The sequence below is a fragment of the Sycon ciliatum genome, chromosome 8, assembly GCF_964019385.1.
Source record: "Sycon ciliatum chromosome 8, ocSycCili1.1, whole genome shotgun sequence".
Classification (NCBI taxonomy): domain Eukaryota; kingdom Metazoa; phylum Porifera; class Calcarea; order Leucosolenida; family Sycettidae; genus Sycon; species Sycon ciliatum.
The window spans coordinates 32,566,567-32,628,838 of record NC_088650.1 but is presented as its reverse complement, the minus strand read 5'-3'; the positions used below and the strand labels follow the sequence as shown (position 1 = coordinate 32,628,838).

Here is a 62,272-nt window from a genome sequence, read left to right as displayed (position 1 = left end):
CTAGCATTCGTGACGTCTCCTCCCGACCTGCTTTCAAACAAGAAATCTGCTCACTGCTGATCAACTCAATCTGCTCCTGCAGCGCTCACCCTCTCCCATACTTGTAAAGTTCAAAGTGATGTAAATCACTTTCCAACTGTTTAACCCACAATCTCACCTTCTCATAAATCTATCTCTTATTGGCGATGGTGCCATCGTGAGAATAAAGAATTCAAACAACGATCTTATTGGCGATGGTGCCATCGTGAGAATAATTCAACAACTGGCCGTAGTATCGTGAGAATAAAGATTTGAAACAAGAATAACAACAGCAGCAGCAACGGCACTCCAAAACACCATTTCACTCCTACACGATCGTCCTAGTCTATTAGACCTGTTTATCTACGACCACGTTTGGCAACAACCAGTTATAAAAATTGATCTAATTTTACGACAATCAGATTGACAACACCGACACCACCCTGGTCTGTATGGGACTGTACCCTAAGACATGATGTCATCAGCTCTTTGTCCATATTTGATGAGAAGAGCGTAGCATTGAATGGTGATTGGTTGCATGTAGTGTTGTTATGAGGTAATGGGGTAGTGGGGTAGGTCCCTCATTATGTGTGTAGTCTACATGTGTGAATGTGATTCTTGTCACCAATGTCAACAACACCTTTTATGGTCTCGGTCTGTGCAGAGCGGGACGACATCGTGCAGACGTGTAGCATATCACGTGACAGCACACTGACATACGCACTCTGGTAGTGCTGCAAACACGAGATGTCGGAGGTCTCGCTAAGGCACACAGTAGGGTGTTCGGTGCCTCGAACCCAGGCGCATTTTGAGTGGAAACAGTTTTGTACGGGGTCCGTGGCACAATCGTACATCACTGTGCTTCTTGCCTTGGCAAGGTAAAATTTTAGCAGCTCAGGACGAGTTTGTTTCTTTGTTGGAAAGAGGAGATGTCTCTGCTGTTGAGACCGTAAGTCCCGTTTCCACACGACGAATTTTAGCAATGTTACGCCCTGCGCAACTTCAGGGTATCGATTTCGACCTGTTCTGGGCCGGTCGCAACGCCGGCGACTATTCCATCGTCTTCAGCGTCGAAAAACTACGCAGTGTGTGAAATTTGGAGGCTGTACGATGCTGTCTTCTTGTTCTATGAGCGATCGATTTGCGCCAGGATACCAAATGTATGGAGTACATGTACATGTACATGGAGTTGATGGACTTGGCTGTAGTGCTGTTTATTTGTAGTTTCGCTGAGCTACCACATCAGATAAATCTCTGGTCGCTGTATCTGGAGAGTGGAGAAAGCCATTGTGCAGACAAATAATCAAGAGCAGATTTCCTGCCAATACTGCGTTCAATATGCAGCTGAAAATCTGCACAGAATTGACACTCAGAGTCAGAGGATTTGCAAAATTGCAGCGTGCTAACGCAGTGCAGCTACGCAATGCCGTATGCACCGTGTCTGGAGTACATTGTCATCCACATAGCATGGGCAATGTAGGACCAGTGTATTTGTCGACTTTATAATTTACATCCAAATTACGCTTGCACAATCATCCGATAAATGAACTGTCTGTTGGTTGTGCGAATCGTATGAATGAATTACATGTGACGTGCGACACCAATTGCCCCGAAGTGCTGCACGCGCCGTATATGACTGGGAGCAAGTTGTCCTTCTAAAGCTGATGATTAGCAGGACTGCTGCTGCCTTGGCCTGGCTGAAGCTTACATCGTGTTGAAATGGTGCAGCATACCTGTTAATTGGCTGCATGCATCCGGTCCCGCGGCGCAACATGCCCGGGTGCGGGTGCCGTCTCGGCTGAGTGAGTATGTTATTTTCTTGGATGCTTCATCTACATGGGGTAGATACCTGTAATCTCCTCCTGGTGATGTGTCTTTGAAGTACCCGTATTCCAATTAGCTTCAGCCTGTGAAGGGTTACATCTTTCGCATCTATTTCGACTAATTTGTACGCGTTGCTATGGTGGTTGCTATGGGCGTAATTTGAATTTGGCTAATTGGAATACCAAAAAAATTGGTCAAGTGATGGAAGCTCTCTATTGGCTATCATCTGTGGAAATTTGAAAGACCCTGAACGAAATTGATTTTCACCTTGTTCTAGTTGGTTTTGAATTTCCCGGTTTTGTGCCACTGGCCTGCATCAAAACTGTTCCAGAAAAAGTGCCAACAAGCGCACTTCAAAAGATCATAACTCTTGAACGTCTGGTCGGATTTAGACAAACCTCATATATTTCCCGGCTAGTTTATCCTACTCTTTCCAATGAGACTAAAATCGAGGAGATTGGAGCAACTTTCAAAATCGTCCGAACACCCTACACACAGGCACAAAGCTAAGGCAGAATTAGTATGTGTAAGTAGACTGCCGTCCGGACCGTGGTCTGCCAGACAGTGAGCTGCATCTCTTGCCATTTACCACATGCATGTAAAGCACGATTCGTTCAAACATTAGATTACATCGTTATTTTATCTGCACCGCTCAGTCGTCCATTTCGCACGGCACAGTCAATTGTTAGTTGTTCGTTTTCGTCTCCGTCCCTTTCTCATATCTTGTAAACGTCCTCTAGTGTTGTTGAATAGTTCATACCTACCTTTGTTAGTCGTGCATTATCCTTTCCAGTCATTGTTACTCATTCTCTCAACTACTAATCCAGTCTGTAGTGGCCACAACGCTCTCCCAGTGAATAACAAGTTTAGCATAACGCTCTCTCAGTGAGTAAAAGGTCCAGCATAACGCTTTCCCAGTGAATACCAAGTTCAGCATATCGCTCTCCTTCTCTCAGCGACCTACGTATTCCAGTCAGTCCACTCAGCCAACGTTTGAAAAAGATTTCACGGAACAGACAATTCACTCAGTAAGTAAAATACATCATGTGCTGTAGGTCTATTTAAAATCCCCTACAATGTTGCATTAGTATCACTGATATAGCACACTGTGACTAAGTTACTGGCCCACTGACTATGCCTACTCCAGAGCTAGGTCATCAGGCTGAGTGACACGGTTGAGAACTAGCGTGTGTGCACATGCCTGGTACAAATCCGCTAGGTACTGCACGGATCTGGTTGTCATAATGGGTTCATTTATATTTGCTCCCGTTAGCGACTGGATCATTCCATTCACTCCCCTGTTCTGTTACAAGTACCGGTACTCAGAAGTAGTTATCGTTCTGGCTATCCAGCTGTGGCCATGTGTGGATCGTTCGGTAGCGGTTCAGGTCAAAGTCCAAAGTTCAAACAGTGAGTTACTTCTTTGCTGCACCATCCGGTCAAAGCCCTCCGCACTTCCACGCCACGGTTCTTCTTTACTCTTCACTGCTACTTGAAGACAACGTTCAAGGATGACTTTCTTGATCTCTTCTCTTTAGACTCGCCACTTGTAGTCGTGTTCGTCTATGAGTAGTTCAACGGTGACTTTATCCATATAGCAAGTTAGATTAGACCATGTTCAGAACTCTCAATAGACAAGAGAAGTTCATCATGTTTCCTACATATGGTGAGAAAGTAGAGAAAGGCAGATCGTTTTCAATGTCATCAACGTTACTCGAACAAGGAATGTAAGTTACAAATGGTGGCACTCCATCTCTTTCTTTTCGTTTACTTCCCATATTTTCGTTAGTAGTGTCGTCTCGTTGGTCGTTGGTCGTTGGTCTCCATCTTTGTCTTTGTCCCGTGTCACAACGCGACGGTCATTCAGGGACCTACTGATTGACCCGAGTCTTGTAGACGAAGTACTTTTCAGTTCTTTGTAACGAAGGTAGACCTGACGAGCAGGAGGATGGATACTGAGTATTTCCGGTTGCGATCGACGATGGAGATTGTTCGAATATCAAGTGTTTGCTGTTGTTACTGTTCGTGCTTGTAAAGTTGAAGTTGAAATTGTTCCATTCATTTTGGGTAGAGACGTACCTTTCCTCGAACTGTCGTTTTCTTCTTGCATGGTTGTCAACTGTACAGAGTTGGTGTTGTTTGAAGTGGAGAGCAGTATTCTTTCGTCGATAGTTGTCGTAGGCAGTTGTAGTAATGAGGTGTAACATTTGTCGGTGATTTCTGTGGTTTTGCTGAGACACGTAAATTGCATTGTGTTGCAGTGTGTTGTGAAGATGTCCCCGTGATGTCGTTCATTGATCGTCTTCACCTTTTTCAGCTACTGACACAGTCACTGACTGACGTAGCTGCATGTCCGTAGACGTGGGGTCAAAGGTTGTTTCACTCTAAATATGGCATTGGGTATGACGTCATGACGAGTGTGTACGTGTGTGCGTACGCATCAGCGTAGATACAAGTATTGACACGTGAGATCAATCTTGTTTGGATCATTGTGTATGTCATAGTATGTGAGTACTTGTTGTCTGTCTGTGTGTCTGTGTATCTGTCCATCTGTCTGTCTGTGTCTCTCTATCGGTCTGTGTGTCAGTCCATCCATGTGTCCGTCTGTCTGTGTGTCTGTGTGTGCATCCATGTGTGACGGTCTGTTTGTCCATTGCTCCGTGTACATGACTTATATTATAATGTGTGTCTGTCTGTGGGTCTGTCTGTGTGTGTGTGTGTGTGTGTGTGTGTGTGTGTGTATGTGTGTCTGTGTATGTGTGTCTGTCTGTGTTACGTACACATTGTCCCTGTACAGACATGTCCAGTCAAGTTGTGTTCGACACGTTTGCTCAGGAGGTGCAGCGAAGAGATGCCACACTGGAAAGTCTTCAGGCTGCTGTGCCTCCTGAGCAGTCGCAATTGTCCTCCACATCACGTAAAGTGACATGGAATCCACCATCATCATCATGCTGCTACTCAATGGGAGTAAGTAGAGTGTTGCTGTACAGTGTGTGTGTGTGGGGGGGGGGGGGGGAGTTTTCTGTGACACCCTGTCTTCTCGTCTGTACCATTGTCAAGTGATTGTTGACGAGTGGGAATCGTTGATGTGACATAACTTTACAAGATGTGCAATTGCTGCAAGCTTCTCTCAAGCTGGAATCAAGTTATGCCAATTTGTCTGGTTTGGATCACTGACCCCTGAGGTCAATCAATAGGTTTCCTAACTCCTGATGGCATTGCACTGAGAGTATTGTTGCTGTCGTTTTTGTAAATCAAATCGTTTTTTCTGTTTTGTATATCACACAGACAATGCTCCTTTTTGTGATCTGCTTGGAGGGTTATCATCTTCGTGATGACATCCTGTCCACTATTGTACACTACATATTTAGTGTACATAGTGTAGAGGTGGATGAGCAAGACGAAACTTACGTAAGTTGTTGTGTTCTTGATTGTTACAAGACTCAGCACTGTTCAGTGTAATGGTTGTTCTTTTTGTCTGTGTGTGTGTGTGTATGTGTGTCTGTCTGTCTATCTATCTGTCTGTCTGTCTGTCTGTCTGTCTGTCTGTCTGTCTGTCTGTCTGATGCTTTACTCCTGTGTTTCTGTATCCCTGCACTGTACCACGTATCCGTCTGTCCACATGCCCCAAGACTTCGCGTCATTGGGATGTACAACTGACTGTGTATCTGTCACGTGTGTGTGTGTCTGTCATGTGTGTGTGGTTGTGTGCGTGCGCATGTGTGCGTGTGCGTGCATGTGTGTGCGTGTGTATGTGTGTGTATTTGTATGTGTGTGTGTGTGTGTGTGTGTGTGTGTGTGTGTGCGTTCGCGCATGTGCCTGTGTGTGTGTGTGTGCGTGCACGCTTGTGCCAGTGTGTGTGTGTGTGTGTGTGTGTGAGCGTGCGTGCGTGCGCGCGAATGTGCCTGTGTGTGTGTGTGAGTGTACGTGTACGTGTGTGTGTGTGTGTGTGTGTGTGTGCGTGTGCGTGCGCGCATGTGCCTGTGTGTGTGTGCATATGTGTGTGTGTGTGTGTGTGTGTGTGTGTGTGTGTGTGTGTGTGTGTGTGCGTGTGTGTGTGTGTGTACAGAAAAACTGGACACTACTGCACTACTGTGCAATCCTTGGAAGAGATCGACTAGCAAATATACTCATCGCACGAGGAGCTGATGTCAATGTGCAGGACAGCTTGGTAAGAACTAGTGATAGTTTAGAGTCTGGTTGTCTCAACTGAATTCTCACTTTGTATGTTCCTACATGTCTGTCTGTATGTCTGTGAGACAATCATCCTGTACATTGGTTAACCATGTGTGTCTTTGTACATATCTGTCCACGTGTGTCTGTACAGCTGTACGTATGTGTGCATGTGTGTGTGTGTGCGTGCGTGTGTGTCACTGTGTGTGTGTGTGTTTGTGTGTGTGTGTGTGTGTTTGTGTGTGTGTGTGTGTTTGTGTGCGTGTGTGTGTGTGTGTGCGCGCGAGTGTGTGTGAGCGTGTGTGCGTGTGTTGATGTGTTTGTTCTAGTTGTCCAGGTCTGTGTCGGTGTGTGGTTGTAGTAGTTAGTGTAATGGTTGTATAGCAATACTCATCACATTCTCTCTTTCTCTACACTACAGCGACGGACTCCACTACACTGGGCAGTCATCAATGACAGGATCAACGTTGTCAAGGTGATGCTGTCACATGACAGTGACGGTGTCACGTTGGATACCACACTGCGTGACAGGGTAAGTATTTGATTGTGTGTTGTTGTGAAGTGAACAGTTTCTACTCGTCCTTCTCACCTGTCCTGCCTCTCCCTCTCTCTCTCTGCCCCTCGCTCTCTCTCTCTCTCATATATATCACGACTACCACAATTGTACAACTGTCCTCTCCTCTCCTCTTGTCAGAAATGTGTACCAGTTGTACGATACCGTACTCGATGACATCATGCGTACACTATAGCCACGTGGTCATATTCACTCTGTTGTTCGATTTTTGAAGAATTTCGAAATCAGTGTGTGAAGGAGTAGACTGTTTGATGGTGTTTGTTGGAACGAGTGAGGAGTGAAGGGTTCTTGTTAATGTAACGAGCACACAGACGACATGGAGTTGTTCCTGACGTGGAGCAGACGTTGTGGACGCCTTCCTTTCGTCGTGGATATTTTCGTTCCAGTAGAAATCTGTAAAATATATTCAAATTTGTCGAGGCATGAACTGGAGTTTTTCCTGTGAATGCATGGAGTAGCAATGTTGCTGAGGAAGGAGAGACTTGTTCTGTACATGTAAGTCGTCTTGTGGAGAGACTGATTTCGTTTTGTTGTAGATTATGTCCTTGCCCTTCGTCAGCGTGTTTTCGTTTTTGTAAAATTCGAATTTTCACGAATATTTTTTTCTGTTGTCCCTGTGATGTGTTGTTGATTTACTCAGGAAGGGAAAACAGCGTTGGACGTAGCCAGGGAAAGGAAGCATGAGGGATGTGTGCAGTTGCTGCTGGAGCACGAGAGTGTGAAGGTATGTTGAATAGACTTGACTGTGAGTGACTGAATTTAGATGTACTGTGTGTATACAGTATTCATTACAGCGTGTCGTTCATTTGATTGGTTGAACTATGCAGTGATTAGGTGTCACGTGAGTCACGTGAGGTGCACCTACCACCACCATGTCCTACATTTGTATAGCTATCCATGAGATCAAGAGAACATAACCCTCCAGGGTGCGCAAGTTCACTTATCAGATTTGGGACGGCGAAATCTGTGTTGCACGTCATAATAATGACATCATAAGTAGAGGAAGTGTGGACGTGGTGCACCGCCACGATGGAATGAGGCAAGTCCGACGCAAAAATGACGTACATCACGGATTACGCCGTCCCACAACCCTATCCCAGTTGCACACTCTGGGGGTATGTACTCTTGATGAGATGTGTGGCACCATCACACCCCTCATGTTGCCGTTCACATTGTGAATATTTACACATGTTGATCGTGAACATGTGTTCCACCTGATTCTGCACTGCACATGCTGTACTGTTTAGTACAGGCAGACCTTGCTTATCCGGTCCTCTTTTATCTGGATCCCTCGCCATCCGGAAGAAAATCGTTGGTTACCGATTTACAGCATATGTCATGCATACATACAGTGTGCGTGTTTGATTATCCGGTTTCCTCGCCTATCCGGATATTTTTGTGGAAAACGGATGTGTGCGGTTATGCGAGGTCTGACTGTAGTACTGTGCAAGGCAGAAACTTTGAGTCTGTGGGCACGTGAGTGGCTTGGATGGGTTTCATTGAAATGCGCTATGGGTTTGATAACAAGCTATTAATTAACCATTTCAGTGCCAAGGGGGTCAGAAAAATACAAATTTTTCTGAGTTGAGCTGGACTCAAATTTTTCATAGCTCAGCTGTATATCCACAGATCTTTACAAACGATGGCTCTCTGGAAAGATATCAAGGTCAGGCAGACCATTGTGAAGAGAAAATGCAGCGAAAATAGTCTTCCTCGAGAGGGCGCCTGAGCGATGTCCATTTCCTGCATTCTGGCGACGTTTATCCTCACGGACACAAACCGATGTGATAAGTAGGTCTTCCTGGAGACGTTGAGTGCTCGTTTGTTACTCTCCTGTGTGTAGAAGTGGAGATACGAAAATATTTGTACACACATACTCATTCTGGGCGACTAAAGTCGCTCATGGCACTGAGAGGGTTAACAGGGAGAGAAATTTGAAGAGAGTAGTTGGGTGGACACACCCATTCCCACAGCACTGCAAACCGAACCGATTCCTTTTATGTACAACGTTTCGTCACAATTGCCATCGTCTGGTACGAAAAATTGTTGGTTTCAAGACGGCGAAACAGAGACTCGCAATGAAGGTCCAGTGCCCATCGCATGTTTTGCGCATGCATTGTATGGACGAATAACTCCCCCATGGAACAGAGCAGATGTGAGAGTTGCGCACTCTTGTTTATGTACACTTGATGAGATGTCTATCACTATTACACTCTCGTGTAGGTGTTTTTGGTGTCACTAGTGACACATGTTGACCGTGAATATGTTTTTCACCAGATACTGCACTACACACACTGGTGTTTATAGGCCATTCACACGACGTCCAAACTCACTTTTATCGTACCGTTTCCAAGGATATTTACTCGGATACAATAAACTTGCATTGCTTGAACAACGGAAAATTTTAAATTTAACATTTCCCGGTATTTTCAAGAGGTCACTAGGGATACATTGACGGTTGTAAAGTTTGCCCAGCACCGTGTGAACTGGATCACGGTTTGCCAGTGTTATCTTGGTCACACACGTGCAAGTGTTTACACGTCGTGTGAATGGCCTATTAATACCCCTGGTTGTGTTTTCTCATGTACAATGCTTGCACTTGTGGTTATCACTAGTATTCCTTAAGTTCACCTTATAGGGGATTCACACACACACACGGGTAAAACCACGGTTATGGGAAAGTTGTTATGGAAACTATGGTACTGGGGGAAAGGAAGAACCTTTCGGGAAAAAATTGGCAAAGCCGTGGCCGTGGGCCTCAGGCCATTTGTTAAGGGAAAAATCCCGTCGCCATACGATGCGCGTGTGTAGATCTTGTCTTTGGCGAGAACTCTGAACCCGTAGTTGTACGGGTGCATCGCAACCTGCATTTTCAGACAGTGCCCTCGGAAAATCGTGCACAGAACGTACTACAAAAATGCAGTTACAGATCATTTTTTAATTTCCCCACCACAAATCCATTGCCAAACACACGGCCAAGGGAAAACTGACCACGGGTGTGAACGGCCCCACTCCGTTGACCGAAGGTCTAAACTTTTACCTTGTCCCGTGACCTCAGGTTTCCCCGTGAGTGTGAATCCCCTATTATAGGATCAAACGGACCCATTGTCATTTGTGACTTCACTCCCTCGAACCCAGACCCTGATTCTGTGGAAAAACAAGTTTCAATACTTCAGATGGGAGAATCCGACTTGGCATTGTTTTTCGGCGTGGTTACGTCAAATTCTAGAATATTTCAGCAAGTGTATTGCTTTGTCGGAGAGAAGAGAATGATGTTCATCCGTTTGAAACCCAAAGTCCCGTTTCCATACGACAAGCGTTTTTTTTAGGTGATGAGTTTTGGCTTGTTCTGGTCGGGTCGCAGTGCCGCAGACTATGCCATCATCATCAGCGTCGAACAACTTCTGGCCATTTGACATTTCCAGGCGTTGAGACCCTTTCGTCTTCCTCCATGAGCAATTGTTTTGCGCCAGCATACCAAGTTATAAGCAATACCATATGCGCACGGTCCGCTCAGTTCGAGTGATGAGGCTTTGTACTTGTGCACTGTACACCATACTGTACTGTGCAGTCGTCTTGAAATTTTCTCGCTTCTCCCATTTCACCCATTCATTTGTGTTTCTAGCGATAGTCCGAAATTGTTGCACTTCAAATCACTATCCCTAGGTAATGGTTTGGCGAAATTGAATACTACTTGCAGATTTCTTATATTCTGTACTCTAGAGAATTGATTAACCCTTTCACTGCCAGCTGAACCCTCAAGGTGACAAGGCGCTCCCTGCCAGGCTGTCAGCTGAGCAGTACACCCCTCCATGCCAGGCACTTTTTACCTCCAGCTCAAAAAATCGAAAGGCCAACTTTTCCTGGAGTTTATGGTACTTTCTGTACCGACTACCGCTTTCCAAAGTATACATCGTAGGTAGACAACTCCTAAAGGAAGCCATTGCCGTCGAAAAATTGCCAAATCCGAAGTACAAACGTGCTGCACATAAATGCGTGTCATGTCATGCGAAAGTGCGCCGCATGCGCTGCATACACTATGTACACGATCGGCCCGGACACTGGCGAAGTAAAGTTAGGGACCATCGCAAAAGTTCGCAGAAGCCCCTGAAACGAAGAGCATACGTTTGGGGGGGGGGGGGGCAGGGGGAGGGAGTCGTGTCGAAAATCGCAAATCGGGCTTCAATTCAAAAAAGTATTGACGACATGTAGGAGCTGATATAGATTAGCATGCCATCACAGCCGGCGTAGATCGCTTGTCAGGACGCGTAGTCCATTCATGCAACTGCGCGTGTCGCGTAGCTGGCTGCCTGTACACTGTGTGTAGTCTAGTACCAAGAGTCCATAAAACGCGTGGTTTATGGACTAGCAGGGGTTCATAGGGTTTATGAACCCCTGCTGTGTAGTATATTATAATAATTATTATGTGTGCAGCATCCAAGTGAAATAATGAAGCCCATATTGTGACTGTCGTTTCGTTTGAGGGGGGAGGGAGGGGGGTCAGGCCCGAAACTCACGGTCTTCGTTTCGGGGGCTTCTGCGAACTTTTGCGATGGTCCCTTAGTTAGTTGTTCGTTGTTTTGGAGAGAGAAGCAGATCCTTTTTTCGTTCGCTGGGATTGAAAGATATGCCAGTGGACAGGAGAGCTACAATACTGGAAGCAGAAGAGATAACTTGCGGAATCTTCTCTGTCTTCGTGGCAACAGGACTTCAGTTGCTAGAGACTTTCGTCCTGTCGTTGCGGACGGAATTCTTGTTGCGGCCACCAGAAAACTCGGAGAACGAAACGTTCGTAAGTCGTTTGGTGAAGCGGATCGTGTCGGTGAACAGCTGCGGAATGTTCTGCCGCCGTGGCGGTCGTTTGTTCTCCCGATTAGCAGCAGTCCAAATACAAATACTTTTCAACTTTGGAGAGTGAAGCACTTCCCTGTTCCGTTGACAAGCGCGGCGTTCGCGGGTGTAATGCACTTTCGCATCAGCTTGCAGTAGATCGTCAGGTATTGAGCCAGAGGTAGGTGTCGTTGTAGAAAGAATATAATTAGGTTGTAGCTGACATACCTGTAGTGTCTCTTGACCGTGCTGATCACCATGGTAACGTGGTAGTTCTTAGAAATTTTTAATTCTGGACCCAGTGAACGCCGCCAGCGCTGTTTCCATCAAGTTTACAGTGAATGCATCCCCGAGGAATCCAGCGTCTGGTTGTCTCTACCCGTGACTCCAACCGCCTATCGCAACGGATAGCCGCCTGGAGTCTTGGATACTGTAAAACGACAAACTTTCGCGGCGGCCAAATTTAGCGTTTTAGCAAACTGGACCAGTTAGCGGCGATTTATTTTAGCGATTTTTACCTTCCACCGAAAATCTTCAAGAATTTTATTTTACAAAGACTCGGAGTGCTGGGGTGCAGAGTGCATGAAGAATGCCAGAAAAGAAGAAATCAAAGAAGGAATCAAAGATAATCATAAGGTGAGCACTAGTACCGTAAAGTCCGCAGCAAACGCCCACTTCGCAGCAACCGCCCACTTCGCAGCAAACGCCCACTTCGCAGCAAACGCCCACTTCGCAGCAAACGCCCACTTCGCAGCAAACTCCCACTTCGCAGCAAACGCCCACTTCGCAGCAAACGCCCACTTCGCAGCAACCGCCCACTTCGCAGCAAACTCCCACTTCGCAGCAAACGCCCACTTCGCAGCAAACTTCCACTTCGCAGCAAACTCCCACTTCGCAGCAAACGCCCACTTCGCAGCAAACGCCCACTTCGCAGCAACCGCCCACTTCGCAGCAAACGCCCACTTCGCAGCAAACGCCCACTTCGCAGCAACCGCCCACTTCGCAGCAACCGCCCACTTCGCAGCAAACGCCCACTTCGCAGCAAACGCCCACTTCGCAGCAAACGCCCACTTCGCAGCAAACTCCCACCTCGCAGCAAACGCCCACTTCGCAGCAAACGCCCACTTCGCAGCAAACGCCCACTTCGCAGCAAACGCCCACTTCGCAGCAAACGCCCACTTCGCAGCAAACGCCCACTTCGCAGCAACCGCCCACTTCGCTGCAAACGCCCACTTCGCAGCAAACGCCCACTTCGCTGCAAACGCCCACTTCGCTGCAAACGCCCACTTCGCTGCAAACGCCCACTTCGCAGCAAACGCCCACTTCGCAGCAACCGCCCACTTCGCTGCAAACGCCCACTTCGCTGCAAACGCCCACTTCGCTGCAAACGCCCACTTCGCAGCAAACGCCCACTTCGCTGCAAACACCCACTTCGCAGCAAACGCCCACCCCAGCGTGTCCATACTATTTTCGTAACTTTCAGGTCAATATAGTTGTAGAAAACTGACACGAAGGTCGAATGCGTACGAAAGCGGCTGTAATGCCTACAAACTGCCCATGTCTTTCCAGGAGGCTCTGCAAAGTGATTGTCATTATCTTGCTGCAAAGAAAAACTTCTGTCGAGAATTCCTTTCATTCAATAAATGAGTCGTCTTTGTGGTAGTTCGCTCTCCATGTGGTAATGCTGTAGAATCCATCTAGTTTTCATGACATTTCTGCAGTGCACCATGTCGCGCTTTCAGAACGGAACAGTGATTGTTCTGACGAAGCGTCATTCAACCACTTGATTACTCGCAGTATTGCAGTTGCAATTCGAACAGGGTATGTCACCGAAGCTACCCTACAAAGTCGTTGCTAACTTGTTGAAAACTCTGAAGTGCTCGAGAAAAACACTTGCTCTGAGCGTTGTGTGATTTGGAAATGATGGCTTGAAACACCGTCAGAAGTGTATTTGTTTCCTGCAATACTCTGTTCTTCGCTACCTTATTAATCGGAAGAAACTCCTGTTTGGATTTGCGAATTAAAACAGCCATCATCATAAAATCACTACGAGCTAGCTCGTGGCTAGTGCCCAGAGCGATTTCGAAACCAGGAAAGTGGACATAGTTTACCGTAGCAAAGCGCTCTTCGCGCTACGGTGTGAGATGCACTTTCGTACAGTAGGGGTGACAGTGCATGGGGTCGGTGTGTACAGGCCAGCAGATCTTGCAAAAATGGGGTTAATGTTTGCAGCGGACTTTACGGTACTGGGAGAAAGGATGGCGTTTTCGAAGAGGGATCTTCGGAAGACTTTCTCTTCGAACGGCTGAGCCACTGCGACACTAATGGCGATAAAATTCAGAAGACTTCTTCGAGCAGTACAACACTAACTAAAATCTACGCAACAGCAAGCTGGCCAATCTCTCCAACAAGTTCAACAACCCTCTCCACAACACTGAGACATTCTCCAGTCGATCGTTTTATTCTCTTCTGCAATTCTGGTTCAAGTCGCCGTACTCCAACGACAACAAGCAAAACTAGTGTTGGTACGTTAGGGGCCATCTGTAAATATAGAATTTTTTGGATTCTCCACAGGCCATAGCCTAAATCGAGGGAGTCTCGAGATATTTATTTAGAAACGAAAACTAGTCGTTTAGGGGGGAGGGGGTTGAGCGCCTGTTCGTTCCTCGAGAAATATCGATGCACAGTTTGTATATGTGATCACGTCCAGAAAAAACGAAAAAAAAATCGATACTATGTACCGTTTGTATGTGTTCGTTTCTGAGGGGTGGGGGAGGGAGGATGAAGAGAAATGATAGCTCTCGTTTCTAAATAAATATTGGTATTTACGGAAGGTCGCTTACTTTCCGCAGCTGCACGCTTTGGACTGTAGCCGTGCAAGCAATGATCAGCGCTAGTCCAGAGTCTGTGCAGTGTATGTACAGACAGTGCACAATCGATCATCGACGCATCGCGTAGTAGATGATTGTACAAATTTCATATTCGCGTGTCAAACTTCCGCGATTCGGCCCTGCTCACGAAAGTCGCGAAAGTTTGTCGTTTTACAGTAATAGTTAGGCATCAAGTCTGAACCAAATTCCTTGCTCCGTGCAATGAAAGTTGACGGGAAAGGGGAAAATACTCGCACCGACTCTGGGAGGTGGAAGTGCGTGAGAACCGATTTCTTCCTCGCCGCTCGGCAAAAATCGAATGCGCATTTTCAACGACGCTGGTTCGATTTTGTTCAAATGGCAACCCATACTACTGGCAGCGTATTTCGATGGGTATGGACATCTTCCAGGGCCCAGTGGCCGTCTACCACGGCTAAACATCTCCAATATTCGAAAATAGAGGGCCAAACTGGGTGAGGTCTACCTGTCGACTTGCGTCGACAACAGCACTGGGGACTGCTGGCACTCGGAGTGCATGAATGCGCTGTCGACTGCAGTCGACAGGAGCAGTGAAAGGGTTAAGACTAAAATCCGAGCATTTGGAGCGAGTTTGAAAATTGAGTGAAGTCACTATTGCCTAGGGGTGAAACAATTATACCGAATACTCGAGTACTCGCTCGGTTTTTTCAAAAATAATCGTACTCGGAATAGATCAGAGTACTCGTTCATACATGGTACATGCATTAACCACAGAAATCTGCAGTTTCAGAGCAGCAGTCGCCAGATATTGATGTGCAGACTGTGTGGTGAACATTTGTTCACGACTAGAGAGAGAGCCCACATGACCCACCAAACAATATACCCGAGAAAAATGACTGGCACTCGCTTCAATCAGGGTTGTATCATGTGATGTTAAGGCGTTAAGGCGGTGTGCAATTTTTAGGAGATGAATAATAGTTGAATACTCGAATATTCGATCGGAAAAAATCAGAGTACTCGAACTCGGGATATCAGTGCCAACTTTCACCCCTACTATTGCCATAAGCAAATTTACACATACGCTCAACTTCACGCACACTGGTTCAGTACCCCCGAGTGCTGAAACGATTATATCGATTACTCGTTACTTACTTGATAAGAAATAGATCGAGCGGTTATTTCGATTTTATCGGCTTAACGAGTAGAATGGTACTTACGCTCGGTTCGGGATTTCCCCCCTTTGGGGGGGGGGGGGGGGGGCGGGGGGTTGCACAAAGCGTGCATGCACCGAAAGTGTTGCGAGTACGAGACGAATATGTACATGACTGTACATGTAGGTACAGTAATAGTCGTTTAGCCGATAAGCCGATCGTTATGGTATCAGCTAAGGCACTAAGGAAACGTAATCGTTTCAGCACTAGAACTTGTCAATGGTCGCTGCCTTTGCATCATATCTCTTTCATGGCATGGCAGGGAAGGCCGAGAAAGTAATCGTGACTAATTTCACGGCAGTTTGTGCGCAAACCAGTCCCTCAAAATCAAAAATCCATCACGATGTTTTTATTTACGGAGTAAGTAGATGGAAAACCACTCATTTGAAGGGCTACCTCCCGCCTGGCTATCCCCCTTTGAGGGAGATCTCCCGACCAAAGAGAAAATGAACTTGGGAGCTCTGAAATGGATGAACTGCAACCACTGCAACTGCTTGTGGCTTAGCACCACAGCACACACCGTGTTTTCCGGTGTGTTGGCTGCACCTTGAATTGCATCCAAAAATCGTCCTGCGGCTTATAATCCGAATGCTGGAAGTGAATCAGCCAGCTCTACAGCGCTCCATGCATATAATGAGTGTATGATGTCATTAGACTGTTTTCATGTACTGAAATCCATCATTCCACTTGCACAAAGCTTCTACATGTCAGTTCAGAGTGAAGGACAAACTAGGCCCCTTTTCACCATAACCTCAGTTGTTCTTCATAAGTTTTTAAGCATTTATAACGTCTTGTATGTATGTATGTATGTATGTATGTATGCATGCATGCATGCATGCATGCATGCATGTATGTATGTATGTATGTATGTACCAGTACCCATTAAGTTAGATTGTCAAAAAGGTAAAAGTCTGACGTATGGCTTATACTTAAGAACAAAAATACGAATTTTGGGACTGAAAAGCGGCACGTAGCTTAGACCCTGGGGGCTGGGGAAAACGAATGTCGCAATCGACCCGTGTCCTATCCTGTGCATCAAGCACTAAATGTTGTACCGTCCGACTTTGTAGGATATCACCGGACATTAACCCATTTCATACTTGGCCCCTTTTCTCCTGTGGAGAAAAGGGGCCAAGTATCTCCTGTGGAGAAAAGGGGCCACACACGTTTGACGTTTTGACGCCCATCGCTGGAGGCAATGATAGCGATGCTACAGCCGAAGCCATAGTAAGTTGTGCTGGGATGGCACCATTCAAGAGCTTGCATGGCTGAAGAATTGACCGCCACTATTCAGCCTGGTCTACACCACACAGCTATGAAGTGGTTTTTCTGGCCAGTGAATCCCTGCTTTTGGTCTTTTTCATTTTTTCCATACACACATCCACATACGCTGGCATATACTGGCTGTTGGTACCCACCCACGAGAATGAAAGAAAAGTCAAGATTTGAGAAAAAGAAGAAAGACGTGTGTGACCATAATCGTCTGGAATCGAACCCGCAACCTCTCGATTGGAAATCGCTGCACATACCACTGCACAGCCACCCTCCCTCCCTCCCCCCCCCCCCCCACACACACCTTTGGACGTTTGGATGCCCATTGCTCGTGCAATGATAGCAACAGGAGTTGCAGTAATTCCTCTGGCGAGTTAGATCGTTGGGCAAACGGGAGTTCCTGCTACAGCCGCAAATGAACACTCTAGGCTTTGGCACAGCCGGCCGGGGTTGGTTGCACATGAGGCGCCAGTTTCGTCTGTCCTGCGCCAAGTCGCACCAGTCACCTGTCACGCACCGAGCACTCAGATCAGCAGCGGCGATGTGAGTCCAACGTTTCTTGGGACCGTATCTGGGCCTTGTGTTGAGTCCCTCAGCAAACAGGACACGCTTGGGGAGACGGGAATCCTCCATTCGCCCAAGGTGGCCAAGCCACACACACACGCACACACACACACACACGCACACACACACACACACACACACACACACACACACACACACACACACACACACACACACATACACAAGCACACACACACAAAACACTACTACTACTACTATTGACAGCTGCCAGAAATGGCCACGCCGCTCCCCAAAGGGAGGTACTGTCAGAGAGGTTAGGGGGGAGGAAGGCAATGCTCCAAGTGGCGTTCCAGATCTTGACGCCTCCGGAACCGTCGGTTGTGGCAAACTTGGCAGTGAAACTTGAATTGTTGGCGTTCAGCCACAGTAGGGCGCTTTGGACAGGTTCCACAACGGTGACGCTTGAGACCCGCAGCCGATTTAAATGAACGCTGACAGTTGGTGCAAGTTACACCAGGAACAAGAGGAGCAGGGGCAGGGGCCGGCGGCTGGTCGACATCGCCTAGCCGACACTTATGCACCGCAAAGCCTCCTCTGCTACGTAGCCATCGGTTGCATGTTGGACACTGTACTGATCCAGGCTGCTCCGATACCGGGAGCTGACGGATTGCTGAACACTTGTGACGGACCATGTCGGAACTACGGCGGAACAGACGGTTGCAGGTTGGGCACTCGATGCTCTTCGGGGCGGGTTCCTTGTCCTCACCTGCTGCTGTCACCACTCCACGCCACTCTCCACGATCGCTTGCCAACTCAAACCAGTTACGCACTCCAGCCACGGATAGGTCCGTGTGAATGGTGTCCTTCCAGCGACGACGAGGTCCACAGAATGGCCGAGACTGAGGGAGACAGGCAAACAGCAACTGCTTCGGTACTCACGTACTCACAAAAAACACAAAACACACACACACACACACACACACATTGACCTTGTGTACAGCTGCCAGTAACTGATAAACTGATAAAAGTAAATTGATCAACTCATTTCTGGTGTTGTGTGTGTGTTGTGTTTCTGCTTGGAAACAAAGAACGAAATGAAGAAAGAGGAACTTCGAACTGGTGGGTGCCAATCCGTCTGCTAGATTTTAGGAACTTCTTCGTAGTAATGATTTTTGGTTATCAAAGTCTTCACGTACGAGATTTTGGAGAAAACAAGACAGAGACTGTGACAGAGAGAGCGAGATAGATAGATAGCTCATGTGGGGTAGTGCCTTTGCTGTTTGCATTATGCACAGGTCACTGACTTGTCAGTTTGGGCACTCTGGCAAGGTACATTTGGGCCTGGTTTAAATCTGGCTTTGGAAATTATATTTTCCATTGCTACCAGGTTCGGGCTCGTTTTCTCTGTGCTGCGCTGATGAGTCCACAAAGGACGAAACAGTTCTGTCCGCAGATTGATAAGATAGATAGATAGATAGATAAGTTTCCAATCTCTCTCTCTCTCTCTCTCTCTCTCTCTCTCTCTCTCTCTCTCTCTTGTGTAGATAGATAGATACAAAGGAGTAATTTTGGCAATTGCCGGCAACCATAATTATAGCGTCTGTGTGATGCTGGCGTTATTCGTGAATCGTGTAGAGTAATACCAATTTAAGCACCAAGTATCACACATGATCATATTCATAGTGATTAGTCTCAGGTTTTAGTATCAGTCATCTGATTGCAATAGCATGAAACTTTGAGTTATGAAAAATCCAAACTGGACCACTTTCTGTCTTTTTAGTGAGATAGATAGATAGAGATATACCCAATGCTGTATGCTGTATAGATAGAGAGAAACGTAGAGACAAACAGACAGAGAAAAGGGGTGCGGGGGGGGGGGGGGCAAACAGGAAGAGAATAGAAGTTGGAGCGCTTGGGTTGCAATGAAGCCGAGACCCTATGGTCGGTCAAGCTGCCCCTGCCTCTCCCTCACCCCTGCCATTCCATATGTCTCATCGCTGTCTTGCTGCTTTGTGCCGTCAAATGGCGTGTGTTTTTTTGTAAAAAAAAAAGAAAGAAAAAAGAAGGAAGAGCAAACGGGGTGGGGTGGGGGGGGGGGGGGGTGGTGTGGGCTCTCAATTGCTTTTGTGACTGGTAAACTCTGTTGTACTCAAGACATTCTACCATTTCCCATGATAACATGTACTAATGATTGTTGCTGCTACTGCTGTTGCTGCTGTTCTTGCTGCTACTGCTGCTGCTGCATTATTATTGTTTATTGCAATGCAGCTGCTGTGGCTGAGGACATCATTGGTGGCAAGGACGAGGCCATGGTGGTACGCGTGCGTATGTATCTTGTCGGCAAGTACGCCACAGGAAAGTCCAGCTTTGTCCGTGCACTGCTCGGTGAAGAGTTCATTGAAAACGCGGACAGCACCGACTCCATTTCCATCCATCGATCCAGACTCAGAATGCATCTCTCCTCTCAACTCGCCACAGGCACACAAGAAGCCGCACAAGTTCTTGTGGACAACAGTCAACATAGTTTCTTTGTCAATCTACTCACAGCTCGTATCCGATCATCTCTAGATCTGGTCAAGAAAATCAAGGAGGCTCCAGAGCTACCCATCGCTGCACAACCATCAGCATGGTCCAAGCTCAAGAAATTCACCAGGTCACTACTTCCACCAACAAAGAGTATTCCTTTGGCTACTTTTCCGCCTACTGGTGGAGCAGCAGCTACATCCGCTGTCCACAATGAGTTTGCCAATGTTCCTCATGCTAATGACCTGACCAAAGTGGCACCAGATGTTATCTCTCAAGTTCGCTCGTCTGTCAGCAATGTCGATAACAGTTCAAATGAAGCGGAAGCAGCATATGCGTTTGTTGAGCTGTGGGACATGGGTGGACAGATGCCGATGTTGGTACAACAAAGCATCTCGTTTTCCGTTTGTGACAGCGTGTACATTGTGACTCTTGACATGAGGTGTGACCTGGATGAGGAGGTAACGGAAGACGTCTACCGCTTCGATGGTCAGGAGATTGTAACTTCCACACCGTTGCCAGGAATGACGCAGGCTGACTACCTTGACATGTGTCTGTCACTGATTGCTTTGCAGCATAGAGCAGACACACACCCTGACCAGCATCACCACCGGCAGCAGCAGCAACAGCAGCAACAGCAGCAGCAGCAGCCGCAACAGCCGCAGCACCAACAGCAGCAGCACCAACATCAGCAGCATCAGCATCAGTCAGACACAGAGACGGGTAAGACCAGTAGCAGCAATAGCAGCCACCATCATGATGAGAGTAGCACAGCCATCATGGTTGTTGTTACACATGTGGATCTTGTCGATGACGACCAAATAGAGAAGAAGAAGGACATGTTCTTCAATGCCGTGACCAAGCTGGCTGAAAAGGCCGGACCCAATGTCAAGGTCTGTGGACCCTTCTTTGTTGACAATCACCGTCTTCAAGATCGCGTATCTCGCCACAGCCAGCTTGCTGAAGCACAGCAAGAGCTCTCTAAAATTGTGTCTGCCTTTCCTGTCCAAGGAATTCCCTTGATGCAGGTGAAGATAGAAGAAGCTATTTCTCTTCACCAAAAGGAAATGCTGCGCTATGCAGAGGCTGGGTGCAGTGATGATGCAATGCAAGCTACCAGTAGTGATCAGCAGCAGCAGCGGCAGCAGCAGAGTTTTGTTAGTATGGACTACCCACAGTTTGTAGACTTTTGTCGGCATGTTAGCGGCAAAGATCTCACCACTGCACAAGTGTCTGATCTACTGCACCACCTTCAGCAACACGGCACAGTGTTTTGCTGTGACTGCCCGCATCCACTCACTTCAAGTGTCATTTTCCTGGAACCCCAGCAGCTATTACTCAACTTTGTACGCTTGATGACCTTCCCTCTTAAGGAGACAGCTTTTCCAAGCACATCAGCAACATTAGTCAGAGAAGTGCAACACTTTCGACGTACGGGAATTGCCAGCGCGAGGTTGATAGAGAAAGTTTGGTATCCTCTCAGCCGTGTTGTCCAGCTAGCTCTCTGTAAATCAATGTGTTACTTCAACTTGGCAGCAGAACTTAAGCCCGCCAGCAGTGCAGCCACCAGCAGTACAGCCACCAGCAGTACAGCCACCAGCAGTACAGCCACCAGCAGAACAGCCACCAGCAGTACAGCCACCAGCAGTACAGCCACTAGCAGTACAGCCACCAGCAGTACAGCCACCAGCAGTACAGCCACCAGCACCGGAGGGTGTGGCAGTAGAGACGGCGGCAGCAGCAACAGCAGCAGCATCAGCAGACAAGACAGATGTCCGGTTGTCACGTCAGGCCTACCCGACCTCTTCATCCCGTTCTGTTGCAACCAGGAAGCATTACGGTTGGTTTTGGAGGATGATGTTCCCTTTAAGCTACCGTTTAACCACCTCAGTTTCCCTGGGATGCTGTTTCCTCCACCACTGTTCGGTCGCTTAGTCACCTACATAATTCATCGTATGAAGAAAGAGTCAGCCAGTCTTCAGTTCACATCCAGTGCGGCATCACTGAATTTGGAGCTTGGTTGTAGTCAAGTATGCCTCTGCTGGACACCGACAGGTGTTCGCTTAGAATGCGCTGCTGATACACCATCCATACTTGCTGATGTGGCTTGGGATATGAAGAGTGCAATTGTTGACTTCACACAAGTTCTCAGCACCCAAGGATACCAGCAGTTCACAGTTGTTGGTGAGTCATTCGCCTGCACTTCCAACTCATGCCAGGATCGCCTGAAGGAATGCAGCAGTCCTGCAGAGGTGCTGGTACACTCGTCGTGGGTGTTGCTGACCAGCTTGCACAAGAAGCATTTCTTGACGGCATATGAGTCGGATATGAACACCGCTCTGACCTTCAAGGCAATGTGTGCTACCTGCAAGGAGAGGGTCATTGTCCCGAGGTCCTTCTGGCCCTGGCTGTGTAAGGATGTGCCATTTGTCCAAGCTGAGGTGAGTTGTGAAGATTTTCTTCCACTGTCTTGTATGGTTTCAGCATACACTTGAAATGTCAAGCTGGTAGAATAGATACTTTGCTTCAGTATCTACACCATCATGTGACTGTGATCATGTGACAGTGATTATGTGACTGTGATCATGTGACCGTGACCATTTGACAGTGATCATGACCGTGATCATGTGACAGTGATCGTGTGACTGGGATCATGTGACCGTGGTCATGTTCATGTGACTGTGATCATGTGACTGTGATCATATGACAGTGATTGTGTGACTGTGATCATGTGACAGTGATCATGTGACTGTGATCTTTTGATTGGGATCATGTGACTGTGATCATGTGACCGTGATCATGTTCATGTGACTGTGATCTTGTGACTTTAATCGTGTGACGGTGAGGATTTGACTGATCAAGTGACCGTGTGTCGTTTATTAGTTTTCATTATTTCTTCAAGGAGAAGTAGTTTCTTTTCAGCAATACTCAATAGAATTCTACTTGATCAAAAGCTAGCATAGAATTGCAATGCACTACGAATGGAGGATTATAATTATTATTTTATGGTATACGTCTGTGGAATGGGCCTGACTGAACTTTTCTCTTGTTTGTGTTTCTTGCCTGAATATCTTCGGATTTCTAAAACGGTTTCAGCAGCCACTAGCAGCAGCAGCAGCAGCAGTGCGACCAGCAGCAGTGCCACTAGCAGCAGCAGTGCCACCACCAGCACCAATGCCACCACCAGCACCAATGCCACCACCAGCAGCAGTGCCACTAGCAGCAGCAGTGCCACTAGCAGCAGCAGTGCCACCAGCATCAGTGCCACCAACAGCAGCAGCAGTGCCATCAGCAGCAGCAGCAGTGCCACCAGCAGCAGCAGTTCCACCACCAGGAGCAGTGTCCCCAGCACCAGTGTCACCAGCAGCAGCAGTGGCACCAGCAGCAGCAGTGGCACCAGCAGCAGCAGTTCCACCAGCAGCAGCAGTGCCACTAGCACCAGTGCCACCAGCAGCAGCAGCAGCAGCAGTGCCACCAGCAGCAGCAGTTCCACCAGCAGCAGCAGCAGCAGCAGTGCCACCAGCAGCAGCACCACTAGCAGCAGCAGTGCTACCAGCAGCATTGCCACTAGCAGCAGTGCCACTAGCAGCAGCAGTGCCACCACCAGCAGCAGCATTGCCACCACCAGCAGCAGTGCCACCAACAGCAGCAGTGCCACCACCAGCAGCAGCAGCAGTGGCACCAGCAGCAGCAGTTCCACCACCAGCAGCAGTGCCACTAGCACCAGTGCCACCAGCAGCAGCAGCAGCAGCAGCAGTGCCACCAGCAGCAGCAGTTCCACCACCAGCAGCAGCAGTTCCACCACCAGCAGCAGCAGCAGCAGTGCCACCAGCAGCAGCACCACTAGCAGCAGCAGTGCTACCAGCAGCATTGCCACTAGCAGCAGTGCCACTAGCAGCAGCAGTGCCACCACCAGCAGCAGCAGTGCCACCACCAGCAGCAGCAGTGCCACCAACAGCAGCAGTGCCACCAACAGCAGCAGTGCCACCACCAGCAGCAGCAGCAGTTCCACCACCACCAGCAGTTCCACCACCAGCAGCAGTGCAACCAGCAGCAGCTGTGCCCCCAGCAGCAGCAGTGCCACCACCAGCAGCACTGCCACCAGCAGCAGCAGCAGTGCCACCAGCAGCAGCAGCAGTGCCACCAGCAGCAGCAGTGCCACCAGCAACAGTCCCACCAGCAGCAGCAGTGCCACCAGCCGGACAATCAGCAGCAGCAGCTGCATTACCTCTGCCAGCACCATCATCATCATCACCAGCAACAGCGGCAGCAGCGGCAGCAGCAGCGGCAGCAGCAGCATTAGTACCCGCAGAGGCAGTTGCATCACAACCTTCAACATCACCGTAAGCACATAGACTTGCTGTAATTCAAATCATGTGTACATGGTACAGGTATTGCTTCACACCTGATCTCAATTCTACCTTTTATATGCTAATAGCAATGTTACTCAAAGTCCATACCACTATTTTCTTCTCTCTCTCTATGTCTCTCTCTTTCTGTCTCTCTCTGTCTCTCTCTCTCCCTCCCTCCCTCTCTCTCTCTCTCTCTCTCTCTCTCTCTCTCTCTCTCTCTCTCTCTCTCTCTCTCTCTCTCTCTCTCTCTCTCTCTCTCTCTCTCTCTCTCTCTCTCCTCTCTCCTCTCTCTCTCTCTCTCTCTCTCTCTACCTCTCTCTCTCTACCTCTCTCTCTCTCTACCTCTCTCTCTACCTCTCTCTCTCTCTCTCTCTCTGTCTCTCTATTTCTCTTTCTCTCTCGCTCACACTATCTCTATCTCTCTCCCCTCTCTCTCTCTCTCTCTCTCTCTCTCTCTCTCTCTCTCTCTCTCTCTCTCTCTCTCTCTCTCTCTCTCTCTCTCTCTCTCTCTCTCTCTCTCTCTCTCTCTCTCTCTCTCTCTCGCTCTCTCTCTGTATCTCTATTTCTCTCTCATAAAGGAATAAAGCAGTATAGAGGACTGACTCTGCCGTCATCACCATGCATCAACGAAATGATGCATGATGATGACGGCGGATTTAGTTCTATTTATTCCTTTATTAAAATCCCCTCTTCGCGTTGTCTTCTGACCCTCCGTGATTAACATGAAAATACATGTCGTTTTCATATGTTCTGTCCCTCTTTCAGACTGAAAGTTTTGTCAGAAATTTCTGACTTTCGAAACTTCAGCCGAAGCATTGAAGGTTGCGTCAGCCGCCTTAAGCGTGGTAAGTATGTTGCTGCCTATCTGTGTAGAATGGAAGACAAAATACGTAGCATATATTCCGGAGTATAATCCGCACCCAGATGTTTGTGTCACTAAATACATTACATTGTTTGTTGTTATTTTAGCTGTTCCTACTTGCTATGTTTCTATCACCTCTTTACTGTACCAAATAAAGACTTGGAATAGGACTATATACATTATAGCGTAACTTGTAGTCCCTGTGCTTAGACTTGCTGTGGTGTGGGGCAGTGTATTGGGAACGTGAATAGGCTACCGACATGTCTCTGAGAAATGCTGTATTTCTTTATGTTCCCTCCTTGTTCTCCTGTGTGTCCAGAGGACTTTGCCCAAGCCGTTGCAATACTGATTGACCCAGAATACAGCAACGATTTCAAAGACGACATGCAAGACTTTATCGTGAGAAACGACCATGGCACCACTAACATACCGGATAATATGCATGGTGTTATCAGGTGGGCCGTGGACAAAGCTGGAACGCGTGAAGTCACCCTGGCCGAGTTAAAGAAGATAGCGCTAGACCTGAATCCCGACAAGAAGAAAAAGATTGAGAAAACATTCCAGTGAGTTAAACAAGAATAACTGATCTCCTTGTCATCCAGTATTTCGGTGGGATGGTCCGGGTCGGGGCCAGGGAGAAGGGATGGTGTGGTGGTCAAGTTTGTTTGAGAAAGTGATGGACGGTCTGTGCTGGGATTCTGCCTGCACCTTGGCTTGTCGTCTGAGAATTGCTTCCCAGTAGCAAAGTCCCTGGTTTGAAAAATTTAAACTCGGATACTGATCCAGTAATAGAATGTAAAATGTAAGAAAACACATTGGAACGATGCCCTGTGATTGCCCTTTCTGACTGATTATTATCTTGTTACAGTCGTGGATAGTTGCTTCAAAACTTACAGTCGTGGATAGTTGCTTCAAAACTCGTTCCAATGTGTTTTCCCTAGTTTGGGTTAGCAGTTTTCTAAGAATACCAAGGATCTGATAGACTGACAAGATCATGCAAGAAAACACCAATCGCACTCACCTGAGCTGAAGAGCTTCAGCTTTTCAAGTCGTGTCGGTTGTGCTAACATCCGGCCAAACGTTTTTTCTCAGTAAAATGGTGTATATTCTTTGAGCGTGCAACCATCGCCAAAATCTGGTCAGCCTCGTAGACGAAAAAAATCACGACTTCACCTCTCTCATTTCTATAAATTTTTACAAGATACACATCTCACTGGCAGGCCAATGGAGCTAGCATGGTGTGAGATGGTGCTGGTTCGGCCTGCCATGTTCAACCGACTAGAGGTCTCGGCATCTTCAAATGGCAGGCACACCGAATTGAGGGCAAAGTATCGAAAATGATTTCGAATAGAGGGCGGGGACCTAATTTGAAGCACAGCAGAGAATAACAAACAATAAAACAGAAAATGGGAGTGAAGAAGAGTGTCAAATGAAACACTCTTTCCTTCTAAAATATTCTCAACCCCCCCCCCCCCCCGCCCCTCTGTCTCTGCCTGTCTTTTTATTGCAGAATACCATATCTGTCGGCTTGCTTGTCTGTCTGCATATCATTCATTCTCTTACCCTCCCTGCTCTCTTTCCCTCTCTCTCTCTCTCTCTCTCTCTCTCTCTCTCTCTCTCTCTCTCTCTCTCTCTCTCTCTCTCTCTCTCTCTCCCTCTCTCTCCCTCTCTCTCTCTCCCTTTCTCTCTCTTGTTGTTTGTCCTTGGTACAGTGTTGAAACATGGTGAGGCGTCATCTTGAAGCTGGCCTGCTCTTCTGCCCAGTGGTGGCCTCTATTCGTTCCTGGCTTAGCTGTCAACTGTCTACATTATACTGGTAGTGAGTCGCTCGACAGCAGAACACCTCAAGCATCTGAAGACCATCTTCCAGCACTTGGCATAGTATGGTCTGGTGGTCATTGTCAGCAAGTGTGTCTTCATGCAGCCCTCCGTGACATTCCTGGGTCACAATGTCAAAGCCACTGCTGGCGGCGGCATTGAGACACTGGCAGAGGAAGTCAAGGCTTTGGTGGACTACCCTGCTCCAGACACTCACTCTGCTCTCTACCTCGCTTTCTGGGCTTGGTAAATATCTACCGACACTTCATCACGGATTTGTTAAGCAAGCCCTCAATCTCCCACGAACCTCTCTGTCGCGAACGTCGCAATGAAAAACATGAAAATAAATTCTGAATAATTAATTTGTATTTTGCATTACATGACGATGATTAACATTAGTGTTTTCGTATATACCATGACAATGATTGTACTCTCTTACTCTCTTACATTGTGGCTGATTCCACGCTTGGGTTAGCAGAATTCTGGCTCCCTATCTTCATTTCTAAGGATTGACTCCATTCCACTTCAAAGTAGCTTCGAAGGTAGTCTTCGTTTCTCTAGTCTTTGCATTTCGTTCTGAAACAAATTTTTCGTTATGTTTTCATATCGTGAGTAGTCTCGCGCTCTTGATTTGTTTTGCTCACACATGACTTTCCTTTCTGTTCTTTTTGTTATGCCCATGATGACGTATTGGTATGACGTGTATATGTGTATGTAACCACTTGACTACATGACTATGAGGTCAAAACTACAGAGTCTGCAGACTGTAGCCTAGTGCAGGCTAGTGCACTTTAGCAATTCGCTCTCCTTGCTGTTACTTCTTCTCCGTTTCAATTTTGTCGTTGCACTAGTTCCTTTTCCACCATTCCACTTAAATGAAAGTCGTGGTCGCCATTTCAATGCATGATCTTTGTGCGCAGCTGCCTGTGGACGCAGCTGTCCTTTTTCCGTTAAATTTGAATCTTGAGTGAGAAAGTAACTTTCCTAATGATGAAACGTTGTTTGTGAATTAATGTCTTTCATGTCCGTTGGTTCGGGATGCAATGATGCCGTGAGGGCACGACACGCTCGGTCGTACTGACTTCCGACGCTCAGACAGTCTTGAGCCACATCAAGGACTCTCTCGCTACCACGACAGCCCCCACACCCAGTTCCTGATACGCCACTTGCACGCATGGTTAGGCTTTCCCCAAATCGGCCGGCAGAAAACGCAAAAAAACTGGTCACAAATGTACCTTGTAGTTGTGGTGTAAGAAAACTATGGAAGCAGAAAGGCGGTTCTTGAACCTAGCTGTACGCAAACCAATGCTACTTTTTTACATCGAAAATCGCTAAGATCGGCAGCCAATTTCACAGCAAAAGGCTCTCGACGACTACAGGAGATTTGTAGAGGAAAGAACGAGGCGTGAACAGCGACAACAATCCTTTGAAGAAAAAGCAAAGAAAAACTGCTGTCTCTCCAGTCATTTAGATGCTGTTGCCCTTGACAACTGGTGCCATCCAGAAGACGCGACTTTTTGTTTGTCCCCAGTGCTCTCCGGCTCCGTTGGTGTATGCGTATTGAAGGATCATTGACGTCATAGTGGGCCGACTTTTCTGTGGGCCATGGGGTGCGTTCCATGCAAAAGTTCTGCTCGCGTTATTTGGCTGGCGCGTTTGGAAAACAACCCGAGTGGTCGACCTGCAGAGCTCACGTCGAAGTTTGTAGTTTTATGTTTGTATAACTACGATCATACCGGCACCTCATTCCGTCGGTTCGGACACCTGGGGGAATCACGCCAGAGTCTTGCATGCGATGGAGGACGTCAGAAGCACTCGCCGAGCAGTGGATAACGAGTAGGGCTCTGCTATGGATGAGTAGAAGTTACGTTACTTCTACTCATCCATAGCAGAGCCCTACTCGTTATCCACTGCTCGGCGAGTGCTTCTGACGTCCTCCATCGCATGCAAGACTCTGGCGTGATTCCCCCAGGTGTCCGAACCGACGGAATGGTGTGCCGGTATGATCGTTGTGCTGAAGCCAAACTAGCCCTTGGCGGATTATGCTGGGTAAATTGCTGAATTATGCGTTCCATTATGCCCAAATGATGCCAGTGCCTATGCTACATTGCGGTATGCTGAAATTATGCCAATGATGGTGTTATGCTGTACCCTTGTACTCTTGTTGCACTTTGCAACGTTACAACAACTCTGACACCATGACAGCATGGCTTATAAGGGGTAACATTCACCAGGTTATTTCCAGTAGCATGCCTAAATAATATGCCTGGAGCATTAATCTTCAGCCAGTATTAGGCACCGGTGGATTATGCCGGCATAATTATTGGCATAATTCGGTGGTTGAAAATTTGGAGCATAATTTGGCATCCTTTCGAAGGTAAAAGCATAACTAACTGTTACTTCGAAGTACATTATTGTACTTCGAATTACCAGAGTTCTAGTATGTAGGCTGCACAATGTTGTACAATGAACCTGATCAGTACTGTTGTGTTGGGCTCCATGATAAAGGGTTCGGAGGTCATGCAGATAGTGTTTTCAATGAAAAGCAGGGTAGAAATCACGGCACTACATTATTGTATGCTCGGACTCGTCTTCTTCAAAGTTCATTCTCACATTGATACAGTACAATGTAGGAGAAGATGCAAGTGAACCAGCCTTTATCAGGTAGCACGGAGCGGACGAGATAGTCAGGACCCTGGATTTTAGCAGCTATGAGTGTGCAGGCTATGGATATTGAAATTTTTTGAAGTATAGTTGATGTTCGGTCATGATGGAAGGAGAGGTGGAGCTACGGGAGAGATGAGCTGATTACTCACAGGTTGAGAGTGACATCGGTTGGACGAGTATGACAATTACGAAGACAGATGAACATGATAATTTTCAAAGGTAACTCCAACTAATTTGGCAACGAAATATTTTTACAAAAGAAGTCAACTAATGAATAGAAGAAGTAATGTTTTCTCTTTTCCATGTTGATCTCTAGCATGCATGGACACCTTGGTAAGGGGATACTCATGTATTTTGTTGTACTTATGGCTACTTGCAAGTACGAAAAGGCACAATTTTCCGAACTGTGAGGCTCCATAAGTACAACAAAGTGAATATGTATCCCCGCGTGCCAAAGCATAATAATTATGAGGATTTTGCGGGCATACTGCGAGAATCCATGAAAGCATAATTCCATGATTTCACGAGCATAATCCGCCGGAGCCTATTATGGAGCCCCAAAGTTCGGAAAATTGTGCCTTTTTCGTACTTGCAAGTGGCCATAAGTACAACAAAATGTTACACGAGTATCCCCATACCAAGGTGTCCATGTATGCTAGAGATCAAAATGGAAAAGGGAAAACATAACTTCTATAAATTCATTAGTTGACTTCTTTTGTACTTCATTAAAATGATTTTTTCATTGCCGAATTAGTTTGATTTACCTTTGAAAATTCAGTTCTCATGTTCAACTGCCTTCATAATCGTCATACTCGTCCAACTGATGTCACCCTCACCCTGCGAATAAGCTCATCTCTCCCGTAGCTCCACCTCTCCTTCCAGCATGACCGAACATCAACTATACCTCTTTTTGAAACTCGGATGTTGAGCCATAAATAAATGTAGAAAGGAAAAGGACATATGCCGCGATACGAGCATATGGATACAATTATTAGAGAAATATCCATAGCCTTCACAGTCATGGCTGCTAAAATCCAGAGCCAGGTCATGACTTCGTAACATGCATTATTACATGTACGCGGACTGCCCCTCACTATCTCGTCCTCCCCAGGATACATTATAGCAATAAAAACTGCTTTATGGCAGTTTTCTAAAAAAAGTTATTGTGTTCTAGTCCATGGACCTCGTCTAAAAAGTAAGAAATTAACGAAATGTGATAGCCGAAAATTAAAATTTCACACAAAACCTCACAATAATCACGACACTTGAAGATCTAATAGTACGGCTTTCAACACTTGTTTATTCCGACACTTGTACTTGTACAAGTACATGTACTGCGCCAACATGCTTGCATATGAAAGAGGACCACGAGGGGAAAAGGTCGTCTCGCATCCTGTGTGTGATTATTGTGAGGTTTTGTGTGAAATTTTAATTTTCGGCTGTCACATTTCGTTAATTTCTTACTTTTTAGACGAGGTCCATGGACTAGAACACAATAACTTTTTTTTGAGAAAACTGCCATAAAGCAGTTTTTATTGCTATAATTTCTTGTTTTTTTTTTGGCTAAAGGATATAATTGTGTAACCAATGGAATGCCCTAATGATGGCCTACATGTAGCGCCTCTGCATGTTATTATTATTATTTTATTTATTTTACTAGGATGTTTCCCCACAGACCTATGTTCTTCTTACGGGAGCCCCTATGTGTATCATATCAAATTCAATACCGTATTATACGCATTGATGTGCAAGCCTTTTCTTGCAGAAAATGGAACTAGTCTTGCATACATGTATTCATGTTCTTCTGCAGGGGAATCATATGGGTCGTGGCGGTGATCCTTTTTTTATACGCAAGTCATTCTGTGGATGTTGCAGAATTTCATGACTGTCATAAAATTGTCTTGTCTTTCAGAAAATTCAGATGTCCACACCCTAAATCACATTGTAACCAGGTGTGTGCCGCAGATGTTTTGTTGATTCTGTGTTTATAATTGCAGTCATGGGTTGTCGTGATAAGGTCATCCGGCATCATATTGTAGTGAAATCGTAATCCTGTTGATGTCAATAAAACTTTTGGAAGCAGTTCAATGACTTCAAAGTGTTACAAGTCAACGATTGTCTAAAACAAAACAGCAAAGTAGGAACAAGAAACATGCATTAAAATGTAAACAAATACATCGCTGAGTCCGACACCTCGTTCCAACAACTACACTGATCCTGAGGATATAAGCGGCAAGGATATATGGTTTTAGGTACTGAGATATAAACAAGGCACTCCATAATAGTAAAATGTTACACGACTTCGGGGGAGTATGAATGATATCCAGTCAAACCTCTTTAGGACGAACATCAAGGGACCGATGGCATTTGCTCTGTGAGTTTGTGTTAACCCTATTTTATAACGAGTGAATACAATTATTTCTACAATAGAGACACGAATAGATTTCTTCTACAGCGAAAGATTCTAAGCCAGACCAAACCATTGACTCGTCTTTTATGAAACAAATGAGTCACTGAACCTTTCTTTAGCAACATGACGGCAACTGAAACAACAACAGAGAAAATACGATACATGTATAGCACATTCTTGCAGGTACTACAAACAGACTGCAGATCGTAATTCTTGCTCTACCGGCACGCAACTTTATTTGGGGCAGTGCAATCTCGGCGCTACTCACAAATCAAACAGCCCAGACTCGAGTAAACAAATCCAATCGTACGAGATTTTCACGAGACGAGACTGCACCCATTGGCTTGTTTCGTATGAAGCAAACAAGTAATTAGTTACTGAATGCATGAACCTCTCCATAATGGAGATTTTTTCTGATATGCGAATTTATTTTGCATACTAGTACTCGGCCAATGCGTCTTTGAACCTTTCCCTCCAGATTGGGAACTGCCAACGATGCTATGCCGCTGCAAAATTCAGATTCTACCCTATGATCGGAGCACGGAATGCCGGAAGCAATCATGACCAGTGCCTTACTTGTAACGTACCAATGTACAATGAACATGAGTATTTCGACAACACATCTATTTAAAGCCTCAGCAGCAACATAAGCCTTACCGTCAAGAAGGTGAACTCGCGTTCTTCGCACACTGTTGGCAAGGGCAAAGAGAAACGAATGGATCTAAATCCGAATAAAATCAGCACACGTTTCCGTAAATGAAAGGGTGAGCATAAGCAAATGAATCGAAGGAAGCTGGTCAACTCAGAGATCACCTGTCATTGAGTATTCCGTAAAAGGAGGCCTCGACAGCAGAAAAGCTAAATTTAGAAAAGAGATCCTGTCAGCTTTTCCATTATTAATTTTATTCTACCTAAAATCAGCACACTTTTCGTAAATGAAAGAGTCAACACAAGCATATGAATCAAAGGGAACTGGTCACCTCACCTGTCATTGAGTAATATTCCGTGAAAAGAGGTCTCAGCAGAGCCGAAGCGAAATAAGCCAGGACACGAAATATCCGAAACAGCTCATACAAGAAGCAGTTCCAAAGAAGGAAGTTCCTCGCGCATGCACATCCGAAAACGGACTGCACATGCAACACAATGTCTGCCGTGCACGTGCACAGCACGCAGCTACCACGCGTTAGTGGATCTAATACCGAGCACCTTACGTAGAAACTTACGTAGCCTAAGTGAAGTACCGAGCACCTTACGTAGAAACTTACGTAGCATAGCGGTGTCGTTTTTTCTGCCATGTGAACACAATAATAGAAAAGCTGACAGGATCGCTTTTCTAAATGTACCTGACAAAGGCTGATTCACTCGCATCTTCTGCTACATGTACATGTACATGTACGGTATCAGTGTGAGAAAGAACAGTTTGAAGAACAGTTTGAAGAACAGTTTGAAGAGCAGTTTGAAGAACAGTTTGAAGAACAGTTTGAAGAAGGCGAGTTCGAGCACACAATAATGCATCAGTGCCATGATTTCTAGCCTGCTTTTCATTGAAAACATAATCTGCATGACCTCCCAACCCTTTACCATGCAGGCCACCAGCACTGATCAGGTGAATTATACACAATTGTGTAGCCTACATGTACACGTACATACTAGAACTGTGGTACAATCATGTAGTTATGCTCCTACCTCCGAAAGGATGCCAAATTATGCTCCAAATTTTCAACCACCAAATTATGGCAATAATTATGCCGGCATAATCCACCGGTGCCTAGCCCTCAGCTCGCTTGCACTTTTCAGCCACTTTTCTCGTTCACAGGTAAAATACCATAGCAACTTTCCGGTGCACGTGGATACGTGGATTTGCCTGTCGTGTGAATACCCCATTATAAACAAGTGTTGAAAGCAGTATTTTGATTGTCAAGTGTTGTGATTATTGTTTTTGTTTTTTACCGGGTATCAAAGCCTCTTGTACGGGCAAAACGTAAATAAAAACAATCAATGATTAGATCGAGCGCACGCGGTGATTATTGTGAGGTTTTGTGTGAAATTTTAATTTTCGGCAATCACATTTCGTTAATTTCTCACTTTTTACACGGAGTTCAAGGCTGTTTGGAAAGCAATTTTATAAATTTTCTATAGGGGAAGGACCCAGGACTAGCACACAATAACGTTTTTTAGAAAGCTGCCATATTTAAAAGCAGTTTTGATTGCTACAATAATATTATTGTACTTGTAGATTGTAGAGTACAGTACATGACTTGTGGCAAACGTACCGCGTAGAATCTGTCGGTCTCGTACGTGCTCTAGTCTATAGAGTAGTAGTGTAGCGTTGGCACGCTGGTGATTTTTATTCCGACGCGACCATACATGCCGCCAGTTTTTTTCCTTCTAAATAGCAGCCAGTTGTTGATGTCCAGCTATCACCTACATGTAGTATTCGAATCACGAGGACGTGATTGTATTTGAGAGGGGAGGTGTAGCGTTGGCACGCTGGTGATTTCAAAGCGTATATGTGGAAGACAGCCAGCGTGGTTCCAATCCACAAGCGATCTTCACGATCCGCCCTAAGGAATTATCGTCCAGTTTCACTGCTGAGCATAATCTCTAAGATCATGGAGAGCGTTATCAATCGTCAGCTCATGAATCACCTTGAGCGTTACAAACTCCTGACACCCCACCAGTTCGGGTTTCGTCGCCGCCTCGGGACCTCAGATGCGCTACAGGCTCTACACCACGCCTGGATCACAGCCGTCGGACGAGGCGGTGCAGCACGTATTCTAGCCGTGGATATTGCCGGAGCATTCGACCGTGTGTCCCATGCTGGCCTCCTCCACAAAGTCCGCCATCTTGGCATTGGCGGCCCCCTGCATACCTGGCTCTCTTCCTACCTAGGTGGACGGTCCATTCAATGCTTGGTGGGCGGCCAAACCTCATCGCTGTATACCATATCAGCAGGAGTTCCCCAAGGGAGCATACTCGGCCCTACACTCTTCCTGATTTACGTGAACAACGCCTCAGAGACCCTGTCACCCGGAGCCCACCTGGAGGCGTATGCCGACGATACTACCTTGTATAGCCTGATATCCCTCGACACATCCCCAGCCGACGCAGCATTGAGCCTCCAGACTTCTGTGGATCGCTTGCATCAGTGGGGCCGCAGATGGCGCATCTCCTTCGAACCGTCGAAGTCCCAAGCCATGACCGCCACTCTCCGCAGAACCCCCATTAATTTGCCTCGCATTGTCTTCGGCGGCACTCCTGTCCTTGAGGAGAAGGCTCTCTCTTTACTTGGAGTGACCTTTGACTCGAAGCTGTCATTCAGCACTCATCTCCGGAAGGTTGCCACTCGAGCCAAACAACGCCTGGGCTTCCTGCGCCGTGCAGCGCACATTCTCTCTCCAGCCGGCCGCACCACAGTATACAAGGCATTTGTTCGACCAGTTATGGAGTATGCCCCCCTCATCTGGATAGGTGCTCCGCCCAGCTACCTGCAACGCCTGGATCATATCCAACGCTGTGCTCTGCGAATCATCGGTCCAGGTGCACTATTACCTAGCCTGGCCATCCGTCGTACTGTTGCCTCGCTTGCCTGCCTATACAAGCTGCATTACCTGCCTGGCCCTCCGCAGCTACTCTCTGTTTTGCCACCGCGCCATTTCCCCTCATCCAGCCCCAGAACTCGCAGCGAGCATGTTAGCGTCATTGGCCATGATCACCAGCTCCAACACCAGCTGCTTGCATCTGTCCCGCTGGCATTAAAGCGCTCGTTACCACACTGCAGTATTAGTGACTGGAACTCCCTCCCCGCCGCTCTTCTGTCCCAGCCTCCCCACAGCAAGGGAATACAAGCATTCAAAACTAATGTTTATCGCCATCTGCGAAGCACCAACTGGCTCTGGGCAGTCGACTCGCTATTTTTTTTTTTTTTTTTTTTTTTTTTACTTGAAACCACGCACCCAATGCGTAAAAGAAGAAAGAAGCAGGAAATGACAAAACAACAGACTAACAAGACATTGACTGAATGGGGCTGCAAATGCAACGCAGCGGTGGTGATGAGGTGCTGCAGGCTCCGCCGACCAATGGTCTCGGCATCCGCGCCTACTGAGAGAGAGAGAGAGAGAGAGAGAGAGAGAGAGAGAGAGAGAGAGACGGAGAGAGAGAGAGACGGAGAGAGAGAGAGACAGAGAGAGAGAGACTATGATGATGCTCTCGTCGTTCTCCTCTGTCCCAATCTATGCACCACAACTGGCTCAGACAACCGACTCACCATGATCAGCCATGATGATGCTCATCTCAGTAACAGCCCTTGTAATTTGTTAATAGTCTCACAGTTTCTCCCGCACACTCGCTGGTGTTAACCCTTCCTTTCTTTTCATTTTGCTGACTCGTACAGCTCTATCTTTTGTTTTTGGTGCGTGTTTTTGGCCGTGATGTCGAGACCTCAGGTCGGCAGAGCCATCAATGCCCCACCATCACTGCTGCGTCTCGCTGCAGCCCCTGCTCAATAGTTGTCACGTTCGTCCTAGTCTCAGTATCATTGTCTTTCTTATTATTTTCGAGCTGGGAATGTGAACATAGTAAAAAAAAAAAAAAAAAAAAAAAAAATAGCGTTTAGTGTTTAGAGTATAGCATATCCCCGTACTGTATCCCCGTACATTAGCGTACGGAGTCTGCCTTTGTATCAAAGCTGATGCTCACGATTCTTTTATAGCCAGTTAGGCCTCATTTACACGACAACGATTGAAAAACGTTTTTCAATCGTTTTCGAAACGTTTTTGCTGTTTACACGAAAACGATAATCGTGTACACTGCAACACTTTTTTCGGTGCGCAATGGTCACGTGCAAAAAGTTGGCCTGGCGCAGGCTGGCGGCGGCATGTTTTGAGTACAAGGCTCGTACTAGTAAAACGTTTTTGCCGTTTACACGAGAACGAAACGGAACTAAAACGATTGAAAAACACTTTGAGGCCGTTTTTCGTTTGAAACGTTTTTGAAACGTTTTTCAGCGTTGTCGTGTAAACGCTCTTATCAAAATCTGTGGAAGCGTATTCTTTTGAAAACGTTTTTGACAAAAACGTTTTTCAATCGTTGTCGTGTAAACGAGGCCTTAGTTAATTTAGTTGCCAAATAGTTAATTTCGTTGCCAGTACATTTCAATTGCCAGTTACACTGTGTTCACTGAGACCCTTGTATTTTTGCCTCCGAGAGACTGCGGCCCGCTACAGTAGCAAGAGTACATAACCCCCCAGAGTGTGCAACGCCGATCCAGCTCTGCATAGGGTCTTGGTCGAGCGGAATCGGATCTTCTGATGTCATGCGTACACTCCACACCAGCGCAAGGCCGGTCTCGAGGCAGGGCACCATTGATTTTGATCCGAGAGTACCCGCGACTTCCCGGGTTCCTCTCAGATGTGTGCGGTATTATGACGCAAAGATCCGATTCCGCTCGACCAAGACCCTATGCACAGCTGGATCAGGCGTTGCACACTCTGGGGGGTTATGTACTCTTGGTAGTACTATTAGGGGGCGTTCGAATTGTCTTCATCAACTGTTCAAACAAATTTTATAAAGAGATTAGTTAAAGTGTCCCATTAGAACGGTTTCTATCACTTTAGAGTTTCAACTTTTTTAGTGGAATTGTCATGGCGATGATACATTCGATACCTTGGCGTTGTACTCGACGAACATCTCTCCTTCGGAGAGCACGTTAGCCAACTAGAGCGGAAAGTTGGAAGTAAGTTAGCCATGTTCAGAAAGGTCCGAGATCACATGACGGTAACTGCGAAGCGTGCATTTTACATTTGTTCCATTCAGACAGTACTCGAGTATGGGAGTAACTCATTTGCTCATTGCTTGTCAGTAACTCTTCATGACCGTCTAGTCCGTCTTAGTAATAGAGCTCTACGCATTGTGTTCAGTATGCCTCGCTTTTCTGACGTATCCCTTGTTAATGCACGCCATCACATTCTCCCTTTGTCTGTGCGCTATCAGTTCAAACTCTATATCTTAGTGTTTCGTGTCCTGAATCAGTTAACTACTACTCTCCTTACTGATTGCTTTTGCCTTCGTTCTACTTCTACTCGTACCAATTCCTGCACTCGCTCTCAGGTATCTTCGTCTGTCACTCTACCAAAAGCTAAAACTCGTTTCGGTCTCTTTTCAGTTTCTTTCATCGGTTCCGACCGTTGGAATGCACTCCCCGCTGCAGTCCGCTTATGCTCTTCACTGCACCTATTCCGTCATTCAGTACTTTCATTTCTAGGGTACCCTGTAAGAAGGCCTTAGGCCTGTGGGGATTGCCCTATCAAAAATTTGATAATAATAATAATAATAATGATGACGTCCGATCAGATTGACCATCTCCACGTACTACGTGTTGGCTCCGGCGGATTATGCTCGCGATATCATGGAATTATGCTTTCATGGATTCTCACATTATGCTCGCAAAATCCTCATAATACATGTATGCTTCGACATGCGCCATGCGGGGATACATTTCCACTTTGTTGTACTTATGGAGCCTCAAAGTTTGGAAAATTGTGCCTTTTTCGTACTTCCAGGTGGCCATATGTACAACAAAATACATGTACATGAGTATCCCCCATACCAAGGTACTACATGTACATGTACATGTACATGTACATGTACATGTACATGCATGCTAGAGATCAACATGGGAAAGAGAAAACATTACTTCTTCAATTCATTAGTTGACTCCGTTTTTTGTAAAAAGATGTTTTCATTGCCGAATTAGTTTGAGTTACCTTTGAAAATTATCATCATGGTTCAAGTGTCTTCGCAATCCTCATACTCGAAATCCTCTCCACCAGGGCGTTCATCAGCGGACACGGTTTGCTTCTAATTCCACACCCACCACATTGGATCTGTTCTTCAATACGTTTGACCAGCACAATGTGGCAACGATCCATCCCGTGGCTTTCAGCGACCATGCAGCGGTCATAAGTGAATTCTACCTTGACCCGACAAGGAGTCCCGAGACATCAATGTTGTGCCGGAACTACCGAAGGCTCAATCATGAACGCTTCAAAGCTGACTTGATTCAGCAGAATTTTTGCAGCATCGAAGGCAGCCCAACAGACATGTGGACGGAGTGGAATAATCGCTTCCTGCAGGTGCTTGACACTCATGCCCCTCTTAGATCTTGTAAGCAGCGCAAGCGACAATCGGTACTGTGGATGGACAGCCAGCTCTTGCACCTTTTGAGTAAGCGCAACCGGCTTCATAGAAAGACAGTGGCTGTCAGACAGATCTGAGCAAAGGTATGCTACATTCAAAGCGGCGAGAAGGGAGGCCACTACCTGTAACCGGAAGCTGAAAGAAGCGTACTACAGTACAAAATTTCAGCTTGCGACTTGTGATGTAAAACAAACCTGGCAAATCATCAACCAGTTGACGGGGAAACAAAGAAAATCGGCACCGCTTCAGTGCTCAGCTGAGGCAATTCGAAGTGCTTTCGCCAAGAACGTGGAAGATCCCAGCCGCCCAGTTCATCTTCACCTACCCCAAGGGCCACGAACGGCAACTAGTTTTGTGGAATTTGTTCCTGTATCTATTGCAAAAGTCCGGAAGCTTCTAGAGCAACAGAATCCGACGAAGGCAACTGGCAGTGACGGCATCCCTGCAGGCCTTCTTCGAGCTCATGCAGATGTTCTTGCGCCGTCATTGGCCTTACTGTTCAACAAATCCATGAGGGAGGGACATTTCCCAGCTCCTATGAAGGTGGCCAGCATTTCACCTCTGTTTAAAGGTGGTGATCCCAGCATAGCAAAGAATCACAGACCCGTGTCTCTAACGTCGATAGTTTCAAAGCTTTTGGAGCGAGTCATCCATGATCAGCTCACTCAGTACTTGTGCCGACATGATCTATTTCCACCAACTCAGTTCGGCTATCGTTCACATCATGCCACATGTGATGCCCTTGTATTAGCCGTTGAGGGCATATGCCAAGCCCAGACAAAAAGTACTTCACGGAGATTGCTTTCGTAGATATGTCAAAAGCATTTGATAAGGTAAAGCACCAAACCCTTATTCAGGACCTATTCGAGGTCGGAATTGGTGGAACGGTGCTGCAATGGCTTGCAGACTACCTCTCAGATTGGACACAGTATGTCAAAGTCGGTCAGGTACAGAGCTCATCATACACCAGCTTCTCCGGAGTACCACAGGGGTCAGTTCTCGGGCCCCTGTTGTTTGTTCTCTACGTCCGTGACATTGCGAAAGAGCTGTCCCCTTACAACGTTGCGACCCTGCAGTTTGCGGACGATATCTCAATTAGATCCAGCAGCATGAGCACGGATGAGGTGTCCCAAAATCTCTCAAGTGCTGTCCAGCACCTCGCCGATTGGCTTAGGAACCGCGGTCTCATCTTGAATGAAACGAAGACACAGATCATGTCGATATCGCCAGTACGATCTCAAACATTTGACTTGCAAGTGCAATGTAATGGACTACCTCTGCCAACTGTTCGCTCTGCGAAATATTTAGGTCTCCACTTTGATGCGGACATGAGCTGGAACACCATGGTCGACCACGTCGCACTGGGCGTCGCGTCGAAGGTTGGCGTGCTCAGACGATACGCTACGTTCCTGCCTTTTCAATGTCGCATAGCCTATTTTCGTTCTTTCATTTTATCACACTTTATGTATGCTGCTTCTGCTTACTTACCATTTCTCACGGCGTATCAAAGTAGACGGCTTAATGGGCTCTTCAAGCGTGCTGTACGCACAGTCTGTCGTGTACCTCCCGGGACACCCACAAGCAATATTCTTACACGCATGAACATCCAAACATTGACCACATACGCCAACATGCACCTTCTGGTTTTTATCTGGCGTTGTCTCCATGACTCCTCTAACATCAGCATGTTGTTCGCTAACTTTTTCAGCCGCAGTAATTCCACTCAAACTCGTGGTGGGCACAGCAATTTACTGATTGTCCCAGCCAGCCCAACTGCATATCTTGCCAAACGTGTTACCTATGCTGGGACCATCTTATGGAACCAGCTCCCCGCTGCGGTCAGGCAAGAAAGAAAACGCAATCGCTTTAAGTCAATGGCTCTTGCCTTTTTGCTTGCCAGATAAATAAGCCTTTTTGCAAATGCTATATGCACTGCTCTATACGTTATTTTCTCCCTATGCAAGTCGCAACTCCTGTTTTGAGTTGTTTTTCTTCTCTCTTTTTCTTTCCCTACTAGTTGCTGTTACACTCACTGATCCTTATGCACAGATATACAGCATTCCCTCACTAGTGGGACCATTGTTATTAGGCTAGGGCCTGTTTTGGACTTCCCACTCTAAATAAAGAATACAAACAATACCCATTGAATCAAGTTGTTACAATTAGTATATCCGTAACCTGCGCAGTCATGGCTGCTTAAATCCAGACTGACAGGTCATGGCTGCTAAAATCCAGACTGACAGGTCATGGCTGCTAAAATCCAGACTGACAGGTCATGGCTGCTAAAATCCAGACTGAGAGGTCATGGCTGCTAAAATCCAGACTGAGAGGTCATGGCTGCTAAAATCCAGACTGACAGGTCATGGCTGCTAAAATCCAGACTGACAGGTCATGGCTGCTAAAATCCAGACTGAGAGGTCATGGCTGCTAAAATCCAGACTGAGAGGTCATGGCTGCTAAAATCCAGACTGAGAGGTCATGGCTGCTAAAATCCAGACTGAGAGGTCATGGCTGCTAAAATCCAGACTGAGAGGTCATGGCTGCTAAAATCCAGACTGAGAGGTCATGGCTGCTAAAATCCAGACTGAGAGGTCATGGCTGCTAAAATCCAGACTGAGAGGTCATGACTTCGTAACATGCAGAAGGTAGACCTACACGACTGTATGCAGTGTTTTGCGGACTACCTGGGCCGCGGGCCCGACAAAGGCGGATTCACTGGCATCTTCTGCTACATGTACTGTATCAATGTGAGAAAGAACTTTGAAGGAGACGAGTTCGAGCATACAATAGTGTATTGCCATGATTTCTACCCTGCTTTTCATTGAAAACACTATCTGCATGCCCTCCGAACCCTTTACTGAGTACCATGCAGAACACCAGCACTACTCATGTGCATTGAACACAATTGTGTAGCCTACATACTAGAACTGTAGTACAATCCGAAGTAGGTATGCTCCTACCTCCGACAGGATGCCAAAATATGCTCCAAATTATCAACCACCAAATTATGCCAATAATTATGCCGGCATAATCCGCCGGTGCCTGACTACGTCACGTAGCTATTCCAAACTCTTCGAGACTAATCCACCTTCCCATCGGATGAGTTTCGAGGAGTTTCGAGGAGCTTCGTTTTTCTGAAGAGGCCAATAAGGCCACCTCTTCAGAAAAACGAAACTCCTTGAAAAGTCAAAGAGTGACAATTTGAATGCGCCCTTAGTATTACTACATGACTAGAGCTCAGCTACTTTTTTTTTTTTAAGAAAAGAGAGATTGAGAATAGAATAGAAAAATAATTAATGGAAACAGTGTACATGTAAATGAAAAGCCTACAATTCTAACGTGTTGGAATTCTAACGTGTTGGAAACCATAAGCAAAACTGTAGTATTAGTTTAGACAGGAAGATGTAGGCCGTGACAGATTACATGTATGCTAGCATGATGTTTCGCATAATTCCTACCAAAATCGAATAATCGCATAATTCGAGGCAAATTGCATACGAATCGCATAAATCCGCGATATTATTATTATTTTGTTGTTGTTGTTGTTGTATACTTTATTTATAGTGGAAATCAAAACAGGCAAAATGCCTAATAACATTGGACCCACTTGCATTTACGCGTTGGAGTCAACCATGCAAGCATGATCCACAACTTCGCTTATGCTGAACATGATAAACAGGACTATGACAGGGGAAAAAATGAGCTAGAACGATGATAATAATAATAATGATAACTATACAATGTAGCTCATTGGTATTGAAGATATGTCATTTATGAATATGTCTATTTATGAATATTGCAGCCTGAGTGATAATGATAGTGCTATTTCCTGAGTTTGACTGTTTCAGGATCTGTTGGAATATCACAATGCACAGACCCTCATGCATAGATCTCAACATCCTGGTCTGTCATAAGCAATGTCTCGCAGGCTCTGCAGAGCGTCTACCATGGTCTACTATTGAGCAATCCAGCATTGGCTTGGCGCAGATCTCCCACCATAAAGGCATAATAACCATGATAACTACGGCCGAGAACCACGTAGTGGAAAGCATGTAGTGGAAGGCTACACAAGATGGGCAACCCATTTTCACATGTACAGACAATTAATTTTGCAAAAACGTTCCGAACATTCAGGGAGAAGACATTACTTGCATGACCCATTGGCAGAACGAACAAGGCAGACTCGAACATTCCAAGATTCTGCAGCCACTGCGTTTCAGGTGTTGGGTGGCAGCTCCGTTACTGAGGCCGTAGTACAAGTCGTCAAGCTCGGCTAGCCGCCGCCAACTAGTCAGCGCAACCTCGGCCACGCGCTCGCATTAGCTCCATGCCCGCGATGTGCGTGTTAAAACAAAAATGGCGTCACGATTTATTGAAAGTGGTATAGTTGGTGGTACGAGTGTTCAAAACCATTTGAACTTCATACTGTTCGTCTTCTTTTTGACATGCTCTCTTTCCATCGTCCTTAGCTTTTGTTTGTTGTGAGCTGTTTTGGCTTTCTCCTATACCTCTGGGGGATGCCAAGTGATGGTTTTTAGAGGCTGGTGATGGCTGTGAGCGAGAGTTTGCCGATCGGCGTCGATGAAAATACTAGTTACTGCGCACCTGGCAGATATCACAACACGTCGGAGCGTCCAGGAGCAAAGGAATCTTGGGTTTTCACTGTAATCTAGTTCCTCCAGCATCGTGTAGCCCACCGTCGGTGAATGACCCTACAGTCCCAACGGAACAAAGAATGTCGATTGTCACTGAACGATGACGAGACCAGTAGGCGATTTGACAAAGCGGTCTAACTACAATTCGAAGCAGCAAAGCAGCACACCACCCAACTTGGGAGGGTCAAAATTATCAAAGATAAGTTGGTTGGTGGTGTGCTGCTTTGCTGCTTCGAATTGTAGGTAGACCGCTTTGTTAAATCGCCTACTGGTCTCGGCATCGTTCAGTGACAATCGACATTCTTTGTTCCGTTGGGACTGTAGCTTGTGCTCGTTTTCGTTGCGCTTGCCTTCCCCTCTTTGGTCTTTCCATAACCTTGAACCTTCCAAGTAGTTGGAAGCCTGTTGGTTAGCGCTACGGAGTTGTGTTGAAGCTCGGTGTCAGGACGTCGAATGTCTCCGCACTCTGTCAATTTTGTGCCTAGTAGTTGCACTTTCTGACTGTATAGTATCTACCGTACTTTTTTTTTTTTTTTTTTTTTTTTTATCACATTGCACATACCTACGGAAGAAGGGGGAGACAAAACGAAGACGAAACAAAAAAGACAACAATGGGTGTGTAGGCGCTACATGAGCTGCGCTGGTGAGATGCAGTGGACTCCCCCGACCAAGGGTCTCGGGATCGGCGTACACAGCAAGCACCATGGGGGAGGGGGGGCGAGAGGAATGGCGGAGAGAGAGAGAGAGAGAGAGAGAGAGAGAGAGAGAGAGAGAGAGAGAGAGAGAGAGAGAGAGAGAGAGAGAGGGAGAGAGGGAGAGGGAGAGGAAGAGAGAGAGAGAGAGAGAGAGAGAGAGAGAGAGAGAGAGAGAGAGAGAGAGAGAGAGAGAGAGAGAGAGAGAGAGAGAGAGAGAGAGAGAGAGAGAGAGAGGGAGAGAGTAAGAGAGAGAGAGAGTGAGAGAGAGAGAGAGAAAGAGAGAGAGAGAGAGAGAGAGAGAGAGAGAGAGAGAGAGTGAGAGAGAGAGAGTGAGAGAGAGAGAGAGAGAGAGAGAGAGAGAGAGAGAGAGAGAGAGAGAGAGAGAGAGAGAGAGAGAGAGAGACAGAGACAGAGAGAGACAGAGAGAGAGACAGAGAGAGACAGAGAGAGAGACAGAGAAAGAGAGACAGAGAAAGAGAGACAGAGAAAGAGAGAGAGAGAGAGAGAGACCGAGAGAGAGAGACCGAGAGAGAGAGACAGAGAGAGGGAGAGAGAGAGCGCACAAGAAAGAAGAGAGAGAGAGAGAAAGAGAGAGATGGGTAAGTGAGGGAAAGAGAGTGAAAGAGGTGGAGAGATATAAGTATAGAGAGAGAAAGAGTTCAGCGGCATATCGTCGCTATGACTATAATGCTACTTTGAGAAGAGGGTCAACATAATGATTTGCGTCCACTGATGGCAGGCCAGTGTGATAGATGTGCATGGCTAGCACCAGTCATGAGCAGAGCACCAGTCACTCTGTTGCAGGTGACGGTATGCAGCAGTCTTGAATCTCTGCAGGTGTTTCCGGGCTGGCTGCTTGTCCAAAATTGCCTGTGGCAGTCTATTCCACACTGGCACGATGCAGTATGGGAAAGAGCGCAGAAGGTAATCAGGAGCTCGTGGCGAGAGATTCAGCTCAAGCTGGTGGGGATGGTGCTGTGCTTGGGCTGCTCGAGTGCGGCGATGACGTGGCGGTATACTGGCGGGGGACACATGGCTGCAACTTGAGGCAGACCATGGCCATACATCAATTTGTACAGTAGGCAGAGAGCAGAGACCTTTCGCCGAACAAGGAGGCTGGGAAGAATCGTACCAGGGCCAATGACATTTAGGGCGCGGAGCTGGACAGCATCCAGCATGGCCAGGTGTGAGGGGGCTGATCCCATCCACGCAAGGGGGGCATATTCCAGCATTGGCCGGACGAATCCTTTGTAAACAGTCACCCTGCCCGCGTGGCTGAGGAGGGGTGCTGCCTTCCGCAGGAGGCCCAGCCGCTGCTTAGCACGCGATGCCACTCGCCGAAGGTGGAGTCTGTAGCTCAGTTTAGAATCAAACGTCACTCCGAGCACCTTCACAGATTCATCTGGTGGGAGAGGAGTTCCGCCAAATGACAGCTGGGGAGGCACTGTATACTTCCGCTGGTGCGACAGAGTGATAGTTTGCGATTTTGATGGCTCAAACGCAATCTTCCATCTCTTGCCCCAGGCATGAAGCTCATCTAGGCTGCGTTGTAGTGAGGCATTCGAGGCTTGGTCAAGGAGGGAGTACAAAGTTGTATCATCAGCAAAAGTGTTCAGGCTTGTGCCATGCGACAAGCAGCTTGAAATGTCGTTTACGTACACGAGGAACAATGTAGGTCCAAGGATACTACCTTGTGGGACGCCAGACTGGACAGGGTGCACCGATGAGCTCTGGCCATGAACAACAGCTTTAATGGTGCGACATTGCAGGTAGTGGGTAAGCCATGCGAGCAGTGAACCCCCTATCCCCAGCTGGCGGGCCTTGTAAAGTACGCCAGCATGAGACACTTTGTCAAAAGCTCCCGCTATGTCCACGGCAACTGCTTGCATAGCTCCACCTTCTGCCATGGCATTGGCCCACTCATACTGTAGGACAGTCAGGAGGTCTGCAGCTCCGGTGCCACGACGAAAACCGTATTGACGAGTATTCAGCAGACGGTGGCGTTCCAAGAAGTTGACAAGCTGGGAGTTGGCTATACTCTCCATTACTTTCGACCGGATGCTGAGGAGAGACACAGGTCGATAATTCGAAACAATTGACTTGGAGGACTTCTTGTGTATGGGGGACACATGGACTAGTTTCCAGGAAGCTGGCTGGACCCCTGCTCTGAAGCAGCAAGAGAGCAAGCGAGCAGCAGGCTCTGCCAGCTCCCTGTGGCATTCCTTGAAGACTCTAGCTGATATGCCATCGGGGCCAGTGGCCTTGTGCGGATTTAGCGCCGCTAGTTGACGACGGATATTGGCTGGACGAAAGTGGATGGCTGTGATCTGAGGTGCCGTGGCATCAAGTTGCATAGCAGGGAGCTGATCAGAGGCAGAGAAATCGTTGGAGCCGAGGCTGCACTTCATGGCAAAGTATTGGGCAAAGCACTCGGCTTTCTCCCTAGCAGTGGTGTGCTCGTGTCCAGATCTGTCGACCAGGACAGGTATATCGCTTTGGCGGCTAACACCAGCAGCTCGCTTAATAGCTGTCCACCATTGCTTGTCTTGCAAGGAGCCAGATGACAGCTTTCTAGAAGCTCGCTCTTTGCATTGCTGTTGGGCATGTTGCAGAACATGCACACAATGTGTAACGGATGCCAGGAAGGTTTCTTTCTGTTGCAAGCTATCGGGGTCTTGCCTCCAAACTCTCCAGGCTTGTTGCTTTAGGTGCACCGCTTGTTGGCAGGCAGGTGTCCACCAGACCGGGTCAGTGGCCATTACTTTAATGGTCTTGGAGGGAATAAACTGAGACATGGCATCACGCACAATTCCTGTGAGGGCTTCACAAGCAGCGTCAGGGTCATTTGATAGGACAGTTGGCCAGTTAATGCGGCTAAGATGTGCGCGCATCCTTCCCCAGTCTGCTCTAGCATACTGCCAGACGATTCTTAGGGCCGGTTGCTCCTTGCGGGGACGTACGGTCTTGAACTCCGTTAAGATAGTGACATGGTCTGAGCGTCCAAGCGGCGGACCAGTGGTGACAGATGCCGCACCTGGGAGGTCAGATATAACTAAGTCCAGTGTGTTGTTCTTGCGGGTTGGTTCGGAGACATGTTGGGTGAGGTAGTGCGAGGCGCACAAGTCCTCTAAGGCTTCCCCAGCAACAGTGGTCTTGGTGCTGCCCAGCCAAGCGGTGTTGTGGACATTGTGAAGTCACCCGTGATCAGAACATAGTCACCGAGGTGCCGGACAGCGAGCAAGGTCTCCTCAAGATACTCCATAAGACTGATATCTGACTCACTGGAGCTCCCAGACCGGTAGAGGGCGCAGAATACAATTTTATGATGATCACACGTTTCAATAAGAAGCCAGATGACTTCAAAGTCATGACATGGCACGGTGTCAAGGTGACGAAAGCACAGACCTGCTTTTAGCCATACAGCAACACCGCCTCCATGTGCAGTGCGGTCCTTGCGTACTGCGGGGCAGTATCCGGGTATTAGTGTTTCAGCTGGAGACATTTTCTCGGCAGTGAGTTTTGTCTCAGTTACTATGGCAATGTCTACAGTCTGCTGACGAAGGGCATGTTGTAGCTCACCGAACTTGGACTGGAGACCGAATGCATTGGTCAGAAAGATCGATAGACTTGACATATTTGTTTGTGGCTTAGTTGCTTCCTGGAAGAGGGTGTAGCGGTGGCGGAGGGGGAATCTGAGACGGGGCATCCATGTCTATCACTGGCTCCTGGTCGGACACGCTCGTGTGTTGATCGTCTGGAGATTGCTTGTCGGACAGGTGCTGGTACTTCTCAAAATTCCACTGGCGTGAGTATACAGGTCGCGGCCAGAATCCCTTGGAGTTGACCAGCGCAGCCGTTTTCGAGTTGAGTACGAGTCGTGCGGAGGATCTGGCTTCCTTCCGGAAGATCTTGCACTCGTGGATTTTGACTTGAGTTTCGGCTGAGCTTGCTCGGGTGGTGACGAACTGACTGAGTTTCTCCGTAGTCGTGTCACTCGGTAAGTTCCCCACAAACAGTACTTTCCGCTTTCCCGTGGGCTTTGTGCTGCAAACTAGCTCCCAAAGTCCACTGTCCTCGTTGTCGTCTTCAAAGCTGGGCAGCAGGTTTGAATTTGCCGATCTTTCATCACGATGCACCTCTGGTACACGTGCTCGAGCAAGGGGCTTTGGACTGTCGGACTGTGGGGTCGGTTCGTGAACCGAGCTCACAGAAAGTTGGTCTGTACGTGTACAGGGGGTCACGGATGCGCGGTCATCCCGTACATGAGCTTTTGAACTCTCCTTGCAGCTTGGTCGTTTTCTTGCCGTTGTTGGCCTTTGCCGTAATGGCGGACTCCTTCAATGATGTTACCTCTTGCCTTAGCTCAATGACAAGGTTTGAGAGATCGTCTAGTCTCCGCCGGAGGCGGGCTTCATTGTCCCTTGACTCACTAACGAACGCAGCCAAATTTTCTACCATACTGATCACGTTGTGGTGGATCCCGGGAATACTACTGAGTACCTCTACCTGCTCCGCGCTTGAGAGCTCGCCCATGGCGACAGATTGCTCCTTGTCGCAACCTGGCTACCAAGCTACAACTACACTACGCTACACTGAAACCACTGCTACCTGCCTGCCACCAGTCCGGCCTAATGCCGGCTGGGCTGTCCGAGACGATGTGAAAAAAACTGCTGGCAATGGGGCTGTTAAGTGATGACGTCACAGTTCCTTCGATACGCATAGCAACGATCCCACTGGGGACAAACAAAAGTAGCGTCGTCTCCACCGAACCAGTTGTCAGTGGCAACATATAGGAATCGTGTACATTTCTTCGTTTCTTCTTTGCTGTTTTCAGTGAGTGTTTTGTTTTCTCTTTGTCCTTGATCTCGACGGCGTTGTCGTGCTCATTACCTTACTGAGACGTCTCTTGTGACTGTAGCCAGTGTCATGGAGGATTTTATTGGCGTGACGAGGTAGATCGCCGAGATCGAGCGTGAAAAACGCTCTGCATTAGTAGCTCCTGTAGAATGTCTTCTGGGATGGCGTATCCATGGTCAACAAAGCCAAGGTGCAAGACAGCATAAGAGATCGTGTAAACGATGTGAACTCCAAAAGGTAAGCTCCTGAACAAGTGGAAAGATATGTGCATTTACAAACTCTCTCTTCATCCATCGATTGCCGCTATGCATTGTTTTTTGTCTTCACAGATAATCTGGACAAATAAATTATATTGTAACTGGAGAGTGCAATCGTGCTTGGGACCCATCCCAATGTCATCACATGGCTGTGGTGACTAGTGTATACCTGGGAGAGTTTTTCCTCAACTGAAACGGAGTGTAGATGGATGGATTATGAGAAATGCCGCGGAAGATGTGGAGTAAGTTGTGTCGAAGAAATGTGTAATAAAATAAAATTTACTTTACACTCAAACATACGCTGTACATGTAACATCATGATAATGATTCCATCTTCATTATCTCCGCAACAGGTACGCCATACGCACCGAATACATGGTGTGTGTGTGCACGTGCGCGCTTGCGTGCGCGCGTACATGCACACACTCTCATGCGTGGCCGAGTTGGCCGGATGAACAGACCACGCATTTGCACGAGGTGTCCGTCATGTCATTGGAGTGCTGTACTTTATGACTCAGGGGCGTAGGAGGGGTTTTGGAAGTGGTACGACCGAAGGTCGGTGCGGCGGAAGGCCATGTTGGAGAGGGTCCGCCCCCCCTCCCCCCCGGGAAAATTTTGTAAAAAGACACAAAATCCTGCGTTCTGGGAACTTCTGGCGCAGTGTGCAGTCGAGTCGAGTACAGTACTCAGTACGACTGCAGATGCATAACAGATCTACGAGTACGAGTCTAGAAAAAGGTCTGATGCGCATATGCAAATATCGATGGATCCTGATTTTTTATTACGGTTTTGCACGTTCCAGACGGACCACACTTTTCGAAAAGTGGTGCGGCCATGGTCGTACCAGTCGTAGCGGGTGCTACACCCCTGTGACTTTATTCCAAAATAGTATGTCGTGCCCCTGTCAAATGGAGTTTGTGTCTATGCTCAGCGGGTATCGGGCCATGACGCCACACTGCAGTCAGCGCTGGAATTAAAATAGCACTTCATGGATTATTTTAACTAACTTCCTTTGCGTTTACTTTGTTGAGCCCGTGGTTTCATTTCTGTGTTCTGTTATGATTGGCCTCTGGAAATAATCGGAGTGGATGTCATTTTTTGTCATATGTGTGTGCCTTGTGCAACAGGTTCAAGGCTAGATGCACTTCACATTCGGCGTGGGATCTCGGCGTCTCGGACCTGATAACGTCTTGGTTGGATGGGTGATCAAGGATGATACTACTCGGCACACCAATGTACATGTCAATGTAGTTTTTACTTTTTCAGAGCTGCACTATTTATGTCTTGATGCTTACTTCGGTGCTAGTGTCGTGTCTGTGTGCTGCTACAATGTCATTATCTGTATTGTATTCCGTCTGCTTATACATGTGTCTTTATGAAGTGTTTGCCATGGCGGCGATGTGTCTTGTCGATCAATAGTGTTGTGAAACCTATCACTATTCATGCTTTGCTGGCTACTCGCTCGCTCCGCGCCGTGCACGCTACTAGGTCTTGTAGTATATAGCTCGATGCTTTCCATCGATCGCTGGTTGTTGTTGTTCTTGTTGCTTCTCTGTTGTTTGAGCTTGGTCCTAGAGTGAAGCTTTGGTCTTCTTGTGTGGTGAGGGTGAGGAATGGGTATCTGGACTCCTGGTATATTTCCGTAAAGAACCTGGAATTGTAGAATCCTGAGAGTATGTCTGGCCCACTCCCCGGTCATGACATTAGCGTGTTTCCCCCGGATTATTTCTATCATCCTGCGTGTTCTTGGGCTGAGCGAGCACATGCACGAGTGTGCAGCTATAACCCTGTGTATCTTTGGTTACACTTTGTTCTGCAATGCATGTACCTTGTAACAGTCTGTGCTTGCACTGCTTTGTGTGGCCTGCGTATTTCAGGACTATTCAGTGCATCAGACCCAGGTTGGTTTGGTTGCCGGATGATCTCTTGTTGCGTCGCTCTGTGTTTTGTATTAATCAATTTTTGGGCTTCAGAATTGAGCTGGTGTGTGGTTCCCAATATGAAAAAAAAAATATTTCGAAAATCCTCGAGCGGATTGTACAAAACCAGTTACAAGGTCAGCTTTCCCGTGTTCATGCGCTGCCTGACACGCAGTTTGCGTACCGGCATGGCTACTCAACAGAAGATGCATTGGTTGTCCTGACGGACACGCTCCTGGAGGCCCGCGATCGACGCCAGGTATCGGGAGTGTGCTTTCTCGATCTCTCCAAGGCATTTGACAAAGTCATTCATGAGCGTCTCATTCAGGACCTGTTTGCTTTAGGAGTGACAGGCAGACCCCTTCGCTGGCTCATCAGCTACCTCAGTGAGCGGACACAGCGAGTTTGTTTCGGGGCCAGCAGCAGCACAATCACCTCTTGCAGCTGCGGTGTGCCCCAGGGATCGGTGCTCGGCCCGTTGCTCTTTAACGTGTACACAAGAGATGTTCCTCAAGTAGCCCAATCCGCAGCCACGATCCAGTTCGCCGATGACGTCGCAGTACATTGTAGCGCTGACACGACTCAGGCTGTTGCCAGTACGCTCTCCACCGCAGTCTCCTCCTTGGCTGCATGGCTGGAAGAGCGAGGACTGATTCTGAATGAGAAGAAGAGTCAAGTTCTCACAGTCTTTCCTGGTAGAGACGCTGGACCCCGGGTCACAGTCCTCTGTCGCAGCCAAGCTCTGCCGACAGTCACCAGCGCGAAGTACCTTGGCGTCATCATTGACGAGGGGCTGAACTTTCAGCAACACCTGAAAGCCATTACAGCAAAGGTGTCCCGCAAAGTAGGTGCCCTCTGGCGGACTCGGAGATGCTTGAGCCTGGCGGCCCGAGTCACCTACTTGAAGTCCGTGGTGATGCCGGATCTGACCTACGCATCAAGTTGTTTCTTGTTCTGTCTAACTGCCCAGCAAGCAACGGATCTCCAGACGCTGGAGAACAAAGCGGTTCGCGCAGTTTTTGGCGCTCGGCCATACGACTCTGCTCAACCTCTGCTCCAACGGGTGGAACTCTACCGAATCTCAGAGTTGCACAAGCAAAAGGCGCTATTGCTCACCTGGCGATGCATCCACGGCATTGCGGGGAACCGGCTCTGTGGACTGATTTCAAGGTCACCAGATCGGCGTACCCGCTTGCAGAAGGACATCGGAGCGCACATACCACCCGCCGCAAGCCGCGCTGGTCAGGCTAGGTTCTCTGTTGCCGCTCCCAAGCTGTGGAACGCACTACCCAGCGACATCCGCACCATCCCCCAACGCTGTGTGTTCAAGATGTCAGTCATCCCACATACGCTCGCTCCATGAAACGTATCACCCATTATTCCAGTCACTGTTGCTGTCGCATCCACTCGTATGTCGCATCCACTCGTAGTCCACGTCCACTGATGTCGACCGAGGTAGCTCTCTTGCTACTGTGTAATAGTGACATGTACCCAGCTAATGTCTCTGCTTCGTTCAGGGAATTCAGAATAGGAAGTCTGCTGTACCACCCGCTCTTTTCTTTTTACTTTTAAAAGCGATTATTTGTAACATGGAAATTTGTTCCTTGGCTCACCATCTGAGTTCTTAAAGCTATTATTCATTTTCTGCTGCCCCCGGTTATTTCTTTTATTAGTATTATTTTCTTTGCCTTCGCTTTCTTGTTATTGGGCAACTTGCCCGTTAGAATCTGCGAAGTAAAATAAACAACAACAACAACAACAACAAAACATCATGCTGGTGCTCTGTGTTTCGATTATCGACTGTCCAAGCAGTCACGATTCATTACCAGAACGGTCAATACTGTAGTCTCTTCACGTGTTTGTGTTTTCGCCGGGGGAATTAGCGGTGACGTTGCACATAGAACGGCAGTGTTGCATCACTAGACGACCCTGCCTCTGCATCTGACTTCATTTCCCCAGGATCTGGTGCAGATACACCAGACAGTCACTTCCTGTAAACACGCAAACAGCAAAAGAAGAGATCCCGCAAATCAGGAAAAACCATTGCGGAAAATATCGAGTAGATCATACACCATTCAATAATCTGGAGTAATTACAGTGAGACAAACACTTCAAACAGTGCTCTCTCTCTCTCTCTCTCTCTCCATCCTTCCAAAATACCCTGTAACAATTCCCTGGAATTATTTTATTTTATATCCTCAGGACATCATTCTGAACAACTTCTTCCATGGGTCTTCAATCACCACGGAGGGCGAGAATACAGCTAAGTCATGCAGTCTACGGGAGGTGCGGGCTGTCATGGATATAGAGGCTGATATTGTGCCAGCGTGAGGGCAGAGACAGAAAGAAGACACTGATTTCTTGAACAACTCACCTACATATAATCGAATCCACAGGGAGCGCTCGTACTTTGATCCATCAGGAGGCGAAGAATCTTCAAAGCACTCTCAAACACGGAGTTTTACAGTGGGCAGCCAATTTCACAGCCATTATGAAGGCCCTCGACGACTACAGGAGATTTGTAGAGGAAAGAACAAGGAGTAAAGAGCGACAACAATCGCTTGACGAAAAAGCAAAGAAAAACTGCTCTCTCTCTCCAGTCATTTAGATGCTGTTGCCCTTCACAACTGGTTCCATCCAGAGGACGCGACTTTTGTTTGTCGCCAGTGCTCTCCGTTGCTATGCGTATCGAAGGGGCCGTGACGTCACACTTAACAGCCCCATATATGTTGCCGCGTAACGCGTAACGCAGGGGGGTGCGGCGTAACGCGCGACCAGGCTAGTGCCACAAATTTTCGTTGCGTTCGTAACGCTTGTCCAGCGGGGTGCGGCGATCTTTTCATTGCAGTTTGCAAAAAATGATGCGGCAATAGCAAAAAAATTATGCGGCAATAGCAAAAAAGTGATGCGGCAATAGCAAAAAAAGGACTGCGGCAATACATGTATAGAAACCTGTGTAACGGCTCCTGTGCGACTTTGCATGTAACGCCCTGCGTGCGGTAAACATGTGCGAATGTAACGCTTCATGGCCTCACTGCGACCATATATTATATTGCCAGTACGGTAGTTACAGTGGTGGAGAGTTACTCCTTTAAAAAGGGGAAGTATACCCTGAAATCAAATTTTCACCAGTTGTAGTCTTCGGGGTGCTGAGTCGAATACTAGTAGTCTTGGTCTGAGGAAGCTGAGACGCTCCCTTCCTCCTTTATTCCCAATCGAACTCGCGCACTTCCACCGAAACTGGGTGGCTGCGCCCTACTACAGTCCATTCAGAAAAAAATGAACTTCTAGCTTTTGGCCATAAATGGGTCAAACGTTGAGTTTTTTTAGAATTTTTTTCTGCAATCCCATATGGAATCCTCTTCCAATTATGTTTCTGAAGTTTTTTTGTCCAAAAAGCAAGCCATAGCAAGAATAGGATTTCGGCCAGGTTTTGCCCCAAAAGCACTGAATTGGGAAAACCATCAAAATCCAGGCCGTTTGACCCCGCCTGCAACAGTGCATTCTGCGGTTCGAACCCCAGTTCAGGCACCCTTTTTGGACCCTTTTTCAAATTTCAAAGTTCGCAGCACTGCACTGTGTACGATGAAATCACGAAAAATCGCCAAATACGGGAGCTCGCCAGAGCCAGGACCCAACTTTTTATGAATGGACTGTAGATGGGGATTTGTATGGAAAAAGTCACTAAAAACGCCGTTTCGTTCTTATAAAAGCACGGGTGACCGCGATTGGTCCATATAATGTAGTCTTGTGGCCGCTGAGTCGACTGGTTTTGGTCCGAAAAGGCTGCGATGCAGCATTCGGCCCTTATTCCCAATCGAACACGGTTGAGTAAACGGTCACGTGCTCATTTACAGCCTGTTTGGGCCCGTTTATGTCACTCGACTTGAACCTTTGAACCAAGGAGTCGTAAAAGCCTCTTACGACTCCCTGCTTTGAACCTTTGAGTTGAATCTTGATGTGAAAATTGTACTCTGCAGGCACGTGACCGCTCACTCAACCGTGTTCGATTGGGAATAAGGGCCGAATGCTGCATCGCAGCCTTTTCGGACCAACACCAGTCGACTCAGCGGCCACAAGACTACAACATACATGTATGGACCAATCGCGGTCATCCGTGCTTTTATAAGAACGAAACGGCGTTTTTAGTGACTTTTCCATACAAATCCCTATCTAGTAGGGCGCAGTCACCCAGTTTCGGTGGAAGTGCGCGAGTTCGATTGGGAATAAAGGAGGAAGGGAGCGTCTCAGCGTCCTCGGACCAAGACCATTCAACTCAGCACCACGAAGACTACAACTGGTGAAAATTTGATTTTAGGGTATACTTCCCCTTTAACTCGTTTCCATAATTATGTCCTTTTCCTTTCTACTTTTATTATTGGCTCAATACCCGAAGTTGGTTGCTCCAACGAGGAGCACACGCTTCTTGCCGAACTTGACACTTGACTGACTCACGACTGCCATCCGGAGCACACCAGGAGCACGTCGCACCTTCCGCTCGGCAAACCTGAAAGAAAGCACCACTCCCTGCTCAATACACAGTGTTTCGGGGAATTCACCCCTCATCAGTTGAGCTTGAGTAGGCTGAGGAAGATTGTGCCTGAAAAGCACCACTTATATACTGCTCTCCAGGCCAAACCATCACCAGGGATACAAACTTACAGAGACGCTTTGTTTCCAGTGCGACAAACACCTCGTGAAGCCCCAGGTAGCAGCGTGAGTCAGAGTCGCTCATGGAGTTGTGCTAAACAGACGTTGAGAGCCAGTATAGCTATTCACAACGCTGTCACCTCCAACAACTAGTCGCGCGTCCGCGTGAGGGACAACAATACGAACTTAGAAGTTGCGACTTCGGCGGTAATGTCATGAAGTTGGTTGCTCCAACGAGGAGCACACGCTTCCTCGTTGGAGCAACCAACTTCAAACAAACCAAAAACAAGCGTGCTGTGGTGTATGTGGGCAATATCGCCACAGATAGCACTGAGAGCCACTTCAGGCAATTTATCAAAACCAGGAGTGAGTTTCTGGGCGCCTCCATTCCTGTCCACACCTGCAGTATATGGCTGTCAGAAAGTGGGCGTGCTTCCGCAAGAGTGACCATCGATGCCACTTCACTCTCCACAGTGACAGCGCCCAACTTCTGGCCAAGGCCCGTATACTGCAGGCCATGGAGGTTCTTAGAAACCAGCTCTGAGGGCAGCACCAGCAGTCGCAGCCACAGCAGCAGAAACAGCACCTCTGCCAGTGTTCTGACTAAACAGCAACAGCAACAACAGCAGCCGGGTTCAACGTCCTCCTCCTCTCCGCCGCCACCACCACCGCCGCCACCACCACCGGCAGACTTCATCTCCACTCCACTACACAGTGGCCAAAAACGGAGAAACTCCCACCTCTCCCCACCAGAGGCTGGAGACCTGAAGAGATCAAACGGATCTGCGCCACAACATGACCAGCATGATGCGCAGCCACCCCAGCAGGATGCCCAGTCCTCTCATGCCCAATGATGGATTCCAGACCTCTGCGACTGCTAGTGACTAATGCATTCAGCCTGAGCAACAAGATAGGTGCCCTGCAGCATGCAATCCTGCAGTATAATGTAGACGTGGCAATAGTAACAGAAACGAAGCTCTGCTCAGATAATTCCTCCCATGAGTTGACCATCCCAGGATACTCACCCCCAATAAGGAAGGATCGAGATGCCCATGGTGGCGGTGTGGCAGTGTGGGCTAGGAGTGAACTATCCATTACCCACCACGACGATATAGATTGCCGTGATCACGAGCTCTTATGGATTTCCCTGGCAATGCACTCCGGAACAAAGACTGTTCTGGGTGCGCTCTACCGGCCTGGCTCTTGTGCAGAGACAGACACCAGCCTGATGGACTACCTAGACAACACTTTGGATGATGTCCGCCGTCTTGGCAGCAATGTGATAATTGCAGGGGACTTCAACGTGCATAATTCAGCCTGGCTACAGAGTAGCAAGACTACCCGAGCCGGTGAATGCCTGGAGGAAGTCTGCGCAGCACATCATCTTGTCCAGCATGTCACCCAGCCAACCCGCGGCAACAATACTCTCGATCTTATCATCTCCGATTTCCCACACCCCGTATGCACCACAGCCTATGCACCACTTGGACGATCTGATCATGCCGTTATCATTGCGGAGTTTCTCCAACAGCATCCACGACGCGAAGATCCTGCTGTTCGACAGGTTTGGAAATACGCCCTTGCTGACTGGCACCGCCTGAGAGCCTACCTCCGCAACATAGACTGGCCCGCCAAGATCCATGGGTGTGCGGAGCAGTCCTGTCAGCGCGTAACTGATGTCATCATGCATGGAATGAAACAGTTCATACCATCCAAAGAGCTTGTGGTGCACCAATCCAACCCTGTATGGTGGACACCGGACTGTTCTAACGCCAATCATGCCAAGGAGCGGGCATGGAAGCTGTGGCGACGCAATCCCCGCAACGATACCCACAAGGTCCAGTACATCACAACTGTTAACCACGAAGTGGAAGCGTGTCATGCAGCGCGATTAGCACATCAACGTAGAATTCGCAACAAGCTTACTGCAGGTTCCCTCCGAGACAAAGAGTGGTGGTCAACCATCAAGAGCGCAGCAGGCAAGGGACGTTGCTCTGACATCCCCCTGCTGACCAACCCTGCAGGACAAGAGTTCCACTCTTCTCGTGAGAAAGCCGAGTGCTTTGCAGCGCATTTTGCGAACAAGTGTAGCCTTGGCAATAACGACCTCTGTGCTGCTGACCTGCCTGACCTGCAACGACCTGCCTATGCCACGCTAAAGCACATTCACTTCCGCGCAGCAACGGTCAAACGGCACTTGGCGAACTTGGCTGTATCAAAAGCAACTGGACCGGATGGCATCTCTGCTCGTGTGCTCAAGATGTGCTCATCTGAACTTGCAGACCCACTGGCAAAGCTCTTCGCCCTCTGCTTCTTAGCCGGTGTGCAACCTGGGGCATGGAAACTTGCCCATGTAGTCCCAGTCCACAAACGGTCCTCCAGATCTTTGGCATCGAACTACCGACCAATATCACTGCTAACGATCATGTCGAAAGTCATGGAGGGCATTGTAAACACGCAACTGGTTAACTACCTAGAGAAGCACGAGGTGTTGCCAAACAGCCAGTTTGGATTCCGACGTGGTAGAGGAACCGCAGATATCTTAACGGCTCTCCAACATGAATGGGTCCACACCATAAGTACTGGCGGTTGTGTCCAGGTCCTCGCCGTGGATCTTGCCGGTGCGTTTGACCGGGTATCGCACACAGGAGTGCTGTACAAAGCAAAGCAGGCCGGCGTCGACGGACGCCTGCTTGTATGGCTACAGGACTGCCTCACCAACCGAAACATCCGCGTTGTGGTTGGAGGCCAGACGTCAGATGCTCAACCCATCCAGGCTGGTGTCCCCCAAGGCAGCATCCTAGGACCCAGCCTCTTCCTTCTATACACCTGTGACATTGAACAATGTTTAACTCCAGGGACGCAGCTGAGCAGCTTTGCAGACGACACCACTCTACAGCTTAGTACAGCCAACTGACGATCTCCAACAGTCCACCGCCTCCCTCCAAGGGTCCCTCAACAGTCTTGAGGAGTGGGGCCGCAAGTGGCGTATCTGTTTTGAGCCAGCCAAGACACAGCGCATGACTCTACATCGCAAGCACGTTCCCCCCTGCACACCACCAGTCACCTTTGGAGGTGAAGCACTCCAGGAGACAGATACCCTGAAGCTGCTGGGAGTCATGCTCGACCCTACTCTCTCCTACAGAGCGCACACTCGCAGTGTTGCACTGCGCGCCTCCCAAAGGCTGGGTTTCCTACGAAAGGCAGCACCCATCCTGGACGACCATGGTCGAGTGACGGTCTACAAGGGATTCGTGCGACCCCTACTTGAATATGCCCCACTGGCCTGGTCGAGCGCAGCCGCAACTAACATGGCCCAGCTGGACAAGGTTCAGCAACGTACCCTGCATTTCCTGGGACCTGGAACCATCCTCCAAAGTCTTCAGCTTCGTCGGATGGTGGCAGCCCTGTCATACTTGTTCAAGCTGCACTACATTCCAGGGCCTCCCCAGGTAAAGGCCATGCTGCCACCAACCAAGCCCCCTGCCGTAGCTAGCATGTGCACACGGCAAAAACGTCAGACGCACCATGCCTTTCAGCTGAAGTGGACACCCCCTCGCACAGCCCCTGACTACCTCCTGCGATCCTTCCCCTTCTTCGCCATCACACCCTGGAACAACCTGCCTGCGGACCTCCTGCTTCACGAGCCTCATTCAAGACGCCTCCAAACCTTCAAGGTCAACGTATGTAAGGATCTAATCCGAAAGAGATGGCTGTGGTCCACACAGTACCTGTGACGATGATATTGAGATTTGAGACCCATTTAGTATTTACCTCTCTACTACTACTTGCTTGTTATGATTATTGTTCTCTCTCTTCATTTTCCCTTCTGGTTTAGTCATTACACGTATTTATATTATTTGGTGCAATACTAGCGCCCCTTTCTCGCACCAAATTATTATTTTTGCTACCTGACCATGCAACCCCCCCCCCCCCTTTTTTTTCGATGCCAGGTTGCAACGCTAACGCCGAGACCCCTGGTCGGTCGAGTTGCTCCCTGTACATCGGCACGTCGTCCCTACATCCCCTGTGTTTTGTCTTGTGTTTGTCTCCACATGTCTCTTTGTAGGGCTGTGTTCCCAATAAAAAAAAAACAAAAACAAAAAAAACAAAAAAAAAACACCGTCGGAACGAGTTCATGATGAGAAACATCATTCGCGCGAGCGTGATGAAGAACTATTTCGAAAGACAACATAGTCTTTACCCCCGGGACGACAACTATGCGCACGTCCTGCAAGGGGAGAATGTCACCAGCGACATCAACGAAGACGACGGCAGTACTTCGAAAACTAGGAGTCAGCGGACGTCGTCAAGCTCCTCCGCGACCCGGTACATGTACAATAGGTGACATGTAGGCCCCCGTGTAATATGCCGGCATTTTTTTTAAGCATTTTCGGTACAATCCGCGAACCCAGCACTTTGGGCTCGTGATGCAGCATTTTGGGGGAAACGGAGCACTTGGCCGTTGTGTATCAAAATTGAGAGAAGAAAAACTTCCCAAACAAGAACGTCACTTCCGCATTCCGTGGGTTAGCTTCTTGTTGAGTAGTTTATGAATTGTTTACCATGGCAGACTCGAGCAAGTCTCTTATTGAGTATTTTCTTACTCCCTGGTTTTGACGGCATGTGCTGAGGATGACAAAAAAGTGAGCATTTTCCGAGCATTTTCGGCACGGTTTGGGAGCATTTTCGGCAAGGTTTACGAGAATTTCCCAGAAGCATTTTCGGCAAAGTTTCGGGCATATTACACCGGAGCCTAGTGACATGTCGACACGGTACGAGCGTGCGGAAACACGGCATACACTGTAGTAATGTTGCGAGAGTTTGCGGAAGGAGTCCAAGTCGGGAAATCCATCAGCTCCAAAAGCTACCTGTAGGTGGGCGATGAGACTCCAGCTTCAGACTACAACAATCAGGACTTGTAAATAGTTGAACTTTGTGAAGCAGCAGATCGAGAAGTTAGCTGAAATGGTAGCTGTTGCAGTATGTCGGCGCTATGTAGCTTGCATTTTTTACGGAGAGTCAATCGCCACGCGAATGTTTCTCTCCTCACCGAGAGCTAGCTGGCCTCCAAACTCCGTCAGGGTCTGCCTAAGGTACCGAAGGTCCTTTGACTAGCTGCTGGAAGGACTCCATCAAATCCTTTAGCTTCAGCTCGGCGAGCAAAAGTCTCTCTCTCTCCTCCGCCATGAGCTGACACACACAAACTGAATACAAACCGATGCATTTCACACGTGCTGGCTTGCACGCGTGCCCCCTTTCACGAACCCAGACAATCTTTTCGGGATTGGTCTATTGCAGGTGTTGGAAGCTGTGTATATTCGTACTCGTGACCCTGTGCTATGTAAACAGAAAGAACACGTTGTATCACTCACACTCTTCAAGTAATGCACACGCACCATTACATTCATACACACAGCTGTCCCCGGGGAAAATTGCGATTCCGCGGCCGCGTTTTTTCCGCGTTTTTTGCGATTTTTTAAAAGACCGCGTTTTCCGCGATTTTCCCGCGTTTTTTGTACATACTTTTCTGTTGCACTACACGTACAGTGTCGTACACACAGTGCACTGTTCGGTCAGCAACGTCTCATCCGGTGGCGGCTTTGTACTCAATTATGACGAGCGCTTACACCAGAGACTTGTAACTGATTGATTTCACTACATACTCACTGAAAATTGCCTCATATCAACTGCAAACTTGCCGCCACGAGATGATATTAATAATATTCACCGCATATTTACCGCAAATTCACCGCAAATTATGCCATATTATGCCGCGTTTTTTCCGGCGTTTTTGCGATTTTTTCCGCAATTTTCCCCGGGGACAGACACAGTATCACATTCATCTGCCACTACCTTTTTCACATACACTATATTCACACATTGCAAAGGTGCAAACTTCGCTTTTTGTACTTGTTAGCTGCTGTATTTCTACCTGAAACCATATTAGCTACATGTATATAATAGTGGTGAAACGAATGTCAAAACCTAGTAGCCGAATATTCTTTGGCTTAACCAACGAACGTACGACGTAACACGGATGGCATCACATGCCCTCCTCTCAGTTATTTGATGGATAGTGTCATTATTATTAGGTATGACAAACGGTAGTGCCACATAAAATGCACTGCCA

General features: G+C 47.6%; 1 protein-coding gene and 1 long non-coding RNA gene across 3 annotated transcripts; both read left to right on the top strand.

Moving 5' to 3' along the window:
- The first annotated feature begins 2,554 nt into the window (after positions 1 to 2,554).
- On the top strand, positions 2,555 to 27,828 carry LOC135822814 (uncharacterized). 2 transcript variants are annotated; one of them, XM_065335646.1, is made up of 12 exons: positions 2,555 to 2,870; positions 4,640 to 4,809; positions 5,131 to 5,253; positions 5,913 to 6,014; positions 6,438 to 6,548; positions 7,231 to 7,314; positions 18,366 to 18,396; positions 19,546 to 22,241; positions 22,897 to 24,143; positions 24,918 to 24,997; positions 25,334 to 25,577; positions 26,727 to 27,828. In XM_065335646.1, the coding sequence occupies exons 2-12, from the start codon at positions 4,642 to 4,644 to the stop codon at positions 26,740 to 26,742; spliced, it is 4,902 nt and encodes a 1,633-aa protein (XP_065191718.1). In that variant the 5' UTR covers positions 2,555 to 2,870; positions 4,640 to 4,641; the 3' UTR covers positions 26,743 to 27,828. The 2 variants fall into 2 exon arrangements, with proteins under 2 accessions (XP_065191718.1, XP_065191719.1); XM_065335647.1 differs by lacking the exons at positions 2,555 to 2,870; positions 4,640 to 4,809; positions 5,131 to 5,253; positions 5,913 to 6,014; positions 18,366 to 18,396.
- A 21,317-nt stretch (positions 27,829 to 49,145) lies between these two features.
- LOC135822798 (uncharacterized) lies at positions 49,146 to 51,362 on the top strand. Its single transcript, XR_010554544.1, has 3 exons — positions 49,146 to 49,550; positions 49,643 to 49,812; positions 50,698 to 51,362. It is a non-coding gene; the product is annotated as an uncharacterized LOC135822798 (long non-coding RNA).
- Positions 51,363 to 62,272: the final 10,910 nt, after the last annotated feature.

Bases quoted from the DNA above. Each gene is read 5' to 3' on its own strand.
- LOC135822814 (XM_065335646.1), top strand. From the start codon at position 4,642: ATGTCCAGTCAAGTTGTGTTCGACACGTTTGCTCAGGAGGTGCAGCGA. The intron at 5,254-5,912 runs GTAAGTTGTTGT...GTGTGTGTACAG, and splicing joins ATGAGCAAGACGAAACTTAC to AAAAACTGGACACTACTGCA. The intron at 6,015-6,437 runs GTAAGAACTAGT...TCTACACTACAG, and splicing joins TCAATGTGCAGGACAGCTTG to CGACGGACTCCACTACACTG.